The sequence below is a fragment of the Hibiscus syriacus genome, unplaced genomic scaffold (genome assembly GCF_006381635.1).
Source record: "Hibiscus syriacus cultivar Baekdansim isolate YM2019G1 unplaced genomic scaffold, ASM638163v2 tig00110865_pilon, whole genome shotgun sequence".
NCBI classification, from domain to species: Eukaryota; Viridiplantae; Streptophyta; class Magnoliopsida; order Malvales; family Malvaceae; genus Hibiscus; species Hibiscus syriacus.
Genome location: NW_024062894.1, coordinates 1,621,882 through 1,693,970, shown reverse-complemented (window position 1 = coordinate 1,693,970; position 72,089 = coordinate 1,621,882). Strand labels below are relative to the sequence as shown.

Genomic DNA, 72,089 nt, shown 5'->3' with positions numbered 1-72,089 from the left:
GAGTTGAATGTCCAATTGCAAGAATTATTCGATCGAGGATTTATTCGGCATAATACTTCACCATGGGGAGCTCCAATTATGTTCGTGAAAAAGAAGGATGGGTCGCTAAGATTATGTATTGACTATAGGAAGTTGAATCAGATGACGGTCAAGAATAAATATCCACTACCCAGAATTGATGACTTATTTGATCAGTTATGAGGAGCTACTGTATTCTCTAAGATTGATCTTCGTTCGGGTTATTATCAATTGAAAGTTAAAGGATCTGATGTTGCCAAGACGGCCATTCGCACTAGATATGGTCATTATGAATTCTTAGTGATGCCTTTTGGTTTGATGAATGCTCCTGCAGCTTTCATGGATTTGATGAATCGGGTGTTCCGACCATATTTGGATCAATTTGTGGTGGTCTTTATTGATGATATTCTGATCTATTTTCATACTGAGGCAGAGCATGACGAGCATTTGAAAATCGTTCTGCGGACTTTGAGAGAGCATCGTCTATATGCCAAACTAAGCAAGTGTGAATTTTGGCTTCAAGAAGTATCGTTTCTGGGGCATATTATTTCTGCGCGAGGTATTCAGGTCGATCCAAGCAAGATCGAGGGGATTGTGAATTGGAAACGACCCAAGAATATCTCTGAAATCCGCAGTTTCTTAGGCTTGGCTGGTTATTATCGACGTTTTGTTGAGGGCTTCTCGATCATTGCTTCTCCTTTGACAAAGTTGTTAAGGAAGAATGTGTCATTTGACTGGGGTGAGGCACAACAGGAGAGCTTTGATAAATTAAAGGCAGTATTGACTCAAGCACCAGTGTTGATGCAACCAGAGTCCGAGAAGGATTTTACAGTGTATAGTGATGCGTCACACTCAGGACTCGGTTGTGTTCTAATGCAGGAAGGTAAGGTAGTGGCTTATGCATCCCGTCAGCTGCGACCGCATGAGTGTAATTATCCTACTCATGATTTGGAGTTAGCAGCAGTGATTTTTTCCTTGAAGATTTGGAGACACTATCTTTATGGAGAGAAGTGTTACATTTTCACGGATCATAAGAGTTTAAAGTATCTTCTGACCCAGAAGGAGCTTAATTTGAGACAGCGACGCTGGCTAGAGCTTCTAAAGGATTATGATTGCGTGATTGATTATCACCCTGGTAAAGCTAATATTGTAGCGGATGCTTTGAGTCGAAAGACGGTAACAGAGTTGAGATCTTTAATGGCCAGGATGAATTTATATGACGATGGCACTCTGTTAGCAGAATTACAAGTTAAGCCGACCTTGGTTGATGAGATCAAAGCTAAACAGCCCCTTGATAGCTCTTTACTTTCCATCTTTGAGCAAGTAGAGCAAGGGACAAGCTCAGATTACGCCCTTGATCAGGATGAAGTTTTGTGCTTCAAAGGTCGGTATTGTGTGCCGGATGATGCTGAGTTGAGGCAGACTATCCTCACGAAGGCTCATAGTAGTCCATATGCTATACACCCCGGTAGAGATAAGATGTATCGGAATTTGAGAGAGAGGTATCATTGGGTCAGCATGAAGAAGGACATCTCGAATTTTGTGGCGAGGTGTTTGACTTGTCAGCAAGTTAAGGTGGAACATCAACATCCATCAGGTTTGTTACAACCTATCAAGATTCCTGAATGGAAATGGGAGCGTATTACTATGGATTTTGTTACTAGTTTACCTATGACTCCTTCGAAAAAAGGACTCAATTTGGGTGATTGTTGACAGACTTACAAAGTCAGCTCACTTCATTCCTATATGGGTAAATTATACGTTGGACAAGTTGGCGAGGTTGTATATTTCAGAGATTGTTAGATTGCATGGTGTTCCATTATCTATCATTTTAGATCGAGATCCGAGATTTACTTCGAGATTTTGGAAGGCGCTACATACGGCTTTGGGTACGAGATTGGATTATAGTACCTCCTTCCACCCACAAATTGATGGTCAATCTGAGAGAGTAATTTAGATTCTGGAGGATATGTTATGGGGTTGTGTAATTGATTTTCATGGTAGCTGGGAGAACTTTTTTCCTCCTTTGGCTGAATTCGCTTATAATAACAGTTACCAGACCAGCATTCGTATGGCACCCTATGAAGCACTCTATGGGCGTAGGTGTCGCACCCCGATTTGTTGGACTGAGTTGCGTGATAGGAAGACTTTGGGACCTGAGTTAGTGCGGGAGACAGAGGACACAGTCAGATTGATCCGTGACCGTCTGAAAGAGGCATTTGATAGGCAGAAATCTTATGCAGATCAAAGGAGGAAGGATATACAGTTTGACGTTCAAGATCAGGTTTTTCTCAAGGTATCTCCATGGAAGAAAGTATTGAGATTTGGACGTAAGGGTAAACTGAGTCCGGGATTTATTGGGCCGTATCATATTCTGAAGAAAGTTGGACCTGTTGCTTATCAGCTTGAGTTGCCTTCCCATCTTAGTCGTATTCATGATGTTTTTCATGTGCCTATGTTAACGCGATACCGTCCAGATCCAGATCACATCATTCAAGTTGATGAGGTAGAGCTGAGACCTGATTTGTCATATGAGGAGGAGCTCATCCAGATCTTAGAAAGAGATGAGCGAGTTCTTCGGAATAGGCGTATTCCAATGGTCAAAGTTCAATGGAGTAACCGAGGCCTCTCAGAAGCTACTTGGGAGACATTGGAGTCAATGGAGGCTCAGTTTCCTCAACTGTTTTCATAAGGTAAATTTCGAGGACGAAATTTCTTGTAGAGGGGGAGAATTGTAACAACCCAAATATTTACAAAATAATATTTAAATGAAATTGGAGGTTAATTGTGAAAATTGGTAAATTATTGGTGACTAAATCAAAATTTATGAGAGTTTATAGGCCATTTTAGAAGTAAAGGAAATCCAGGGACCAAGCCTTGAATTTACCCTAAAACTATCGGCAGCTTTGGGTGATTATATACGTGAATTTGGTTCTGATTTTCAGAACCAAAATGCTCTCAATTTTCCTTTCCCATACGCCGTTTCCAACTCCTATTCCGACGCCGTCCAAATTCCGATCGTCGTTTTAAAACCACCGTTGTGTTCATCATCGAGCGTGGAACAAATCCTTCAATTTAATTGAAGCGAAACGCTGCCAAACGTCGGGAATTTACAGTCAAAGTCTCGACGTTTTTGTTAGCTCTATCGCCGGGAAAATCTTAAATTCACCACCGATCGTTGCTCCGTTTATGACACCTCCTGCACCATCGTGTTCCTTGTGTCGTTTTGAGTCCGCCGGTGTCAACCTTGTTCACCGTCGACGGCGGCGCGTGAGGAGGTGGAGCAGTCAAAGATTCGACCGAGTTAAAATTGAGCTCTACGCCGTTCAAAAATTTGAACCGATCTTTGTAAGTATCTCGAAATCGCTTAAAATAATTTTTAGAAATTTTTTCGGAATTTTTAGACCCCCGGAGGAGGCTTCACGTGCCGCGCGCCGCCGCAGGGAGAGTGGAGGGCTGGAAACCGATTTGATCGGTTTCGACCTGTTTGACCGGTCTGAACCGGTTTGATCGGTCTGACCCGACCCGACCCGACTGACCCGACCCGACCCGACCGTTGACTGTTGACTTCCTTTGACCAAAACTTAAAATGGCTTTGACCGACCCTTAAATGACCGTAAATCTTTTCCGTATATACCTATTCTGATAGTTTTCGACGTCCTAAATCTGTTTCCGAAGTCTGTTTCGTCAAATTCGAACCCGAAGGCCTCCAAATTGATGGTAAAAGTGGTTGACTTTGACTTTGACCAAGAATATGAATTTTTGAAAATTCATACTTTATGTTTTTCGACGTCCTGATTCCGATTCCGCAATCCGTTTGGCCAAATTCAGACTCAAAATACCCCAAAATGATAGTCAAACCCGAAAAATGCTTATATACTTCAGAATTTTAGCTTTGAACAATTAAGTAAGATTTGGGGTTGATTAATTATTATTGTTTGAAGGTGCAAGAGACTCTCCGGATCGTTTGACAGCTTGACCCAGCTCTTCTAGATCAGTTAAACCACATATATAAGTATTCACCCGTTCGAAAACTGTAACAGAGCGTGGTGAAACCAGCAATCAGTAGATCTACTATCTGAACCCATTATCGAAGTGTGTTCTTGTTTACTACATAATGGTTTTATATGTTTTGAAATATGGTACATTGAAATCTATGGATTATTATTGTTGGTACACCGATTTATTGTTGATGATTTATGGACTTTGATGACTGGTATATGGATATTGATTTTGGGATAGATTGAACTACAATTGTATAGCTCTGATCAAGCTAATAAACGGGTCTAATGTGACTCTTGAGGGCCCCAAGATGTTTCATTAGGTCGGCTTTCCTTTGCTGTGTGTTTAGGGTAAGCTATATGGACTTATTGACTTGGGCTTAAGGATACAAGCTTCATAGCCTATCCTTAAGTCGACTTTCTTTTTGCTATGTGCATAAAGTAAGCTATATGGAAAATAATTTTGGGAACTACTGATGGTGTACCAGAAAAGGGTTTAAACTATGATTTTCAAAAGTTAAACTCTTTTACGAATTTGTGAGATTTACTGGACTATAATATGTTTAATGTACCTATTGTGATTTTATAGTAATGTTGGGACACACTGAGCCTAGCTCACCTTTCGAAAATGTTTTTCCCCTTTTAGATACTGTTAGTTAGATACCTCGGTTCGAGCACTTGGAGGATCAACATATCTATTGAAGTATATCTGATTGTAATATTTTAAACTTGCAAGTTGACTTTATTCTGGTGACATGGACTTATTTTAAAGTATTGGATTTTATAATGATGATACTTTTGCTATTACTATTCAATTTATCGCGGTTTTGATTTTTAAAATATGTTTTAAATTAATTTATTACTGATTGGTTTTATATTTAAGAGTTGAGTTTTAAATAGTATAATTTATTATAATTTCATGTCATGAATAATGTGGTTTTACATTGATTGGATAACGGTTTTGAAAAATGTTTTTGTGATCCACTAGACTTAGTCAAACGCATAGGCCGGATCTAGGGGTTACATTTATAATATAAACAGTTAAAGGCTTATAACTTAATCGGTTAAAAAAAAATCAAGGCGCAACCCATGACGTTACCATCACAATTGAATTTCTTATAGGTTATTATAAATATAAACTGTTAAAGCCTTATAATTTAACAGGTTCGGACAAAAAATCAATGCAGAACATGTTATGTTACCATCACAACTGAATTTATTATATAGTATTATAATACAAATGGTTAAAACTTTATAACTTAAATATGTTATTATAATATAAACGTTTAAAACCTTATAATTTTATCGGTTCACAAAACAACAAGGCACAACCTATTATGTTACCATTGCAACTATATTTTTAATAGGTTTTAATAATGTAAATAGTTATGTCCATAAGTATGGATATTTTTTAATAAGTATCGATACATACCAATCATATAAGTTTACTGATTACGCCATTTTAAAATAATTTAAAATATATGCAGACTAATATATTACATGTGAGTCGACATTTTCAGTTGCGCTAAATCGATTTTGTTAAGGTTCTTTTCAAATTTTCGGTTTCATCATTTTTTACCTTTATATTACTTTGTTTTTCCTTAGAGACTCTCACATCGTTTCATTATCTAAATTAGGGTCTATTTGTTTCACAAAAAAACTGATTTCGAAAAATGATTTCTATCAAATGAATTACATTTTTAGGAAAATAAATTCTGAAAATCATTTTACGATGTTTAGATAATGTTATGTAAATTATTTTTCATTGATTGATAAATTTTTTAAAAATTATTTATTATAAATATGAATACAATAAATAATATTATTAATTATAAAATAATTAATATTATTATTTTTAAATAAAAAAATAATTGATTTAATATTATTTGTCAATATTATTATTAAAATTTTATTTTTATAATTTTATAAAATAAAAATATTATTATAATATTAAAATTATAATAGTAAATTATATTTTAAAAATTATTAATAAATATATTTAAAATATTTAATATTTTAATAATATAATTTTATAAAATTAATAAATAAAATTAATTTTACTAATAATTCAGTATATATTATTAAAATAAAAATTTAATATAAAATATTATTATAACATTAAAATATATTATATTATATTATTAAAATCATTAATAAATATATTTTAATAATTAATATTTTTATTAAAATATACTAAAATAATATATTATATTAAATACATAAAATAATATTATTTTAATTATTTTTATTTTAAAGTAAAAAGTTAGAAAAATCGCTAACACAAAATCAAACCGTAATTTATTTTCTAAAAATATAAACGAAATTTTATTGATCAGAAAAATAAATTATATTGATTATTTCCCACTAACCAAATACTAAAAAATGAGAAAAATATTTTCTGAAAGATCAATTACAGTGAAATAAATATACCCTTAGTAACTTTTGGTGTTGTCTCTGTACAAGGTTACGTGCTAGTTTCCGGTTAATCGGTGGATATCAAGTTACTTGCGGTATGAAGCTACCGTAAAATGTATTTTCTTATAGCGTAAAATTTTGCGTACAAATGTCAATGATATTTATATAATATATATATATATTTTTAAATATATTATAAAGATTTTATTTACTTAAGGTTAAAGTTTGAGTATAAAATTTAATTAATCTCAAATTCAAAATTTAATCGAGTTAAATTTAAAAAAAAATTAAAATTCAAGTTTTTCAAATTCAAGTCAAACTCTAATTTATGATTATGAGTTCAATTTAAATTTAAAAAATTTAAACTTTTTATATTAAGTAAAACTCAACAGTATACTTAAATTTAACGCGCTACATTAGATTAACTCTTGCCTTTTTTTTTTCCCACAAAATTTATGATGCGCCGACCACTTTACTTTATAAAAACTATGCAAAAAGAATCACTACTTTCATATCATATATTCTCACTTTAATGAATATCATTGTTCTTTGGAGAAAAGGGTTACGATTTTTCTACATCAAATATTCATGCTTATCCTATGCTTTTGTTGTCCATTAAATATATTTTCATTGTTTTATCCTATAAATGGATTCTAATTCAATTGGAAAAAGATTTTCTTTTATATATTAAGTAAAAAATATTATTTAAATTAACAATATATATTCTCTTTCACTTACTAGTAATTATCTGTTGAGCACGATGTGGATATGGAAAAACTCAGGGACCAATTTAGAAAATACTATCAACTTCAGTGACTAAAAGGTTAAAGTTTTTAACTCAAACTTAAATTCTTCACTTCCGAAGCATAAATTGATGTAAAAAAAAATGGATATCCCTTGTTCCCATATGTAATGGGCCCTCAACACTAGATTGATAAAAATTCAAGAGCTCTTTTCATTTTCTTCGTATTTATATACTTTTTTTAAATTCGTTTGCATGTACTTGTATTGTTATACGGTTTGCTGGTATTCGATCTAACCTAGCTTTCAACTGCTGGATTAATAGCTCTAGTGTATTGATTTTTATTTTGTTCCTTCTTTTCGCTTAAATTTTCAGATGCTAAAAAGAGGGAAATACAGACATTTTTATTTTAAAATTTAAATTTTTCTACTTTTAGACTTAAAATCACTCTACAATTTCATGGATGAATTGTTTGATTCGAAGCTGTCTGTGTATTTCAATTCGCTTGCATGTGATGTACTTATGCGTGTTTTCATACCTTTTCTGTAGCGTATCGGTTTTGATTTTGTTGCCTTTTTTTTAATTTTCGTTTTAGATGTTAAACAGAGAAAATAGATAATTTTTTACTTTGAAATCCAATGTTTTCTCTTAGGTTTTAGTTTTTAATAAACTTAGAAACGATTCCGTATTTAGTGTATGAATTGTTAGATTCCAATTTTTTTGTATATTTAAATACTTTTGTTTATTTTAATCAGGTCAGCTGACAATTTGTAGTTTGAGTCAAATTCAGAGACCAAAAAAAGTTCTTTGTTCTTTTCTTCTGAGGTTTCATAACTTCTGTCATCAATCTCACTTATTTTGTGCTTTGTTCAAATGTTTTAATGGTTTCAGGTGCTGGTACCTCTGCTCGTCCCCGTACTTTTAAGAAGGTAAGATTTTTATTCACATGTCATTATAATATTTGAAGAATGATATGTATGGTGAAATTAGTTTTTGATTGTTAATAGTTTACTTCTTCTTATGGAAATTTGTTTGTTGTTATCATGTATTATCGCTGTATATTGTCCAAAAAGAGTGATTTTTTTGAAGAGGAAAATACTAGTTTGACAAACCAAAAATGATACTTTGATTGAACTTTGGCAAGATATGTTTGATCTCTTTTCCTGTAGGGTGGATGACAGGTTGAATGTTGTAATTTTCTTAGATTTTGGTTGTTTGGGTAATTTTTCATCTTTATTATAGTTTATTTTCAAGGGAATGCTAGTTTAGGTTGGACTCTATATGTTTGAAGTTTTATCTTTTCTTTGTCACATTTAGATGTTTTTAATGGCCACGAAATTTGAATTTGGCTTGTATATATTTTATAAATGGATAGGTATTCATTAATATTGACAATGAATTTGATGATGGTTGATCTCTTTTCCTTTTCCTTTACATGCTTCATAATTATTTGCATCAAGTGTTTACTGTTTAATCAGAAAACTCAAGTTTTTTTCTTGAATATTATTGTTAGCAACTTAGCATTGTTCTTATGCTTCTCCTTCTTCACTTTATGGATGTGTATGTGTTTATTTTCCATACTTCATTTCACTTGGTAGATGAGATGATATTTTAACTGTCATTCTAGGAAGAAGCTGAAGTGAAGGAAGAAGAAGAAGAGTCTGAAGAAGATGTGGAAGAAGAGCCTGAGGTCATTACATTTTGCCCTTCTTTGGTCTAATGCAAATGACATTTGTTCCATTTGCAATAAGTGCTTTATGTCCTATTTATTTACCTTTTATATTTCCTGTTGATTTTGTTGCTAATATGGCAGAAACGAAAAGGTACCCAAGGGCTTATTGAGATTGAGAATCCAAATTTGGCCAAACAAAAGAATGTTAAAGCTAAAGATGTTGATGTAAGTTTGACAATTGCTCCTCTGCTGCACAAATTCTGCACTTAATCATATATATATATATATATATGAATTTATAACTGCATTGAGAAATTGAAATTTATGTTCTAGATGGGGAGAACAACTGAACTATCAAGGCGTGAAAGGTTTGTAATTCTATTTCTTCATGAAACGGCTGATCACTGCATTATCATGTGCATCTGGAACAAATTTTTGTTTGCTTAAGTACTTCCTCTGGGACTGAATAGTTTATTGATTTTTATCCTAGTTGGAAAAGGAGTAGGATATGACTAAAAATATTTTTCCTTGTCATTTCAGCAAGTAATGTGTGGAACATTTTAATCTCTCATTGAAACTGATTTAGATTTATTTGCTTCGAAATATGCTGCTCTTGCTTGCAAATTTTCATCTTTTGAAGCTATATATATATCTTATGTATTATGAATTTTTTGCTGCAATGGTTGATGGTGTATCAATTAGTTTTTACTTTGAGACTGACTTGGATTATGCTCATGCTTTACATTTTATGACTGCAGAGAGGAAATAGAAAAGCAAAAAAAGCAAGGAACAAGGGAACAAGGGAAAACTGAAAAAGCAAGAAAAGATTTAGGTAACTAGTGGATAATATATTATTCATTAATTATTCTCTTTTCTCTTTTACTCTCCTTAATTGAGTATTTATTAAATTGCCAAGGACTTCTAATACCCCTAGCATTTTTTTGATTAATATGGGGTAAGTACAGGCAGTATATGCTCAAAGATAACTTTCAATTATTTGACATTAAACGCTCATACCCTAATATTCTTGGTGCTCCAACTCTGGACCTCAAGGAATAATAACAATTAGTTTACCACTGAGGTCACTCGATTCGTGCCCCCTAACAAATATTATTATACTAAAACATGGCTTTTTATCTCCCCCCCCCCCCTTCAGTGGAACTTTGCTTCTTTGTGGTTAACTGAATTTGAACATGTATAGCTGAGGTTGAAATTATGTTCATTAGGTGCTGAGGAAGGGAGATGAAAATAATGATAGTAATAACTCATCTCCCTTTTGTGCATAAACCATCCTTGATGCAAGTGTGACACATGATTAAATGTTTTTATCTAAGCATTGATAGAAGATCATTGTCCAAACTCCAAATTACAAATATGATTAAATGTTTTATCTAAGCATCGGTAGAAGATGATTGTCCAAACTCCAAATTACAAATATTATATGGGAGTATCGAGGTACTTGATTGCCGAGGAGAGTACGGATATGTAACATGATTTCTATAGCTGTCTTAACTCTTATACATGTGTGGTTTTAAAATATGACTGGAATCTATAGGACAAGTTTGTGAAAAGTCCTATAAGAAGTTTTCCTAGGAATTTTTTAACTGGTTTCTTCCCGTAAAAAGTGCTATTCTCTCGGGTAAATTGTGTATAACTACATTATATTTTTGTTGACATTGGTGGGAAGTTGAACTAAACAAAAACCACAGATGGATACGTTAGGTGTCAAAACTGCTTCTGTTTTCTTTACTACATAACAATCTAGATCAGTCTTTCATGGAGGTGTTGATAAGTTATCGGCTTGACATCAACTCTCCTTTATTTACATTTCTCGTCTCTTGCGTATTTTTCAACTGCAGAGCGCTTAGCCTTGATACAACAACAAAGGGCAGAGGCTGCTAAGAAGAGAGAGGAAGAGAAGGCCGGTATGGTTCCCGTCACCAATTATCTCTCCCTTATAATATTTCAATGAACGCATTTAATTGCCCCAAATTTTGTGATATTAGAATTGGCATCAGATTCATGTTTCAGACACGAGTATACTTAATTTTTTCAGCACTTTTAATACATGTAGAGGGTTCTTGGAAAACATTTATTGGATCCATGGTTGAATATCTATCAAAACATGGATGTAGATCAGATAGGCACATTAGCAATTTCATTTGAAAGCTGATGTTATTTCTATCTGTTTTGTTACAGCGAGAGAACAGAAGAAAACTGAAGCACGCAAATAATGGTTAATAAGTTGATCTAAATCTTCTATATTTCGAGTTTTACATTTGTATACTTAAGCTCTTACCCCATAAGAAAAGTTGATAAAATACCATTCATCTTCTACAGCTTGAATTGTAGTTTATATCTATTTTTGGATCATCTCAAGTTTTACATGCTTCTTTTCTGTTGTATTATCACTGAAACGCAGTAACTATGAGTATAGATTTGGGATGTGGGGGTAGGGATATCTTAGTCTTGGAATTTGAATTTCACAAGGAAAAAAAAGGAATTATGTTTAGACTTAAATTAAACAACACCGTTTAGGGACTGAATTGAACAAAATTTAATTTAAGAATATCTTAATATAATTTAAATTGATTTAAGAATATATTAGTATTAACTAATTTCAATCATAGTTTAATTAAGCGTAAAATACATAAATGACCCCTTGAAAATAGGACCTTGCTTTATTGAGTCTATTGATTATTAAAGGTTATAAAATGGTCTGTTGATTATAGGATATTGTTTTATTAAGTTCTTTGACTATTAAAAGTTATAAAATAGTTATTCGATTATTCATTGTGTTTCAAATTCGTCACTTTTTGTTAAAAAATGATGATAGATCGAGTTAGCCACTAACTTACTAACTGATATATGATAGTTATTTAAAATTCTGGGATCATATTATATTTATATCTCATTTAACATGTTAATGTTCAGTTTAAATTGGTCATAAATATTTTAACGAAAAACGATGAGTTTGGAACAAAATGAATAGTTAAGTGATTATTTTATAATTTTACTAGTTAGTGGACTTAACAAAACAATGCCCTATAATTGAGGATTATTTTTTAACTTTCAATACTTGAGAGACTTGATAAAACATCTTATATTACTGTAGACATTTATTTTCCTCCGGAGTTTTTTTGAATATATATATAATAATATAGTATAGTTTTTGAAAGAATTTTTTTTGAAACATGTAGTTTTTTTTTTAAAAATCAGTTTTTTGAAAATATATATATAGTATAAAGTTTTGAAATATTTTTAAAAATATATATAATATATAGTTTTGAAAAATATTTTTGAAAATATATATCATATATAGTTTTGAAAGCATTTTCGAAAATATATAATATATAGTTTTGAAAATATTTTTGAATATATATATAATATATAGTTTTGAAAATATTTTTAAAAATATATATAATATATAGTTTTGAAAATATATATAATATTTTGAAAACATTCTTTAAAATATATATATAGTTTTAAAACGTTTTTAATATATATATATAATATAATTTGAAAAAAAGTTTTCGAAAATGTGTATATAGGTTTTTAAGTAAATTTTTACTATATGGTTTTTATTTACGTTATATTTATTTTGGTCCAGGTCCAAGTCCAAGTCCAAGGGTCCAGAACAACAATAACCGAAACGGGCCTGATCCAGCCCAATAACCTAAGTCTATATGCCTGACCCAACAGTGGGTTAGGGTTTCATGAACCGTAATATGATATAGGCATCGCACGAAGGAGACCAAGCGGCTGGCGGTGGCGAGTGTGAAGGCCACACGCCAGCAAGGTTACCCAAACCAAAAATCAGGGAGCAAATCAGAGGGAAATATTTCCCTCGATTTTTTTGGCAACATGGTGAAACAGAGATACAAACGTGCAAGGTAACAATCCTATAATCCCAAAAAAATTGGGACTGGTTCCATCACCGATTTAAGAGGGAAACATCATCGTTATAGCCAAAAATAGCCCCGTCAAGGAACTATATATACCTACACAGCCGAGAAGAAGAGCATCAAAGAATGTACGGAGAAAATAGCAACCATAACACAAACAAGCCAAGCCAAACAACAACGTTCAAAGGAGAAGAAAAAAAACTTGAGGTTATCATCGGAGTACATTAAGGAAGAGGAAGGGCCCTCAAGAAAAACGAAAAACCATCGAAAAAGGTAAAACCTGAATCTTTCGAGTTAGATCTATGCCAGGGAGAACAGTTTGAGTTAGATCTACGCCAGGGAGAATAGTTTTAGAGGATTTGGGTTTAGGGTGTTGAGGTAAACATTGTGATGAAGTTCAGATTTTTTCGGCCACCAGAGGCGGTGGCCAGAGCGGTTATTGCCTTGGCGGGGCGTCGTCAGAGAGTGGTCGACTGTTAGCCGGTTGGAATTTCGAGGGAGAGGGTTGAGAGCTTTTTATTTTGGGGAGAATTTTTTTTGTGTGAATGAGGATAAATGATTTTTTAGAGTTTTGGGCTATTTATAGGGAGGGCCACATTGTAGTTATGAAATAGTTTAATTATTTCTGCAATCCCTCAAACTTTGATGTATAATTCATTTTGATCACCTATTATAAATTGGCCATTTGACTTTTGAATTATTTCAATTTAATCCTTGATTATACTTGTATTTTGCAATTCAGTCTCCTAACCTTATTTTTTTCTCTTGCAACTCATTCTTAAAATTAATTTGATCCATGAATTTTAATTCATTTCAATTTGATCTTTTTTTCTTGTATTTTCTTTAAAATTTAACATTTCTTTTTTAATTTATTTTTTTCTCTTTTAACATTTTTTTTATTTTTCTAGAATTTAATATTTTCTTCATTTCATTTAATTTTTTCTTTTAACATTTTTTCCATAACATTTTTTTAAGTTTTAATATTTATTTCTTTGATTTATTTTTTCTAAAATTTAATTTTTTTTATAAAATTTACTTAATTTTTTTTATAATCTAACATTTTTAACTTTTTAGGGGAAATTTTTAGCGACCGGATGTAAGCAATTCGAATCGAATTTATAAATTTTAATTTTAAATTTTGCAATTAAGACAACTGATAAATAAAAATGATATCGAAAGAGCAGTTCAAGGGTGTTAATCCTTCCTTAGCTGTAACCGACTCCCGAATCTGACATATTTCTGGTAAAACGTAGATCAGGTAAGATGGTGTCCGATCAACCTAAATATTTTTGAAATTATCGGTGGCGGCTCTAACGTGTTTTATTTAAGTTGAAGCCCAATTCCGGACCCACTCAAAGGGCGGTTGTGACAGCTTCACGATTCCGCTGGGGACAAAGTAAGTGAGTCGGGCCAAAATTAATTTACAGTTGTCTTTTTAAGCGAAAATTGTAAGTTTAAATTTTATTTATTCGATCCTTATTACTTATCTTTGATTTTTTTTCCAAATAAATAGTTGTACTGACGTTTTTTTAATGATTTCAGATTTTTAAAATTTTGATCTCAAGCTCTATACTCGAGCTCCAAACCCTTTTAAGTGGAGGTGAAAGCGATGCCTTCGTGGGAATATATTCTCCGTATAGGCCTAGCAAATAACCTTCGGGATTCATATACCATATGTCTTCATGTGAATTTATTCTCCGTATAGACATAAGGGAATGTGTCCTATCGAGTTTAACTTGATCCACATAAGCTTATAATGGGGTTAGGACTGAGGGTCTGACAAGCCTAAGGGGGTACCAGCAAGGATAACTCGGGTACCTTCTTTAGAACCTAAATCGGGAGACCACAGGGAATTAGAGACCACCCCAAAACTTCATTTCAAAACCTAGGTTGTTTTTGAGATTATTTCCTACTTTATTTTTGTTCAGAGCATGTGAACTAGAGGTTTATATGGATTGACTTAGTTTCATAGCAAATGAGTCATCTGCAATAATAGTGGGTTATCTCCCAGCCTATTAAAGGATAGCTCAAGGCGAGAAAGACTATCTGTCAACAAAAAACTTTCGAGTTCGATTCCATTCAGCTCGATGACATATCAACCTCATGGTAGCAACGAGTAACTACTTTCCAGTTGAAGCTTAAATTGAGGTCTTTAAGTCAAGAAGAAGACCTGGGTTGGCTGCGATTTAGCAACAAGGAACTATATCCCAGTCAAATTTATAGCATAACTCAAGGCGAGAAGGGCTATCTATCAACAAAAACCTTCGAGTTCGATTCCATTCAGCTCGAGGGCATATTAATCACATGGTAGCATCGAGGAACTACTTTTCAGTTGAATTTTCAAACCGAGGTCTTTAAACCGAGAAGAAGACCAAGGTTGACTACGATTTGGCAACAAGAAGCCACCTTTCGATTTAAATTCCGAACTACGATTTCAATTTCATGAAGAATGATATAATTTCAAGACCGACTCAACTTCGTGATAGAGGAGTCATTCGCAACTCAATTTAATAGGGAGTTATTCCTAATTGCAATATCAGAGTCAATTTTTAACTCCATAATAGAGGATATTAGACTCAAGAACCTCTTCATACCAAACGAAAATTTGTGTCCTTTTATCTTTGTCCTAATTTTTCGTTACACAAAAAAGGACAAAGAGGGGAAACTGTAGACATTCACTTTCTTCCGGAGTTTTTTTAATATATATAATAATATAGTATAGTTTTTGAAATAATATTTTTTGAAACATATAGTTTTTTTTTAAAAAAAATTAGTTTTTGAAAATATATATAATATATAGTTTTGAAAACATATATAATATATAATTTTGAAAACATCTTTTGAATATATAAATATATAATATATAGTTTTGAAAACATTTTCAAAAATATAATATATAATTTTGAAAACATTTTTGAAAATATATATAATATATAGTTTTGAAAACAATTTTGAAAATATATATCATATATAGTTTTGAAAGCATTTTCGAAAATATATAATATATAGTTTTGAAAATATTTTTGAAAATATATATAATATATAGTCTTGAAAACATTTTTGAAAATATATATAATATATAGTTTTGAAAACATTTTGGAAAATATATATAATATATTGAAAACATTCTTTAAACTATATATATAGTTTTAAAACGTTTTTAAAAAATATATATAATATATAATTTGAAAAAATGTTTTCGAAAATGTGTATATAGGTTTTTAAGTAAATTTTTACTATATGATTTTATTTATATATTTTTATTTTATTTTTTATCCAGGTCCAAGTCTAAGGGTCCAGAACAACAACAAATGAAACGGGCTTGATCCAACCTAATAACCTAAGCCCATCTGCCTTACCCAGCAGTGGATTAGGGTTTTATAAACCTTAAAACAATGTAGACGTCGTACGAGGGAGACCAAGCGCGGTGGCGTGCGTGAAGGCCACGTACCAGCAAGGTTACCCAAACCAAAATCCCAATCCCACAATCCCAATTTTTTCGGCAACATGATGAAACGAAGATACAAACATGCAAGGTAACAAACCCACAATCCCAACTAAATTGGGACTGGTTCCATCACCGATTTAAGAGGGAAACAATAACGTTATAGCCTAAAATAGCCCCGTCAAGGATATATATATTCCTGCACAACCGAGACGAGGAGCATCGAAGAATATACAGAGAAAATAACAACCATAACACAAACAAGCTAAGCCAAAAAACAACGTTCGAAGGAGAAAAAAAGCTTGAGGTTATCATCGAAGTGCATCAAGGAAGAGGAAAGGTAGTCAGAAAAAAGAAAAGAAAAGCCATCGGAAAAGGTAAAACCTGAATCTTTCGAGTTAGATCTACGCTAGGGAGAACAGTTTTAGAGGATTTGGGTTTAGGGTGTTGAGGTGAACATTGTGCTGAAGTTCGGATTTTTCTGGCCACCGGAGGCGGTGGTTGGCGTGGCAGGGCATCGCCGGAGAGTGGTTAGCCCTTGGCCGATTGAAATTTTAGGGAGAGGATTGAGAGCTTTATATTTTGGGGAGAAAAGTTTTTTTTTTTGTGAATGAGGATAAATGATTTTTTTAAAGTTTTGGGCTGTTTATAGGGAGGGCCACATTGTAATTATGAAATAGTTTAATTTTTTTCGCAGTCCCTTTAACTTTGATGTGTAATTCATTTTGGTCACCTATTATAAATTGGCCCATGACTTGAATTATTTCGATTTAATCCTCAATTATACTTCTTGTATTTTGCAATTCAGTCCCCTAACTTCCTGTTTTTCTCTTGCAGCTCATTCATAGAATTAATTTGATCCATGAATTTTAATTCATTTCAATTTGATAATTTTTTCTTGTATTTTCTTTAAAATTTAACACTTATTTTTTTTCTCTTTTATTATTTTTTTTCTAGAATTTAATATTTTCTTCATTTTATTTTATTTTATTTTTCTTTTAACATTTTTTACATAACATTTTTTAAAAGTTTTAATATTTCTTTCTTTGAATTATTTTTTCTAAAATTTAATATTTTCTTCTAAAATTTACTTAATATTTTTTTTATAATCTAACGTTTTCAACTTTTTAGGGGTAAATTTTACCGACCGGAGGTAAGTAATTCAAATCAAATTTATAAATTTTAATTTTCGCAATTAAGACAACCGATAAATTAAAATGGTATTGAAAGGGCAATTCAAGGGTACTAATCATTCCTTGGCTGTAACCGACTCCCGAATTTGACATATTTCTGGTAAAACGCAAATTAGGTAAGATGGTGTCCGATCAACCTAAATATTTTTAAAATGATCGATGGCGGCTCTAACTTGTTTTATTTAAGTCGAAGCCCAATTTCGGGCCCACCCGAAGGACGGTTGTGACAATTACAATTTGTGTACTTTATCCTTTAATTAAAATATTAATTTTGTTTATAATATAACAAGTTTAAATAGTGGTTGAGTGTTGGTTTGATATGTCAATATTATTGTTAAAATTTTAATGGTGAGGTATCAAAATGAAAAATAAACTAAACGTTAGGTATCGTTTTAAAAATAAAAATAAATTTTGGATATTAAAACAAAATAAAAATAATAGTTTAGGTATCATACGTGGAGTTTATCCTATTATCAATTATTTTAGAAAATATTTTCATTATTAACTTTATTTTAATAAAGACTTCCAAAAATAATATGTTGACTTAATTAGTAAGAGTGAGTATTCAATCGAGTGGAGGAAAAATGATTTAACTGAGTTTATGAGTATGATTTATCATTCCACTTTTATTTAAAAACATTTAGTCGAATTAATGAAATTAGAGTGGAGTCAAATTGAATACAAGTGTTTAAAATTTTATTTAATTTTTTAATGTAATTATTTATAATGCTATGATAATAATTGATTTTAATTTGAATGGATCTCTCTAGTCATATATGATATACATATATATTTCTTCATATTTTTTATATGTATAAGTACAATTTACAATGTTATTTAGAATGAAAATAATATAAAATTATATAACATATTTATACCGTTATTTAATGAAGAAATGATTTTTGAGAAAAAAATAATTGATGAGAGTATAAAAGAATTAATTAATTGATGAGAAGAATAAAATTGTGAAGAATTATAGTTGTAAGACCAAATAAATATAATATAAAATTGAGAGATTAAATTGAAAATTAAAGATTTATTGTCAAAAAGAATAATTGAAGTTATATATGTATTTTAAAATGGTTGAAAAATATGTGGTTTAAATTTGATCAGATATGAATATTTTTTAATTAATCTGAGGCAAAAACAAGACAATATATGTTAAAAAATTAGATATGAACTTAAATTAAGAACAATTTGAAAAAATATATAATTTACCAAAAAATTTAAATTATTTAACTAAATATGAAAAATATCATTTTAATTTTTTTGGCTATACTAACTTTACAAATTCAAACTCAACTCAAATTTAATATTTGAGTCAAAATCTTATGTTGACTCAAATAATCTAAAACTAAAAAAATATTTTTTGAATTAATTTTTGGTTTTGCTTAACCTATTAATTTTAATACCATAAAATTTAATAAAGAGAAAATAACTCCAGTGACCGAAAATGACTTATAATATACGATTTTAATTAACTTTTTTTGGATTTGCAAAAATAACCAACAAATTCGCAATGCGAACTCTTATTTCGCAACACAGTTTCCAAATTCGCAACTCGAACATAAAAATTTTCGCAACGCGAATTTATGATATAGGTAAACACAAAAAAACGGTAGAAAAATTCCAGTAAAAAATCTGAATTCGACAATTTGAAAACTGAGTTGCGAATATGACAAATTCGTGTTGCGAAATGTAAAATCTCGCTTATTAAAGAAAAAATTAAATGACATAAAATGCACTGGAGTGGTTTTCAACCTGGGACATCCCAATTGCTAAGTCTACGTATGAATCACTCAGCTAAACCTATGCATGTAAATGAATTGAACAAACATGAATGAGGGTATACTCATGTTCGTTCGTTCGTTTAACTTTAACCAAACAAACGAACTGTCGAAATGATTTTTTCTTTAAGAGGCGAGATTTTACATTTCGCAACACGAATTTGCTAAATTCGCAACACAGTTTTTAAATTGGCGAATTCGGATTTTTGACTGGATTTTTTCTACCGTGTTTACCTATATCGGTAATTGAGTTGCGAAATTGGCGAATTCGATTTGCGAAATTCGCGATGCGAAAACAAAATTCATGTTGCGAAAATTTCCATGTTCGAGTTACGAATTTCAAATTCGCAGTTGCGAATTTGAAAACTTTGTTGCGAAATTGGAGTTCACATTGCGAATTTGTTAGTTATTGTTGCAAATCCAAAAAAAATTGATTAAAATCGTATATTATAAGATATTTCAAAATAAGTTATTTTCTCTTATTAATATTTAAACAATTAAGAAACATGAAAGATAAAAGAGAATTTTAGTTAATTTTAAATTTGAATATTCATAAAACAATATATATAAATTAATCTAAGCGTAGTTTATTCATATAAACTTTATTGTTATTTTTTTCCTAATTTATTTTTTTTATTAATTATTCCTTTATTAATTATTATTTTAATTTTAAATATAATAATATTACATATTTATATAGAATAAATTTGTCAACTTTAAAAATATAAAAGGTATTTAATCAAAATAAATATAAAAGGTATTATCATAATTCACATTTAAGAGTTAATTTAAAGTTCAAACTTATAGATAGATATCGAGAATGTAATCTAAGACACATTTTCTACTTGATACATTTTAATTTATTTTTTTTGAAAAATTATTTATGTAAAATAAATTTGATCTACATAAAATGAATTACATTTTTTAAAAATCAGCTTTCGAAAAATCATTTAAGATATTTGAATAATATTGTGTAACATATTTTTCATTGGTTGATAAGTTTTAATAAAATTATTTATTATAATGTCAACACACATTTTTCGTCCTACTAGGATTCAAACTCCTAAAAATAGGATATAATTTTAGGATTCAAACTCCTAAAGATATGATAGAATTTTGCTAGGATTCAAAAAATAGGATATAATTTTATGATTTAAACTCCTAAAGATAGGATCCACAAGCACTATAAATAGCCATTGTAACTCACCATTTGAAGACACGATTTATACACAAAACATAGAGGAAAGCACGGGAAGATACAAAGACAAAGCTATTGTAAAGGATTCGAAAATGAAATAAAAGGTAGCATTTTCTTTTTTCTTTCTTTTGCATGTGCACGTTATTTTTTTGAGATTTGATTCGAATAACCCAAAACGTGGGTTGCGCCGATAACCAAAATGGGTGGGGTTTCGAAGTTTCGAACCTAGATCTACCCCGAGGCTTATTTTTAAAAACCGGTTTGATTTTCGGTTAAAGGAGGGAAAGAGCTTTTTAAAAATCTATATTAGTCCCTTTATTTATTATATGGATATTTTATTCATTTATTTTTATTATTCATGTTATTATTATTATATGTATATATATATATATTAAATTATTTTTATTTGATTTTTTACTATATTTTATTATTATTATATATATTTCTTTATATTTTACTTATAAGTCTAATATTACTATATATTAAATTATCTTTATCTAGTCGTATATATTTTTTATACTTTTAATAGTTTATTATATACATATTATTAAATATATATATTCTTAATTATTTTTATTTGATTATTTCTTTATTTATGTAATATATCTTATAACTTTATATATTTATATTATTTTTTATTATTTTCGTTTTTTTATTCATTATTATTATATTATTTTTAAAAAAAAAACCTTGTGTCTTTATCATTATCATTATTAAACATTATATTATATACTACTAACCTAGAGGGCCCATTTTTTTGTCTTATTTCTTACTAGAGCCCCCCATTTTCGGTGAATTGGGAGGGTAGCTTTTCTATTTTTAAGTATTTGGTGTACATATATAGCTTATTTATTTTATTAATACTTTGATATATATATATATTTATTTTTTTTCCTTTTTTCAAATATTACTATATATAATTATTACTTTACTATTTTTTCTTATCTTACTTACTTATTTTATTTATTTTATTTTTCCCTTGTATCTTATTTGTTTTCTTTACCTTGTTTATCTAACACATTTCTCGATTTTTTTTCAAATCAATCAAGGGTAAGTAATTAGGATCGAAACTTTACCTTTTAATTTAACTTGTTATTTTTCTTAATTAAGACAACTGGAAATTACGTAGTACCGAAAGGGCGGTTTAAGGGTGCTAATCCTTCCTTGACCGTAACCGACTCCCGAACCCGACATATTTCTGGTAAGACGCAGATCAGGTAAGAAATAGGGTATCCGATCAACCCATTTATTTTTAAATAAATGATCGGTGGCGACTCCAATCCACATTTTTCAAGTCGAAGCCCAATTTCGGGGCCCAACCGAAAGACGGTTACGACAGCTTGGCGACTCCGCTGGGGACACAGGTAAGTGAGTCAGGCTAAGGTAATTTCCAGTTGTCTTTTTAACGAAAAGGGTAAGTTTAAATTTTAAGGTAACCTTTCGATCCTTATTGCTTACTTTTGATTATATTTTTTCGAGTAAATAGTTGTACTAATCGTTTTCTCAATGATTTCAGCCCTTAAAGTCTTTTTTCATCTAAGGCTCTATACCCGAGCTCCGAACCCTATTTAAGTGGGGGTGAAAGCGACGCCTTCGTGTGAATTTATTCACCGTATGGGCCTAGCAAGTAACCTTCGGGATTCATATACCTTATGCCTTCGTGTGAATTTATTCTCCGTATGGGCATAAGGGAATGTTTCCTCTCGAGTTTAACTTAGTCCACACAAGCCTGTGATGGGTTTAGGACTAAGGGTCTGGCAAGCCCAAGGGGGCACCAGCAAGGAGAACTCGGGTACCATTTTTTTAGCACTTAAACCGGGAGACCATGGAGAATTAGAGCCCACTCCAAAATCTCATTCCAAACCCTAGGCTGCTTTGTTTCCTGCTTTAGTTTCTGTTCAAAGCATGCGAACTAGACAAATATGCGGTTAGGATTTGTTTGAAAGTAGCATGCGGGATAGAGATCATGTCCGGGTAGGAATAATAAGCATGTGGGGTAGATATCATGTGGGGTAGGACTTTCATTTTTATGATCGTTTTTTTTTCACCTCACTAACTCTTTTCATCTTTATTTTATTTTATTTTCATCACTTGCATCATAAAAGAGGTCATTGATCCACTAAAACGTGTTTGTTAAAACTCGAATAATCTGAATCCATGGACAAAGGTGTTGTAATACAAGAGATTAAAAACCCCGAGGTACGACTATGGTCCGAGAAGACTCAGAAGGAAAAGGGAGACAGTCTTCAAGGAAGCTATGTGTCAGTGCTGGTTAGCTACGCCTCTATCAACCTAAAACAGAATAATGTGCAAGAACTTCGAGACATCTGAGATAGTTGGAAGAATGATCGGAAATAGAAGTTCAGTCAGCGGTATGGTGACATTGCATTTTTGCTTCATGTTAAGACCGATGAGCCCTTAATCAGAGTCTTGGTTCAATTTTTGAACCTGGGATACAGTTGCTTCACTTTTAACTAGGAGGACATGGTACCTACCATCGAAGAGTATACTACACTATTGCACTGTGAAAGCATTAAACTGGAGCGAGCCTACATCAAACACATCAAGAGTCAGCCTTTCAAGAACGGACTGGCTAAGATTGCAGGAGTTGATGAAAAATGGGTGACTGACCGACTCCGAAACAAAGGTAACGGGCAAGGAATTGAGTGGATCCACATAAGGGAACTAATGAAGGACCACCGTGATGAATGGAAGACTATAGACCTTTTTGCACTAGGTATGGATGGCTTGATCATCTTTCCAAAGGTTTTGGGATGCATTGACGCAGCCGTGGTGGAACTGTTTGAGCAACTTCCGAAACGAGTCAACCCAGCACCGACCATCTCAGCCGAGACCTTTTGGTCTCTCAACCATTACCGAAGAGCTGGTGGAGGTAGATTCATTGGATGTGTTCAGTTCCTTCAAGTCTGGATTCACATCCACTTCTGGATTCACATCCACTTCTAAAAGACTAATGGGGTTGCCTACTATAGATTTATCACTACGTATTCACCTTTGAGAGAGTTCATCACCATGACATGACATGAAGGCGCTTCAAAAGAGAAATGGATGAAAGTCTTCACTCATCTTCAGGACCGGGATATTACCTGGAGAGCCCCCTGGTTGTTCCTCAGTGATGTTCTTTTCAAGTGTGGGAATTCTGACACTATGACCCTATTTGGACTTTGAGGTGCAGTTGGGTATGCTCTGTTGTTGGCACTTAGACAGTATGGGGCACATCAGTTTGTCCCAACAACATATGGATTATCTATATCAGAGTTTATGTATCACGGTGACAGTTATAAGAAGATGATCAAAGAAGCAGTCGAGTCATGGAAGAAAGTATCTCGTATGGATGTCTAGAAGATTTAGTCCGAACATACCTTTTATTGTTTTTATATCTCTTACAAGATAAAACATTTTTGTCTGAATAAGGATTATTTATAATAATGGACACTTTTCTGGATCAATGCCTCGAACATTTCGTGCATTCTTGCATTTTGCATTTTTGCCTTTTTGCATTTTCATCTATATTTTAAGCATTTTCACAAACATGAAATTAAGTCGTGAAGGACTCGATGAAGCGAATTTAACCACATGGAAGCAAGATTGTAACATTAAAGAGCCTAATCAGCTGATGATAGGACAAAGCCGGCTAGGATGATCTAAGAAAAGAATCCTCATATCCTAAGGACTACAATGTTGAAGCTGTTAACTGTTACCACATAAGAAGCTCCAAACATTCCTCTAAGAACTATAAGGCGCTGAAGCGCAAGATCCAAAACCTGATGGATTCAGGGGCATTGACAGCCGAAGAAGGGGCATGGCATATACCATTTGCACTTAGAGGATTGTTTTGTTTGAACACGTCACTGATATTTCATGTTTGCTTAATCTTTTAAACAATTGAATTTATGCTACTTTCTAAGGTGGAGCAATTGAACAAATTTTAATCTTTAGTTCTTCGAATATTAAATGAATTAAGGATTCTTTTAACTCTTCAAGAATTATAGATTTTTGACATATGACAAGATTAGACCTTTCTTATCATGTCTCAAACCCCAAAATGAAATACCTTGATCATTACCAAAAAGACCAAATTTTGACATAACTTCCCTTTGAAATTCTTGAACATTGTCTTTATCTTTTTGATACACCCATACCTTTCTTTTAGTCAAATAAAGTCACACCATTGTCTTTTTAGACTCAAAATTGACATTTTAATACCCAAGGCATTGAGTTGTTCATTTGAACATGAGCATTCTTCTAAGACACAATTTGGGGCATCACGCCGGGAGCCTGAACATTGAGATATGTTGGGAGCAAGGAGCAAAAAAATAATCCATTCGAAATAATTCTATCACGCATTAACTACACTGTTTTCATGTGAAGAAAATTAATCCTGAAAATCTATCCCCCTTGGGATACCTCTTCTGTGAGGACTTCCATGTATGAAATGATGAACGGCTTTCTTTCTTTATCCCTTTACAACAGGAGAAAATATATATCCCTTGTGTCCCCTTTTGAGCCTGTAGTATTTTTCTTCTGATTCAACCCTAACCAAGGATCACCCTCCACATTGGGGGGCAAGGTAGAAGAAATTTGCTCACATGAGTGAAGACATCAATCAAAAGGAGACACCAAAAGGTAGACCAAATGGCAAGTGCGAAGATCCAATCAAGAACAAAAAAGAAAAGAAGCAAAAAAGCAAAAAAAAAAAACAAAGAAAAAGAGAAACAAGAACAAAAGGAAAAAAAACAAAAATCAAAAAGAAAAAGGGACAAAAAGCACATGCAAAGATTCCCTAAAGACAAATGGCACATCAAGCTTCAAACTATGAGATTGATCAAGCACAATCATTCCCGAATCTCTGAATCACTTCACTCGAAGATCATGGAACATCCAGAGAAAATCCAGAGAAACACATATGAGCAGATCCAAATTGAACAAGACAGAATTGAAGGCATCAGAATGAATTGATCCTTGGTTCAACACCCTGAAACACTTGTTTGGGCATATTTATCCTTTTCTTTCATAACCATGAGCCTTGGCCTACATTACGTGCCTTAAAAGTCCCTTCTAATCATACATGGATTTCTAAACATAAGAGACTATCTTCAGATTTCATCCCGCCCATCAGGATTAATCCTTGTTTGCAAAAAAAAACAATGTAATTAATGTATGGTAGAGAAAAATAACAAAGGGGGGTTCAAGACGTAAATCCTGAATAACTTCTTGAAACCAAAGGAGGATTCGAGTTGAAAACCTGAAAAAGCGGCTCGAATATAAAAATTGTGCAACTGAGGCGATCACACAAATTACTTGATAAGGCATCGCACAATCCGAGTGTGACAACGAAGGTTGGGAGTCAGAGAACACTTCCAGTAGAGAAGTATGCAAGCTACCCCATCAATCCTTTGAGCATCAAATACCAAACCTTTGAGCATCAAATGCCAAACCTTTGACCAAACACAATGACCTAAAACTTTTTATCCTTTCTTTACTTGACCATCTCTCAAAAATAGCTTTGATCTTGACACTTGTCAAATAGCTATAATTTATTGAAGGATTAACATTGTAATTAATTCTTTGATATCCAATGAACTCTAGTTTTATGATTCGTCTCAATTGTAAAACCGTGAAAGGGGCAATATTTTTAAAACTTGGGATTAAACATTTTTTGAAACTCTTTTAATTGATATTAAAAGAGAAAGAAAACATTTTTTTTAAACAAGACAGTCTCCCTAGAGTGGATCTTGGTAAATGACATGTGACTCTCAAACACAAAGCTCATGCTTAGAATCAATGATGAAGCAAGAAATGAGGAACATTTGGGGCATCTTTGAAGATTCAACATGAAATATTGGGGCATTTTTTTGGGCATCTTTGGGGATTCAACATCCTAATGCGAATTATCAGGCCTTTTTCAAGAGATAAAATATAACCAATTCATGTTATATGCATCTTATGCATACATTTTAGAGCATCATTTTTTCCCCACATACATAATTTTTGCAGCTTTTAGAGTCAAGTTTCGACTTCAAGATGAAGGATACTCGATTCAAAAGCACCTTTAAAGATTGATGTTGGTTGCTTAACTCAGCAGCAAGAAGCTACACTTCAACCAATTTGACATATTGAAAGATCGACAGATCTTAGAATCAACTTCAGACGAGTTCGAGAGATAATTCAGAACCGATCCAGTTCGCATTTTCAAGTTGGATTTCAACTTCACGACGAAGGATATCCAATTCCTGGCTCAACTTCACGACGAAGGGGCCACCCACGATTTCAACTTCACGACGAAGGGAATCGTGCTCACCATTGTCTCTCTTGAGACAGTTTCCCTTGAAACAAACTTTGTCTCTGTTGAGACAGTTTCCCTTGAAACAAAATTTTTTCTCCCTTGAGACAGTTTCTCTTGAAACATAAACATTGAAAACATTTCCCTTGAAATGAGTTTTGTCTCTCTTGAGATAGTTTCCCTTGAAACAAATTCCGTCTCCATTGAGACAGTTTCTCTTGAAACATAAACATTGAAAACATTTCCCTTGAAATGAATTTTGTCTCTCTTGAGATAGTTTCCCTTGAAACAAAATTTTGTCTCCCTTGAGACAGTTTCTCTTGAAACATAAACATTGAAAACATTTCCCTTGAAATGAATTCCGTCTCTCTTGAGATAGTTTCTCTTGAAACATAAACATTGAAAACATTTCCCTTGAAATGAATTTCGTCTCTCTTGAGACAGTTTCTCTTGAAACAAAATTTTGTCTCCCTTGAGACAGTTTTCTCTTGAAGCATCATCTTTGAATATGTTTTCCTTGGAACTAATTTCATCTCCCCGTGAGACAATTTCTTTTGGAACTAAGTTTTGTCTCTCTTGAGACAGTTTTTCTTAAAACAAAATTTGGTCTCCCTTAAGGCCGTTTCCCTTGAAACAACAAATATCTTTGAGATCGTTTCCCTTGAAACAAGTTCTGTCTCTTTTGAGACAATTTCTCTTGAAGCATCATCTGAACCGTTACACTCAGCTCAGGCACATACTTGAGATGGTCGAGAAGCATTTCTCAAATCAAAAATAGAATGTGCACATCAAATTTGAACATTTGAAGAATTCAAGATCAGGGATCAAAATTTGAAGATTCAAGAATCAAGATTCCAGACAGGCAACTAGAGATCGAGATTTCTCTCCAGAGCCCCAAGATAACATATGTTGCATATGCATTTTAGGCACACCTAAGAGCATTGCATCCATAGCATCACATATATGCATAACTTTTTCAGGTTTTAGCTAGAGTCAATTTCAACTTCGCGGCGAATGATATTGAACTCAAAGCGACACAATTTGCTCGAGAGTGGATTTCAACTTCACGACGAAGAATATCTAGCTCGAAGCCAAACTTCACAATAAAGGGGTCTCCACGGTTTCAACTTCACGGCGAAGGGAATTGTGTCCACCCGCAACATACAATATTTGGATTTTAACTTCACGACGAAGGATATTCAAGTCAAGGCTCAACTTCACAACGAAGGGGCCATCTGCGATTTCAACTCCACGACGGAGGATATCGTGGCACTCGAGACAACACAAGTTCAACTTCACAACGAAGGGACGACTGGTTGTCAACAAACAACTTCTCAATTTCAGAGCCAATTTCAACTTCACAACGAAGAATATTGGACTCCAGACAACGCAAGTTCAACTTCACGGCGAAGGGACCGCTGCCTGTCAACAACAACTTCTCAATTTCAGAGCCAATTTCAACTTCACAACGAAGGATATTGGACTCCAGACAACGCAAGTTCAACTTCACGACGAAGGGACCGCTGCTTGTCAACAACAACTTCTTAATTTCAGAGCCAATTTCAACTTCACAACAAAGGATATTGGACTTCAGACAACGCAAGTTCAACTTCACGACGAAGGGACCGCTGCTTGTCAACAACAATTTCCCAATCTCAGAGTCAATTTCAACTTCACAACGAAGGATATTGGACTCCATACAATGCAAGTTCAACTTCACGACGAAGGGACCGCTGCTTGTCAACAACAACTTCCCAATCTCAGAGCCAATTTCAATTTCACAACGAAGGATATTGGATTTCAGACAACGCAAGTTCAACTTCACGACGAAGGGACCGCTGCTTGTCAACAAAATTTCATTCAGATTCAATTTCAACTTCACAACGAAGGATATTGGACTCGAGACAACACAAGTTCAACTTCACAACGAAGGGACGACTGGTTGTCAACAAACAATTTCCCGGTTCCAGAGCCAATTTCAACTTCACGACGGAGGATATTAGACTTGGAACAATGCTACTTACTTGGATTTCAACTTCACGACGAAGGATATCCAACTCAAAGAAGGATTATTTGCCATCAAAATTGTCGAGTTCGACTCCATTCAGCTCGATGACACATCAATCGCACTACTTTCCGGTTGCAGTCGAGGTTTTCAAGTCGAGGAGAGGACCTGGGTTAGCCGTGCCTTAGTGACAAGCAAACATTTTCAAACAGCATAGCTTAAGTCAAGAAAAAGCTATCTGTCAATGAAGATTTCTCAGTTCTATTCCGATCCAAGGTCTTTAAACCGAGAAGAAGACCGAAGGGTAACGGGAAGCCACGTGCTGATTCAAATTCCGAACTACGGCTTTAATTTCATATCATTTCAAGATGAACTCGACTTCACGATGGAGGAGTCATCCGTAACTCAATTCGACAGGGAGTTATTAAAACATCAGAGTTAATTTTCAACTCCACTGAACGAAAAGTGTGTCTTTTAATCTTTGCCCTATCCCCGTTACACGACTATGGGCAAAGAGGGGCAGCTGTCAACACACATTTTTCGTCCTACTAGGATTCAAACTCCTAAAAATAGGATATAATTTTAGGATTCAAACTCCTAAAGATATGATAGAATTTTGCTAGGATTCAAAAAATAGGATATAATTTTATGATTTAAACTCCTAAAGATAGGATCCACAAGCATTATAAATAGCCATTGTAACTCACCATTTGAAGACACGATTTATACACAAAACATAGAGGAAAGCACGGGAAGATACAAAGACAAAGCTATTGTAAAGGATTCGAAAAGGAAATAAAAGGTAGCATTTTCTTTTTTCTTTCTTTTGCATGTGCACGTTATTTTTTTGAGATTTGGTTCGAATAACCCAAAACGTGGGTTGCGCCGATGACCAAAATGGGTGGGGTTTCGAAGTTTCGAACCTAGATCTACCCCGAGGCTTATTTTTAAAAACCGGTTTGATTTTCGGTTAAAGGAGGGAAAGAGCTTTTTAAAAATCTATATTAGTCCCTTTATTTATTATATGGATATTTTATTCATTTATTTTTATTATTCATGTTATTATTATTATATGTATATATATATATATATTAAATTATTTTTATTTGATTTTTTACTATATTTTATTATTATTATATATATTTCTTTAATATTTTACTTATAAGTCTAATATTACTATATATATTAAATTATCTTTATCTAGTCGTATATATTTTTTATACTTTTAATAGTTTATTTATATACATATTATTAAATATATATATTCTTAATTATTTTTATTTGATTATTTCTTTATTTATGTAATATATCTTATAACTTTATATATTTATATTATTTTTTATTATTTTCGTTTTTTTTATTCATTATTATATTATTTTTTTTAAAAAAACCTTGTGTCTTTATCATTATCATTATTAAACATTATTATATACTACTAACCTAGAGGGCCCATTTTTTTGTCTTATTTCTTACTAGAGCCCCCCATTTTCGGTGAATTGGGAGGGTAGCTTTTCTATTTTTAAGTATTTGGTGTACATATATAGCTTATTTATTTTATTAATACTTTGATATATATATATATTTATTATTTTTTTTTCCTTTTTTCAAATATTACTATATATAATTATTACTTTACTATTTTTTCTTATCTTACTTACTTATTTTATTTATTTTATTTTTCCCTTGTATCTTATTTGTTTTCTTTACCTTGTTTATCTAACACATTTCTCGATTTTTTTTCAAATCAATCAAGGGTAAGTAATTAGGATCGAAACTTTACCTTTTAATTTAACTTGTTATTTTTCTTAATTAAGACAACTGGAAATTACGTAGTACCGAAAGGGCGGTTTAAGGGTGCTAATCCTTCCTTGACCGTAACCGACTCCCGAACCCGACATATTTCTGGTAAGACGCAGACCAGGTAAGAAATAGAGTATCCGATCAACCCATTTATTTTTAAATAAATGATCGGTGGCGACTCCAATCCACATTTTTCAAGTCGAAGCCCAATTCCGGGGCCCAACCGAAAGACGGTTACGACATATAAATATTAAATATAATAAAAAATATTATTTATTATAAAAATATGAAAGAATTCGAGAAACAAATCATTTCAATATGTGTACTAATTACACATGCGTTCCAGATGAATTTCAAAGGAACATGTTAACTATTGATAAATATGCATGAGTATGTTATTATTATAGATATTCCAAAAAAGGGTAAACTACAAGTTTAGTAACTTAACTATAACTTTTGTTTCATTTTGGTCATCGAATTATTTTTCTCCTAAAAATTTAAAGTTTAATTTTGATTTCATTTTGATCACCCATTGTTAAGAAAATTAGAGATGATACTGACATCGTAACATAATGTCAGTGTGATTTAAAAAATATAGTTGATTGATCAAAATGGAACAAAAGTTATAGTTGGGTTGTAGTTTACCCAAAAAAAATATCCACAATTAATAAAAACCAATTAAAATTACTGAAACTATACCTGTCTGAACAAACTATGTATTGTAAAGCAATCAAGTACAACAAAAACTATCAAAACTGTGAAATTGAACATTACAAAAGGATGATGAAACACCCAAAAGAATCATGAAAAACGACCAGAGATCAATCGAACGAAGGATATCCGGGGAGACAGCATTTTCTTCAACTTGTCGATTCTCGAGGAAGGTCAAGGATCATAAGATAGTGAGGAAAGTCTTGTACCTAATGAGATGACAGATCAAGTACAGCAGCCGTCTTTCTTGACGGCTGAAACGTCATCCCTCAATCCGCCAACATTGATGGTTTGTCCCTTCTGCAATACTCTACGATCATCCCCTCCTTGGAGTGCTTTTCGACTGACCACACAATATATTTGAGTTAGAACTTCAGTGAATGCATCCTCAACGTTCGTAGATTCAAGGGCAGATGTCTCCATAAAGAAGGTGTGTTCTCTCTCGGCAAAGTCCTTAGCATCATCAGTGGAAACAGCAAACAAGTGTCGCAGGTCCGCCTTGTTACCAACGAGCATAATCACGATACTAGAATCTGTGTGATCTCGTAGTTCCTTCAGCCATCTTTGGACATTCTCAAACGTGACACGTCGAGTAACATCATAGACGAGCAATGCACCAACAGCTCCTCGGTAATATGCACTTGTAATCGCCCGATACCTAGAAAAGAATACAGAAACAAATCAAATCATGACAAACACATCCATTTCACGCTCTACATGTCCTCAACACAGATATCCTTTTACCCACAGAAACATCATGTATATATGCATAGATGGCTCGATTTCAAAGTATCCGATTATACGACACCAGCCTTCTTCAAGCCTCATGCATGATAGACATGTCATACAAGTCCAGGCATTTAAGGTTACGTACATCTAAAAACGTCTGAAATTTCCGAATAACATAAAGAACTTTAAAATTAGAAAGAAACGAAAAATACAAAGATCCATTTTTGTAAAAAGAAAACTATGATTCAAGTATGACTTTTAAGAAAAGTAAGGTTATTCCACCTTTTCACTAATGGATCAAAGCTGCAGCATTTATATGATGTTCTTTGTACTCCATCCGTTAGTAAAAATCAAGTTTGCATTAGCCAACCAAGAAAAATTTCTTTCAAATATACTTTAAACCTTCAATCAATACACCAATAGAAGAAAAACCGCATGTTTTTCACCAAAAATCGAAGTCCAATCGGCATGCATTATAATTAAAGAGAGAGAAAAAAAGAAAATTCTGATTGCAACTTATTCCCACATTTTCTTAGCTACCAAACAACCCAACAAAGAAAAAAATCGCATGTACCCTTTCATCAAACCGATACACTAAGCTAGAACCGCCAACTTTCCTCCCATACATCAAATTTTCAATTAAAAAAAAACCTTATAAGTATAATTCTCCCACATTTTACTCAGCAATAGCCTAAAAAAATAAAAAAAAATCCAAGCATTATAGCAATTCAATGCAGTTGTATCAACAAAGAAAACTCCTCATTTTCCTCAAATCTCTCAAATTTGTAACCAAAACAAAGCAAATGAGAAATAGGAGTAATGATAAAAAAGAGTTTAAAAAACGTACCTTTCTTGTCCAGCGGTGTCCCAAATCTGGGCCTTAACGATTTTATCTTCGAACCGAATACTTCGGGTGGCAAATTCGACTCCGATTGTGGATTTTGATTCAAGGCTAAATTCGTTTCTAGTGAACCTCGACAACAAATTCGATTTCCCGACACCCGAATCTCCGATCAACACCACCTTAAACAAATAATCGTAGTCGTCATCCGCTCTATACGCTGCCATTTCGGTTTACCGGGTCGGATTTTTACTTAAAAAAAAAATTATGAATGAGGAAAATTTTATCAAATGGATGATATTAGTAGCATTAGAGACAAATTTTTATTTTACCTTTTAAATGGTGTTTAGATAAAATGAAGCTGTAAACGATGTAGTTTGGGAAAAAAAACTACAATTATTTTAATTTTTAAAAAATTCAATCCAAACCTAAATAGAATAGTAAAGTAATTAAACCAAATTCAATTCTAATTATTTAAATCAAAAGTAAACTATACATGTATTATTTTGTTGAATACTTCGACTATTAAAAATTATAAAATAATCTTTAATTATAGCATGGTATTTTGTTAAGTATCCCAATTATAAAATAATCTTTAATTAACAAATTAATGTATGTCTAAGCTAGAAATTAATATGCTAATTAGGATCATATTTTAATGATGTCTATTATCATCGTCCTTGCTTTTAAACAACAGTTTGACGACATAATGTTTCAAGCACGGGCTTGACGACATAATGTTTCAAGCACGGGCTTGACGACATAATGTTTCAAGCACGGGCTTAACGACATAATGTTTCAAGCACGAGCTTGATGACATAATATAAACTAAGAATTAATCCACAAAATACAATTATGATATCATATTTTATTATATATCAATCAACATATTTACGTATAACTCAGAAAACCATCAAATTTTTAATGAAAAAAGACATGTTTAGACCATATGAATAGTCGGGCGATTATTTTGTAACTTTAAGTAGTCGGGGGACTCAACAAAACAACACTTAAAAGACCATTTTGTAACTTTTAATAGTGGACAGACTCAATAAAATAATATACTATAATCGATGGATCATTTATGTACTTTACCGTTAAATCAATTCCGTTCATAAGTTTTAAATTTTTATATTAATTTTAAAAAATATTAAACTCGATTGGAAAAAACACAATTTAAATTGATTCGAATAATAATTTTATAAATTCGAGTTGATTTTTTTAATTTAAGATTAATAAATTAATGTATCAATCTAAGATTAATCTGTGTTTTAGCTTTAAGCAATCTCAGAACCGAAACCACGGACAAAAATAGGTTAAATCTACGTTTTAGCTCTAGGGAGTCTCAGTCCAAATTGATAGATTTTATTAACAAAAAGTATTTAATTTCTTAAATTATTTAAAATTAGAACCAAATTGAATAAATATTAAGTACTAAAATTGTCTACTTCAATTTTTTTTTTAATTTCTGCTCAGGTAATCTAAACTTGTACTATATGAATTTCACTTCAATTTTTTTTAAATGTACAATTATTCGAACCTTCATTTTTCTTGCAATTTCAGATTTAGTACGATGAAATCTCCACATGTAATTTTAAGAATTCGAAAAGATCCCTCTCATGGTGGTGTTGTACATGAGTGTAAACCTGTACAACATAATGGCATTCTTCACCATACAAATGGGCTGCACAAGCTGCTTCGTAAGTTGAAAGCTCCAACAACCCTGTTCCAGAACAACACAAACATCGAATTTATCAATCTCAGTAATGCGTAATGTCAAGCAGATGGAATGCGCGACAAAACAATAATGTCAAGCAGTTATCTCAATCACATGGGATTGGAATTCGTATGTGATCTCAGGTAAATAGTAAAGCATTATGGTATGGTATGGTATGGCTCAACATTGTTCCATGATGGCAAATAGGTTGTACCTGACGTGATTTCGGATGCGAGTATCTGCTTGCCAAAGTGATGTTTTAACCACCACCTGGAGCGTAATCTCCAAGCTTTTCTCGCGTTTACCTCTGTAAATATTTTTGGCATCCTTTTGTAATAAATAGAGTGATTTGCATGGTTTTCAAAACCGGATCGGTTAGCGAACCGGTCATGTTATCGGTTCACTGATTCAACCGGTCGAACTGGTTCGACCGGTCGGAAGAACCGGACGATGTCATAATTATTTAAAAAATTAAATAAAAATACTAAAAATATTTAATAAAAAATAATTTTTTATATCACAAGTTATATTCAAAGCAAGTCATAACATATATAAATTAAAAACCATAAAATCAAGTGAAACAAAATGATTCAAATTAACTACAACATAATATTCAAGGTAAAACATATTAAATAATAAATATAATTATATAACTATAATTAAAAAATAAATTTGGGGCTAAAAAAATCATAACAAAATGATATTGTTTGGTTTAATTTTTTTTAAAAATAATCTCACATGGCTAAGAAACATAGAAGAGCATGACAAAAGTCTAAAGAATAAAAATATGAGAACAAAACAATCCCACATTGCTAAGAAATATATAAGAGCATCACACTTAACTTCTATAAATAATAGAGGTAATTTGGCATTCAAAATCATGGAGCATTTTGGTGAACATTGAGTGAACTATTCTTTCACTTCAATCAAGCTCGAATTTTAGGCTTCAATTGAGCTTCTAAATTTTTTTTATTTCAAGCATTTTTGAGTTCAAGTTTCAATATTATATTTCGAGTTCGAGTTGAACTTGATAATTTTTAACTTGTGAGTTTGAGTGGAGTTGAGCTTACTTTTAAAGTTTTCAAGTTCGAGTCGAGCTCAGCAATACTTGAGTTCGACTTGGCTCGTTTAACAAACGATGTTTGGTTTAATTTTTTTTTTTAAAAAACAAAATTTCCGGTTTTTCCGGTTTTCAGCCGGTTCGGTTCGAACGGTTCAGCGGTTCTGGCTGGTTCACTAATAGCGGTTCAACCGGTTTAGATTAAACTGGACTAGGCAACGGTTTCCGGTTGAACCGGCCGGTCCGGTTTTCAAAACAGAGGTGATTTGCTTTTCGTTTACCTTCGTCTCTATCGAGACATATGGACAGTCGATCCTCTTCGTATTGATATAGTTTGAGGAATCATGAAGCAAACTCCCTCCATGTATCGGACTCATGAAATGTATCTTCCACATGCAAAGCTATCATCTCCACTAGGGAATCCAGACTATAATCACCTGAAAAGATCATTGAAATCAAACTTATATATGCATGAACATCTACGATCAAGCAATAAGGCAGTGGAAGCGGAACAAAAGATGGCGATGAGAAAATTGATAGGGCATGGATGGTAACCATGCGTCATGATAAGAATGGTCACATAGAAACAACTGCTAAATGAAGTGAACACCGGTCTATCTATGCAAGATAATCGATAATATACCCTTTTGATGCATGCTGACAAGCCTTCCCAATGTGTGGCAGCATGCCGGATCCTTCTTCAAAATCTCCTCGAAACAAGTAGAGAGCATGACAGAGTCATTAGAATAGTAGTATTCTAAAAGACTAGCCCTCAATCTGCAGAAAATCAACACATCAGTGTTATGAAAAGCCAGCAAGAGAATCAAAGGAAATATTATCAGGCATCGTGCATGCTAAATTAAATCTTCACCATGAAATTTAGAAAGTATTCCAAAAATTAAAGATTCCTGGTAGAGCAAATGGAACGAACACATTCAGATATGATACAATCTCTAAACAATCGTCATCAGCAGAATTAACGGTCACAACAAATACCTGAATCATAATCATTAGGTAAGTCCTCAAGCCACTACTTGTTCATATTTTACTTTTTCTGTTTTTCTCAAGTTAACTGAATTAAGCCAAAATCAAATATGGTATCTTCGGAATTATATTTTCCATTTTAATTCTCTTCTCAGCAGACGGGAAGATGGGAAAAAACAGGAAATGGGATTTATTTGGGAGATTAGTACCTAAACGGAAAAACTGTGTTCGAAATGTTACAGAACTTTTTTACTTCACTTAGAGCCTCATTTACTTGACCTCCAATCAACAATAACTGTAAAAAAAAAAAAAGACAAAAAAGAAAAAAGAAACAGAAAAGTTTGAATATATAATGAATAACTTTGCATAAAGGTAATATGATTCTCTAATACACATATGGTTCCTGTTTATTTTTTTAATTGATTACATATGATCTTTATAAGAATAGTAGATGGCCCAGCTTATGTTGAAGATGTTCGGAATAAATCAACAAGAAAAAAAATGCAAGACAAAATTTACCTGTACCAAAGGAAGTAAGGTAGCTGACAAAGGGGGTTCACAATTCAGAGCAAGCCGAAGATACTTCACAGCATCATTATAATGATTATTAAGTATTTGCCTGTGCAAATAAACAAAGTTCTCACTAGAATACGGCAACTTTGAGGGCATCAACCATGACTCTAGACCCTCTGAAACAAGAAATATGATACACTTCAGTATGATGTTGGTGTTAGATAGAACAATGAAACAAAATCAATAATCAAAGCCAAAAGATTTGTGATGGATAATTTGCAAGAAGATCACAAAATGCATCGTAAACAAACTTCATAACTGCAAAGATGTTATTTGGCCCGTCAAATAATTAAGTCATCTGGCATTTGTCGCATGTACAATTAAATTGGAGTGCTCTATTAGAGTATACCAGGAAAATGTTAGACAAAATGGTTAATCCGAGATAATAATAATAATAATAAACATTATCATTATATAATCAAACGAAACAAAATAATTATAAAGAATTAAAATAGAAGAATGAAACTTGTTACCAATGCTTTTAAAACCGGACTGGACATTGAACTGGTGAAGGTACTAGTTCACTGGTTCATTGGTTCAACCGGGTTCAACCGGATTTTATATAAAATAATATTTTTTTTAATTTTACATAATATTCAAAGCAATATTAATATATATGTAACACTTTTTTTAAGTTTACAATATTAAAAGGTATAAAAATATCACAAGTCATAACATATATAAATTAAAAACCATAAAATCAAGTGAAACAAAATGATTCAAATCAACTACAAAATAATATTTAAGGTAAAACATTTTAAATAATAAATATAATTATATAAATATAATAAAAAAAATAAAATTGGGGCTTAAAAAAATCATAACAAATGATGTCATTTGGTTTAATTTTTTTTTAAAAAAATCCCACATGGCTAAGAAACATAGAAGAGCATCCCAAAAGTTTAAAGAGTAAAAATATGAGAACAAAATAATCCCACATGGCTAAGAAACATAGAAGAGCATCCCAACTTACTTCTATAAATAATAGAGGTAATTTGACATTCAAAATAATGGAGTCTTTTGGTGAGCACATAGCGAACTATTCTTTTGCTTCAATTGAGCTCAAATTTTAGGCTTCAATCAAACTTCTAAATTTTTTTTTGAGTTCGAGCCTTTTCGAGTTCAAGTTTTAATATTATATTTCGAGTTCGAGTTGAACTTGATAATTTTTAGCTCGTGAGTTTTTGAGTCAAGTTGAGCTTACTTTTAAAGTTTTCGAGTTCGAGTTGAGCTCAGCAATACTCGAATTTGACTTGGCTCGTTGAAAAAACGACGTCGTTTGGTTTATTTTTTTTAAAGAAAAAAAGTGAATCGACGGTTCAAACAGGTTTTGCCGATTTTCAGTCGGTTCACCCCGGTTTTACCGGTTTTCAGCCGGTTCATTGCTAGACCGATTTTGTGAAGTAACCGGACCGGACAGACCACCGGTTCACAGTTCAACCGGTTGAATCGGTCGGTCCAGTTTTGATAACCATGCTTGTTACACATGTGTAGACACATAATCAGATGAGCAGAGTAAGATAAACCGAAGAATGATTTTTGTTGAGGCCTGTATGAACATTTTCCTTAAGACAGATTCGTCGTCTCCTAGGTGCTTTGAGTAACGTTGGACATCGGTCTCCCAGGATACAACAACAAACAATCACAACAGTAAGCATAACCGTAGTGATCAGTCAAACACAATCTTGTCTTTCTCTATCATCGGAAAGAACAATTTGAAAGGAATTTCTAAGAGTTTTCCTATTCCAATGTTTGGGAATTGTTTCTAAGATTGAGCCTTAACTAACATATTTATAGAGGAGAGGAAATTAATCATAAGGTTATGACCTTTTGATGAAGAGATTTGTTGAAAAGCTAATAGGTATAATTGAATGGATGCAACTTTATACCAAATAATAAGTCTGTTAAATAATAAGTCTGTTCACCAAGTGACATAACTTATTATTGAAAGACATCAATTTTATTCAATTATTTATTAATTTTTCGAACAATCCCTCATGAATGAAATTGATGATTTCAAACACTTATTCGATATGGTGATATATTCTACGTTCGATATTTGCATAGGATAGGTACACATCCCCCTTTGAACCTTCCCTTGTGAAAATATGTTTACCTTACTGGCTGTCCAGTAGACGTGATGTCCTTGAACTGTCCTGCCGTTGGTGTAAGCGATGACATACCTCACACAAATATCTCACTGACAAGAATTTGGTTCTCATGGTTATGTCCATATAGCCACGGACATCTCATGGTTCTGCAAGAGCTTAGAGAACTTTTCCCAAAATTCTCTTTGAAGCGGCTCCACTTCACTCTCACATAGGTGGCTTATGTTGTTCGGCTCACCAAAACACATAGTAGTCATTAAAAGCATTGCTTAACCTTTTCCACATTTTAGTCAATGTTTTCATCATATGAATGAACTTGGGGATAAGAACCCCCACAGTGACCTCACGAGGTCTATGTAAGTAGGTTGTCCCATTGAACTTAGATCTTGGGGATCTCCAGTCAACTAAGTTGGGTTTTCCTTCACATAACGCCTTAAATATTGATGGGCTTTAGTCATATTCCTTTCGATGTTTATCAACTTGATCTCGATTCAACTCATTGTTTAGTGGATCCACAATGTTGTCTTTTGATCTTACAAAATCAATATAAATAACTCTAGTTGAGATCAATTGTTTAATGATATTATGTCGACGACGTATGTGTCTCGACTTACCATTATATTTATACAAGGCACCCCCACACTTTGATGTAGTTGTAGGAACGTTTTCTACATTTCCATAACTCATATGATGCCTCACCTATTTTCTTGTAAGTTACCTTATTTGCTAATAAAATAGCTTCCTGCACATGTTCTGTGACAACTCAGAACATGGTCAAATGTCATTCATAATTCTTTAGCAATCTTATGGATACTATACACTTCATATGGTGTATCTGACAATTCATTCATGATGTAATTCCGATATAGAAACTTAGAATGCTTTCAAACTTTAATGACAATAATGTCTATCTCATCCTCTCTATGAATAGGAGGATCATCCTATATTTGACAATATTCAACATGATTAAATATAACATCTTCTGTCGATATGTCTTGAAATTCTATCCATGAATTTCACATGCTTCTCGTTGTGGCTCACAACCACTGACATCGTTGAATTTTATTCAAGGTCTGAATATGAATCAATATTTCAAATCACGAGTTAGGTGAATCATTAGGGTTACCATTGTTTTGTTTAAAACACATAACCAGAATTTGTAAATATTCCAACAATAAATTGAAAGTTAATTCAATATATTTTACCATTTGTTTATGTTAAACAACAAAATATAATTAGAAATTAAATTTCTAAAACAAAATTTGTAACAATGTTGTTACCTCCAAACGATTTCTGTTATCAACAGTAAATCAAATAAATTTTGTTGAACAACATGATTAAAATCCTGAAACAGAATTATAGGCCCTATTTTTGTTCACAAACATATCATAATTTCGTTCGGTACCTTATTTATCGCAACTAAATTTAGTCAAAACTAAAATCCAACAACTGAGTAATTTCTGTTAAACAACGGGAATTTAGTAAAACTAAAACCCGAAACAGAAATGTACAATCAATATTATTTTGTTGAATTCGTTAAATGTCAGGATTTAAAACTAAAATATGAAACAAAACCAACTTCTGTTGGATAACGAGATTAAAACCCAAAACAGAACCAATTTCTGTTAAACGACGAGAACTTAATAAATTAATTCTGGAAACATAACTAACTTATGTTGAGCTGTGGGAATTTAATAAAACCCGAATTAGTAGTATAATCTCAATGTATAAATACACATACCTTTTCGATTTCTTAATCGAAATTCACCATTGGTAAAAAAAAATTTACGAGCCTTATCACATTATAATCAAACTGTGTCCAACATGCCTTAAGCTTGCTTGAAACATGAGGTTTTGAATTCAACATGCCTTGAATTCTTGACCAAAGGTTGCACTTGCACCGAAGATTTATAAAAAACCAACATCAATAAAAGTTGGTGGACCTCAAACCTTCTAATCATCGTTGACAATCAAACTTGAACCAATAATTTGTGGGTTAAGGTGCAGTGTGTGCATGCCAAACATAGAAGGCTAGCACTTACACTAAACATTAGAAATGTTTCATAATTATAATTACGCCTCTTTCGTTATTCTTCACTCAATTTGGCAATTTCCAATGACATGTTGATAATCAAATTGCCACAACCAAATCACGTTTTTTAAGGTCCAAGCAAAAAACAAGACGTCCTGCATATTATTATACTACACAGACTAAACATTTCCGAAGAAAATATAATATTCTACGTACCTTGATGCTTGTTCCAGTGATTTGGCTTGTAGACTAAAGAAAACAATTCGAATGAATTAAGTCTTTAACCAATTTGGAATGAATTGCCAATACTCAAAATTCCAAAGCAACAAACAATTTGGAACGACATTCTTGTCTTAGACACCAAGTTTATCATTTCATGGTAAGCATCACGTGAATGTTTGTAAATAGGACTAAATCACATAGAAGTATCCTCTACTGAAATTGTGTTTCCAAACAAATTCAGATGAATTGTAAATTTCCTTTGTTTTTAAAAAGACTCATAATGCTCCAAAAGGTACAACCATCATTAGCAATGTTAAAGCATGGTGAATACAAATTTCCACGATCGACATATCCAATCATCAAAAGTAGGGAAAATTAAAAAACAATCACATCACCAAGAGCAAAGAAACAAACAACACATTAGTTTTGCAAAGAAGGCCTCGCTGTTTGCATTCAAACCTGTAAATAGCCACCAATACTAGTTTTGTGCCTGTTTGATACTTCGTTCAAAGAATCTCATTTCGGATAAAAAAATAAAAGGAATCTGTCTTAAGATTGTTAGACAAAATTGTTAATCCGAGATAATAATATTAATAATAATAATAATAATAATAATAATTATAATAATAATAATTATTATTATTATATAATCAAACGAAACAAAATAATTATAAAGAATTAAAATAGAAGAATGAAACTTGTTACTCATGTGTAGACACAGAATCAGATGAGTAGAGTAAGATAAACCGAATAATGTTTTTTGTTGAGGCCTGTATGAATAGTTTCCTTAAGACAAATTCGTCCTCTCCTAGGTGCTTTGAGTAACGTTGGACGTCGGTCTCCCGGGATACAACAACAAATGATCACAACAGTAAGTATAACCGTAGTGATCAGTCAAACACAATCTTACATTTCTCTATCACCTGAAAGAACGAATTTGAAAGGAATTTCTAAGATTTTTCCTATTCCAATGTTTGAGAATTGTTTCTAAGATTGAGCCTTAACTAACCTATTTATAGAGGAGAGCAAATTAATCAAAAGGTTATAACCTTTTGATAAAGAGATTTATTGAAAAACTAATAGGTATAATTGAATGAATGCAATTTTATACCAAATAATAAGTCTGTTCACCAAGTAACATAACTTATTATTGAAACACATCAATTTTATTCAATTATTTATTAATTTTTCCAACAGAAAAAAGAGAGGATGAATGTGCAAAATAGTAACAAATAACTTAAAGACAAAATGAACATTTTACTATAATAGATGCGTATCAATGTTTCTAAGATGATATGTTGCAGCATCTTCATTGTCCGACTCATACTCTATGTTTTCCCTTTGATTCCTAGTATCCAGTCTTTATGTCCAACTCCACCCCCTTTTTTCTCAATCTTTAGCATGTTTCCCATTTAGTTCACTTGAATGAATTATGACCAACCACACAATTCGGGGATAAAAGGAAGAACCATCCACTCTTAAGTACTAAAGACTTTTAGTTGATTCAAAATGTGCAAAAGATGTCCAAACATAGGCAACACAATGCTTAATATCTCACTACAAAATCCAAATAAGAATATCAAAAATAAAGAATCACATTATCATGACAACTAAAAGAAACATCTAAGGCATTCAGAGCTTACCTAAGGCAGAGAAGACTGAAGGATCACATGTATAGCCACTATCATTATAAAAACCAGCTTGATTTTCAGCAGAGTTTTGGTAGGAGCCTAGCGGCTCAACCTCTTGTAAGGGATGTGCAACACTCTGAACGTTATCTTTCGGCACAGGAACATCTCTGTGTAGGTTGCTATTAGTCACCAGTGTGTTTCTTTTATCATTCATGACAGATGTCTCTGAATCATATCGAGAAGTAACAGCGTCATGAGTATAAGATGCATAATTCCCTACCGAGTTAACAACTTCATTGCTTAACTTTGATCCTGCAGTGCCTGATGGCTGAGGGGAATAATCCTGGTCTGAGCCTCTCAACTTAACCTCTTCAGTGAGATTAGAATACCAAAGCTGACAGAATGTCAAGCCCATAACCAAATATGACATTGGATGGCCACTAGAGTAACGTTCTTTCATTAAGCTGAGGAAGGAAATTTAATGAAAGTCACACAAACATTGAATTTAGTCATGTATTAAATTCCAAAGACAATACACCTTGATCTTCATATAACTATTATTACAAAACTTGAACACAAATATATCAACAAAGCCGACATGGAAAACTAGGAGATAATTCTTTTGCAATAGCCATTCATTATTATGTTTAAACGGATGCATAAGGCCATGTATCAGAGACGAAAATACTATCATATTATCATGGAATCAGTTCTCTAAACTAAATCTAATATATCACAGATACCGCCATGCTAGTTAAGAAAAAAAATCACTTTGCTGCTAGATCTATCTGATTGTGCAAAATTATTCTTCCTTGCAGTGTTCTTGTTATACGTGAGGCGAGAAAGGCATTAACTCCATTTGACAAGTCAAACTCTTGCAGGATAGGTCATGCAAGAAACATGTGTAAGGGAGATGGCCTCCTATTTCAGTGTGAATCAGTTGTGAATCGCCCAGTGGTGTAATCAGTAACCAAGGACCATAACACTTCTATAAGCTAGCCAAACAAACCTTATTTTTTCTTGCCTAAAACAAATACTTAATATACGAAAACCCTAATAACCCCTACAATTGCATGTGTGGTAAAAAAACCATCCTACCCCATGCAAAGAAATTGAACCTTATTGGCTAGCAAACTCCCCTCAACTACAAAAAATGATTTGTTTAATGGCAATCTTACAACACTGCAAGCCAACTCTTTCTTGATAGAATGCAGGAGGGAGTTCATTTGGAAACAAAGTAGTTACTGGATTCCTATTCTCGCTTGATTTGTAACAATACAAGTGGTGTGTAATGATTGACATTTGACAAGTAAATAATAATAAGCAAAGAAATATATTGCTTCTACATGCATCAACCCTAGATCACCATGGTATACAAAAATACCTTAAAGCGGTTTGATGAGCCCAATCAAGATTCCCATGTAGAAGGCAGAAAAAAATGAACTTCAAATGAAGTGCGATTTACTCCTGTTCACCAGAAAATAACTATGTTAATAGACAGATAGCATTCGAACTAACTATATGTGAATATGCTGAACTATACCTCTACTTTGACACTCTTCGTCCTAATCCTGCTCATCCAAATCTCATAGATGTCCCTGATCCTTCTTAGATCAACATGATCCCCATCTATGTGCTTAAGAAGCCGAATTGAAACCTAAAAATATTCATTACACACATCAACAATTTTTATATTCCACTAGATATCCAAAAAGCGAATTGTACAAACAATGTACAAATAACATTCTATATGTAAATTGGAATAAGTTGTATTGGTAGCACTTTTTTAGTATTTTCTAATAAAAATGGCAATGACAACGATAAGATAATAATAATAATAATAATAATAATATAAATGCATCTACATTCTGTAGCTATTAACTGAAGTTAAAGATCCTTCCTGAACCATATATTCTCTCATTATGTAGTGCTTCAGGTTCTCTTGTAAGTACATATTGTTAACATAAGAAGCCATTAATAAATATTAAGATTTAAGAGCAAGTATCAAACACTAAGACATTGAAACTTCTACTGAAACTAGGGGCATATGCAAATACTTGAGCTACAAAACATCTCTAACACATTATCATGCAATTTTTTTCATTAAAAAAATATTAACATTAAAACTCTTATATTACCTGCTTATTCAATTTCAATGCATTTTAGCTATAATTCTACAAAGAGAATGCAGTAAAAGAAGTAATCAAACAAAAAATATAAAAAAATTCTTTAAAAAAAACCAAGATCAAACTTTAACATAACAACAACTAAATATACACATTGAAAACTCCGATTAGGCAAAGTAGAAGTCAGCCATACCGACTTCCGAGTACTTGAGGCGATTCAAATTAGCAGAACAATCATTGGAAGTACCCTTAAGCAACAAGCTTAATACTCCACTTGCCTCAGCCCAATTATGTTTCTTTACAAGTTTTTCCAAGAGGTAGCACATCTTTTTCCGATTTTCCCATCGAATGTGGACTCTTCCCAGTGTTAAAAGAAAAGAAGACTTTACTAATGATAACTTTAACCTTTGCGTTGCTTTATTCTAACAATGGTTAAAAGAAGCAACCCAAAGATTTGTAAAGCTAATCAATACATATTTAAACATAAATATGCGGAATGATCCTCCAAACATAAAAATAAATTAAAAGGATAAATATAACTGTAACACTAGAAAATATAATGGATTTTGGTTATTGATTATTTCCTTAGTTGCGAGTTTCAATGGGCTGGATCAAACACTTGCATGAATTCTTTAGTGGCACTCATTAGACTCGGAAAGATCATCAAAAGGTTCCTCAACAATCATGGCGAAGAGAAACCTATCAGCAGTGGAATGGCGCGATCGAGTCTTGAAGTGGCAGACTGTGTTTGACAATAATGTGAGTAAAAGGATTCATCCTGAAACCCTCAAGGATTGTTTTCAGGCCTATGGAGTGGTGACTGATGTTTTCATCGCTTATAGAAGTGTAAGTAGACAATCAGTTGGTTCTACCTTTTCTTTTGTTAGATTCAGAAGCAAATCCGAGGCAAACTATGCGGTCAGAAGGGCAGATGGCAGGATCATGGATGGGTTTAAGATCAGAGTTTTTCATGATAACAAGGGAGCAGTTAAGCTTAAGAAGGTTGCAGAAGGTAGAGCAGTAAAAAAAGTGTGGAATCCATTGTTAAGGGACTCCAGGTCGTTTAAGGACGTTCTTGAAGGTAGGGGAGTTGATAACGATGTTAATATCCAATAATATGCGTCACATAGAATGGATAATGTGATTCATGTTAGATCGGTCTCGGAAAGAATTGGAACCCATGATCAGTTTGTTGCGAGTAGTTTATTTGAAGATTTTATTTCAAGATGGGAGCTTGTTGAAGTTCCAATTTCAGGGAGCACTTTCACTTGGTTTCGGAGCCGACCGAACGTGGCTGCAAGCAGACTAGATAGGATTCTAATTTCATCAGAGATAGACTGTTATTTTCCGGGTCTGATGCAGTTCACTCTTCCAAGAAGCTTATCGGATCATAACCCGGTTTTGCTAAAAGAAAGGAAGACAAGTAATTTTTAGGCCTTTCAAATGGTTTAATCACTGGGCTGATGATCCAATTTTGTATGAGAGTATCAAGGGCGTGTGGGAGTCAAACAGAGGGAAAAGCTTTTTTCAGTTGTTGTCGTTAACCAAGGTTGTGACGAAAGAAAGGGAAAGAAAAATTCGAGAAAGTAATACATATTCTATGGAAAAAATTGGAAAATTAATTGAGGTATTAGAAAAAACGTGTATTTCGTCGCCCAGGTCCATCTCTGCTCTGTCCGATCTTGTGGCAATGAAGACTTGTTTGTGGGCAATTTTGAGAAAGGAAGAACGTGAGTGGCTTAAAAATATAGACTCAAGTGGTTTAAAGAAGGAGACAGAAACACTAAGTTATTCTATTTATCGGCTTCGGCCAGAGCAAAAGTTAACCAGATTTCGAAGTTGAAGGTCAATAATCAGATGATTAGACAGCAAGCAAGGATTCAACAAGCCTTTGTCAACCACTTTCGAGATAGCTTCAATGACGTGCAGAAAATTCCAGTTAAGCATTTGGATCTTCCGTTCAAGAGATTATGTGCTTTATCTAGAAGGGTCATTGAGCATCCATTTTCCGAAAAAGAGGTATGGTTTGTAATTAATTCCTCCGATGGCTCTAGAGCACCGGGTCCGGACGGTTTTAGTATGGAATTTTTCAAAACATTTTGGGAAGTTATCAAGGCTAATGTTATGCAGTTCATGGCTGATTTTTATTGGGGCAGAGTCTTGGACACTTCTTTCAATAAATCTTTTATCGCTCTTATTCCGAAGAAAAGTGAGGCGGTTGGCACGGATGATTTCAGACCGATTTCTTTGGTGGGGAGTTTGTATAAAATAGTGTCTCGAGTTTTGGCTAAGAGAATGGCTAGTTGCATCAAAGAAGTGGTGGGGGAGAATCAGTTTGCTTTTATCTCAAGTAAGCAAATTGCGGACTGCATATTGATTGCTAATGAAGTTATTAGTGATCTTTCCAAAGGCAAGAAAGAAGCTGTGTTATTTAAGGTTGATTTCTGTAAAGCATATGACACAGTTGATTGATAATTTCTGAATCTAATTCTAAAGAAAATGGGATTTGGGAAAAGATATAGAAATGGGTCCATTTTTGCATCTCGACTCCGTCCATTGTTGTCTTAGTAAATGGATGTCCCTCCAACAGTTTTTCTATTAAGAGGGGCCTTAGGCAGGGCTGCCCTTTATCGCCGATGCTTTTTAACGTTGTTGGGGAGGCTCTTAGTAGTTTGTTGAAGAACGCGAGTATCACTGGTATGTGTGGTGGTGTTGGAGTTGGGTCTAGAAGTGTAGAATTATCTCATATTCAATTTGCAGATGACCTCATGCTATTTTCAGTAGCAGAGGAAAGGAGCTTAAAAAATTTCAATCGTGTTTTTAAAATTTTTGAATTGGTGGCGGGTCTGAAATTGAATATTAAGAAGTCCAAGATGTTTGGTATAAATGTTGATGACGCCAGAATTAAATGTTGGGCAGACGCAATTCATTGTAGTTGGGATATTCTTTCTACGACTTATTTGGGGCTTCCTTTAGGTCATAAAATTAATTCTAAGGTTATCTGGCATCCAGTGATGGATAAAATTAAGGCTCGTTTACAGAGCTGGAAAGGTAAATTTTTATCATTTGCGGGCAGAATTACGCTTATCCGATCTGTGCTATCTAATTTACCTGTTTATTTCATGTCACGGTTTCCTATTCCCAAGTCTGTAGCAGAATTTATAAATAAATGCTTAGCTTCTTTTGTTTGGAAGGGTTATTCAGAAAGGGAATCCATTGGATTAAGTGGGATAATGTTTGTGGGCCTAAATCGCATGAGGGTTTGGGTATTTACGATATCAAAACTAGAAATTGTTCTCTGCTTAATAAATGGATTTGGAGATTTGGCGAGGAGGATGATAGTCTTTGGAAAATAATTATTTGTGCTAAGTATAAATACCCTTAGGAATCTATTATCCCTAAAGTGGTTCATAAGCGTAGTTCATCTTGCTTATGGCGTAATATAGTTAATTCAGCCATTCCTGTTGAGGGAGATTTGTATGCTGATCTGATTTGCACTATGAGTGATGAGGCTAAAATTGATTTTTGGAATGAGCATTGGTCTGAAGTGAATTCTCTTAAAGATTCTTTCCCTAGAATTTTTGGTTTGGCTATAAAAAAATTAGGGAAGATTCAGGAGTTTGGGTGTTGGGAAAATGGTGTTTGGGAATGGAAGATTGAGTTGCGAAGAAATCTGTTAGAATGGGAAAAAGACCTTTGGGCGGATTTTTTGCTGGTTTTGAACAGAGCTGTAAGTTTAGCTCCGACTTTTGACAGGTTGAAATGGGTAGGATCTGCTGATGGTAGGTTTTATCCTAAAACTTTCTGTTCTAAAGTGGCTTCTGTAGGTAAATCGGAAGATCCGATTTGGAGAACGGTTTGGTGTAAAGTCGTTCCTCCAAAAGTCTTTGGTTTTGTGTGGAAAGTTTTGCATCAGAGGCTGCCGATTATTACAGAGTTGGAAAAACGAGGTGTTTCCTGTGCTACTAATCCTCTTTGTGCTTTCTGCAATCGATCTCCAGAATCTATTAATCATGTTCTCTGTCATTGTGAGTATGTATGGCAGGTTTGGCAACGATGGTGTTCTGTTTGGCATGTTAATATTGTTTTCCCATTGTGTGTGAAAGATTTGCTGCAGGTTTGGGTTTCCCAGAGTATTAAAAAGAAATTTCGTTCTTTATGGATACTTGGTTTTTTTAGTTTAATCTGGAAAATTTGGTTGTGTCGAAACGAAATCAAGTTTAAGGGGTATTCATACTCGGTTGATCAAATATTTTTCTTATCCATGGTTCAAATTGGTATGTGGGCTAATGCGCTCTGGCCGTCGTTGATTCCGATTGTTCAAGGCTTTGTCCATTGTCCCGAATCTCTTGTGATTAGATTATGCTGATATGCTTCCTATTTTTCTGCTATTATTATATCGGGTTGACCATGTGTTATTGTTCTCTCTAGTTCTCTGTGAACTGCGGACGCTCGTTTAGCAGACATGTTTCTGCCACTACTCATTTATTTATTGAATCTGGTTTCCAGCAGTCTTGGATGGTGGTCTTGAAGCTGTTGAGTATTTTTGTCGCTCGTGGTTTTCTTTTTCAGTAGTCCTGGCTGTTCCTTAATTGCTCGGGATCCTTGTTGTGCAACTATGGTTTTGTGACGGTGATCTTTGCATTTCCTCAGTAAGGCTTGTGTTTTTATGGGTTTTAGTCCTGAGGCTTTTGCTTGTTTTGGCTCTGTTTGAATGTGGGTTAGCTTATTTGTATTTCATTCATGGCGTAGGCTGTATCTTGTATAGCCTGTTATGGGCTGTTCTAATGGTCTGTTTTGGTCTCTCGTTGTGTTGTAACAGAGATTATGGCTGTTTTTTTCCACTCCAAGGTTAACTATTTTTCCTCCACATAGATTTAGGGAGGTTTTTTAATGAGGTCATTGGGTGTTGTACTTTTGTGTTATTCTCTAATACAAAATACCCCTTTTTCAAAAAAAAAAAAAAAAAACTGTAACACTATGCTTGGATCAATATTAACGTCGAAGAATACAAATCACACAGAAGAAGAGGAGCTGGCGGTGGATTTGGAGGTTGAAACGGTGGATACAACTGCGGCGGTGGAGGCGATGGTTATGGAAACTGTGGAGGATATAGGTGCGGTGGATACGGAGGCGCACGCTATGAAAGAGGGTATGGGGACGGTGGCTCTCGTTACTCAAGGGGCAACGGTGCTTCTAATGGCAATAGGAGGAGACCTTAAGTTTCAAGGTTTTAAATGAGCTTGGGCCTAATAGTATTTTGCACAAACTTTAAGGTTATCCAAATAAATATTTTGAAAGATACTCTTATGGGTTGAAAGTTCCATTTAAAAGATCTTAAATTATGTTTTGATCCTTCTATAAATTAATTAATATACAATTTAAAATGAGTAAAATTTTCATCAATTTTTGTTAAGTATTAATTTGAAATAAAATATATAAAATTACAAAGAATCATAAATAACTAAAAGATAAACTACGCATTTAGTTATTAAATTATATAAAAAAATAAATTACTTTTAAAAGAGATCACAATGATGATCGAAGTGGTCTTAAAATAAAAAAATTCTAATAAATAAATCATTTTTAAATTTTTATCGAGCAATTAAAAAAAGCATCGTATAATATAAAATCGAGATACAACTTATGACTGACAAATCGATACTTTATCTTAGATAATATGAAAAAAAATAGAAAATAAAAGAGCAAAAAGATCAGTACAGTGTGATGAATACAAGCATGTGAAATTAACAAAAACATAAATAGAATATATAGTAAATTACAAAAATCATATACAACACAAAGCACATCAACATGCAGAAATCAGAAATAGATGTCAACAGAAATCAGTACAGTGTGATGAATATATTGTATGCATTAAATGCTAAAAATCTATGCTATGTCAACACGACAAATGAATGATAGTTCTTCAGAACCCATATACACTAATGAATGACGAAGCAATGCTCTGGTAATAAGAGTGTGTTTGACCGACGGTGGTTAAATAGAATTTAAATCTGGTTTACCTAATGCCGTAAATGAAAGTTTTAGGCTCTAGGAGCCATTTGATATTCGATTAAGGATTAAAGAACAACAGAGAAGTTCTTACCTGTAAAAAACAAAGGCACACCAAAAGAAGCCGCGAAGCGGCTTCGCGGCTAAGAAGAGCTAAAGAGTCAGGCAGAGGCGGCACTAGGGGTTTTACGCCCTCCCCAGTCCCCACGCTACGATGAAGAAAGCCTCTTCTTTTTTTTAATTTGTTTTCCCCATGTGCTGTTTTTTCACCCATAATAATATGGGTAAACTATACCAGTGACTAATTAATTATAGTAGTTTTTATTTTGATCACTATTTTTGAAATTTTGTGAAATACAGCTATCGGATAGAGCAAAATCGAAACTGATAATTTGAGAAAATAAAAATGAAGATAAAGAAGACACAAATTTTATGTTGAAAAGGTAAAAACCACGGGAAAAGATAGAAGAATTTCACTATGAGAAAATAAGAATTACAAATTCTATCGATATAACAAGGAGAAAACAATAACAATTCTCTCTTGATAAAAAGAAGAAAACAACTCTAAAGAAAACTCTCTAAATTCTCTAGTATTGAGAGGAAGCTATAATGATTTAGGATGATTTTGAAGCTAAATGGGTTAGAGTATTTATAGTTGAAGCTTAAGGACTAATCTTGTAAATACTCTAAAGTACAAAGACTAAATTTTGTAATTTCCCCTTACCAAATTTTCAACAAAATCATGTTGTGAATATTGAATTTGACCATGCACCATTCGGTGCATTAATGCATCGAAAATCTAACTTTTAACAATCTCTCACTTGAAGATTTGATTGGAACAATCATATCTTCACACCATTCTTTCTACTTTGTACCACCATTTTGCTTATGTTTCTGACAGGCCACAAGAGGATCGACACCAAGTAAATTTATCAGCATTGATTGCCTTCGCCATGAAATCTGCTATGTTGTCTTTGGTAAGGATTTTCTGCATATCTACCGTCCATTCTTCCACATTTTCACGAATAAAATGGTACTGAACTCGTATGTGTTTTGTCCTTGAATGAAATACTGGATTCCTTGCTAGATGCAAGGCACTTTGACTATCACAAAATAGAGAGACATACTCTTGATTGTGCCCAAGCTCCTCCAATAGCATCTTCAACAAAATTGCTTCTTTACTGGCTTGTGTAGTTGCTACATATTCTGCCTCTGTTGTGGATGTAGCCACAACTGACTGCAATTTTGAAACCCATCTTATAGCTCTACCAGCAACTTTGAACACATATCCTGTAGTAGATTTGTTTTATCCAAATCCCCTGCATAGTTAGAATCGACATACCCATTGATAAGTAAGTTTGATACTCCGTAACATAATATAACATTTGAGGTCTATTTGATGTATCTCAAAATCCTCTTTACTGTATTCCAATGCTCTTTGCCTTGATTCACCATGTACCGATTAACCACTCTCACTGCTTGTGCAATGTCTGGTCTTGTGCATATCATAGAGAACATTAAACTTCCCAATGCTGATGTATACGGTACTCGAGACATCTCCATCCTCTCTTCTTCACTGCTAGGACTTATAGTGGAGGATAATTTGAAGTTAATAGGAAGAGGGGTAGAAATTGACTTACAATCTTGCATGTTGAATCGTGACAAGATCTTCTTCAAGTAATTCTTTTGTGAAAGTCAAATCTTCCTATTACTTCTGTCTCGGTGAATTTGCATCCCTAGAATATTTATTTGCTGATCCCAAGTCCTTTATTTCAAATTCCCTAGCTAGTTGTGCCTTCAATTATTCAATATAATTTTTTGGGTCCTGCAACCAACATGTCATCCACATACAACAACAATATAACAAAATCGTTATCACCAAGCCTCTTGAAATAAGAACAAGGGTCTTCTTTATGTTTGTTGTATCCAAGACATATAATGAAGGAATCAAATCTCTTATACCAACATCTTGGAACCTTCTTTAGACCGTACAGAGATTTGTTCAACCTGCAAACCAAGTTCTTCTTTTCTTTTTCTTCAAAACCTTCAGGCTGGAGCATGTAAATTTCTTCTTCAAGATTTCCATGCAGAAAAGCTATTTTAACATCTAGTTGCTCTACATGTAAGTTCAATGTAGCACACATTTCCAAGACTACTCGAATTGTTGTTAGTCAAACCATAAAAGAAAAGATTTCATTGAAATCAATACATTCTTTTTGAGTCCGTTGACCACCAGTCTTGCACGATACCTCTCAACTTGATCGTTACCATTTTGCTTGATTTTGAAGACCCATTTTTTACCAATTAGCTTCCTTCCTTGTGGTAGTGACACAAGGTCACATGTATTATTTTTATGAAGGGCTTCAATTTCTTCTTGCATCGTCATCATCCATAGTGAAGCATCTGAGCTGTTTATTACCTCCTGGTATGTTGATGGCTCATCTTCCTCTGTTAAAAGACAATATACAATATTTCCTTCTATAGCATAATCTGATTTCCAATTGAGATGTCTTCTCACACGATCTGATTGACTAGTTGTTTCAGCTTCAGAACTCTCTGGTTATTGTTCATCATGTGCTGGTTCTACTTCAGAAGAATCTCCTTGTTCAAACTCATTTTCCACATGTATCTGTGTAGTCTCTGACTTTTCAGTGATACTATCTTCTTCTTTTCTTTGTAGTTTATCTTCTACAAAGATAACATCCCTATTGATGATCACTTTATGTGCAGTGGGATCCCACAAGCGATACCCCTTTACACCATCAGCATACCCCAAGAATTTGCATTTCCTGGATTTTGGATCCAACTTTGAAATTTCTTGGGAGTTGTACATCACATACAAAATACTTCCAAATACATGGAGTTTGAATAATTATTTGGTTTACCAGTCCACATCTTCATTGGTGTCTTCAACTCTATTGCAATTTATGGAGCTCGATTTACCAAATAATAGGCAGTATTGACAGCTTCTGCCCAAAATGATTTTTCTAGGCCTGCAGCCCTCAACATTGCTCTTGTTCTTTTTAACAAGGTTCTGTTCATCTGCTCTGCCTCTCCATTTTGTTGAGGAGTGTTCGCCATTGTGAACTGTCTTTTGATGCCTTTTTTCCTGCAAAAGTCATCAAATTCTTCACTTGTGTATTCTCCTCCATTATATGTTCTGAAACACTTGATCTTATTTCCAGAATCAAGTTCCACCCGCGATTTGAAGTTTTTGAAAGTTGAAAACACATCTGACTTTTCTTAATAGGGTACACCCAATATCTCCTGGAGTAGTAATCAATAAATGAGACAAAGTATTTTGCTCCACCTAGGGATGTAACTGGTGCTTGCCATACATCAGAATGAACCAATTCTAGAACATTTTTGCCTCTAGAATTTGACGTGTTGAATTTCAACCGGTGCTTCTTACTTGTTATGCAATGCTCACACAAAGTAAGTGATACATTTGTTAAGCTTGGAAGTATCTTTTGCTCTACAAGGACTTTCATTCCTTGTTCTGACATGTGTCCAAGTTTTTGATGCCATAGCATTGCAGAATCTGAACTACATGAGGCACAGAGGCTTCTGCTTCTAGCAAAGTCTTTCCCTTCAGCATGTACAAGTTTGCTGTTATCTTTTCACCTTTCATCACCACAAGCGCTCCACAGAACACCTTAATAATTTCTTTCCGTGTTTCAATCTTGCTTGCATTATTATCCAACAACCTGTAGAATAATAAATTTTTCTTCAGGCCTTTCACGTGCCACACATCTCGAACAAATTTAATTGTTTCATCATACATCTTCAATTTGATGGTTCCCACGCCAACGATCTCTAAGGCATGATCATTGCAACTATACATAGATCCTCCTGAGACAGGTTCATAATGATGAAACCATTGTCTTCTTGAGGTCAGGTGATATGTTGCTCCTGAATCAATAAGCCATATATCTGCAAATCCCTATCTACATTCCACAGTGGTTGACGATTCACAACATAGAGCATCTCCATCATCTGAAGTGTTTGCGGTATTGCCTTGTGGATTGGAGTTTTTACCTAAACTCCAACAATCCTTCTTCAAGTGACCATTCTTTCTATAGTTATAGCACTTTAAATTCTTTTTTCTTCTCGACTTTATCTATCATGTTTGTGACTGCTGCTTTAGCCACGTTCTATTGATCTCCCTCTAATCATTGTCAACGCTTCTACTTGTTACAGATTTACTTGTCTGTGTTCCTTGTTCTTGTGCCGGTTTTCTTCTTGTAGAACAACATCTGCAACGTCATCGAAGACTAGACTGTGACATTACTGTTTGTCAAGTTGATGAAGAGTTGTTCATACGAATCAGGTAGACTTTGAAGTAGAAGTTCAACACGTTTTGGTTCTCCTATTTTACATCTTAAGGATGTAAGCTGAGAAAATAAAGTGTTCAGTGTGTTTAAATGCTCCGTCACTGAAGTAGATTTTGGAATCCGGAGAGTATACAATTTCCTCTTAAGGAAAATTTTATTGTGCAACGATGTGGCCTCGTACAGTTTGGTGAGATGATCCCATATCTCCTTAGTTGTCTTCTTCTCCTTGATGCTTTACAATACTTCATCTGCTAATGCTAGGTGGAAGTTTTCCATAGCATTCCTGTCCATTTTGATCTATTTGTTGTCATATGTGAAATCTACCGGCCTTTCACTGATAGCTGCTAGACAACTGTCTTTCCTCATGATGGTCTTCATCTTCAATTTCCACAATGAGAAATTTCTCCCATTGAACTTTTCAATATCAAATTTCGTTGCCATAGCTTTTATTGTGGATAGCTCTCACTATTTCACTATCGTGAATAGTTCTCTAGAACCTTCAAAGAATGAGTAATAACTTCTTACTTTCTTATGTTGGAGGATCCACATTTTGGTGGCAACCACAAAGATAATAAGTAGATATTACACACTCTAATCTGACTCTGATGCCAATTGTTGCGGAATACGACTATCAGATAGAGCAAAATCACAACTGATAATTTGATAAAATAAAATTGAAGATAAAGAAGACACAAATTTTACGTTGAAAATCCCTAAATAATATAGGGTAAAAACCACGGGCAAAGATAGAAGAATTTCACTATGAGAAAATAGGAATTACAACTTCTCTCGATCTAACAAGGAGAAAACAATAACGATTCTCTCTTGATAAAAATGAGAAAACAACTCTCAAGAAAACTCTCTAAATTCTCTAGTATTAGGAGAAAGCTAGAATGATTTGGGATGATTTTGAAGCTAAATGGGTTAGGGTATTTATAGTTGAAGCTTAAGGACTAATCTTGTAAATATCCTAAAGTACAGAGACTAAATTTAGTAATTTTCCGAAATTTTCAACAAAATTAATGTTGTGAATCTTGAATTTGACCATTCACCATTCAATGCATTAATGCATCGAAAATTTGACTTTTAACATGTTTGACTCACGGTGGTTAAATAGAATTTAAATCTGGTTTACCTAATGGCGTCAATGAAAGTTTTAGGCTCTAAGAGCCATTTGATATTCGATTAAGGATTAAAGAACAACAGAGAAGTCCTTACCTGTAAAAGACAAAGGCACACCAAAGGAATCCGCGAAGCGGCTAAGAAGAGCTAAAGAGTCAGGTAGAGGCGCGTTAGGGTTTTTACGTCCTCCCCAGTCCCCACGCCACAATGAAGAAAGCCTCCTTTTTTTTAATTTATTTTCCTCATTTGTTGTTTTTTTATCCATAATAATATGGGTAAACTATATCAGTGACCAACTAATTATAGTAGTTTTTTTTTATTTTGATCACTATTTTTGAAATTTTATTATTTAGATCACTCAACTATTTAAATGCATTTAATCAAACCAGTTGTGTTAACATTTAACGGAAGTGTTATTGTGACAATTAATAAAATTAATATAATTATATATTTAATCTTTATTACTTACATATTTTATCAAATTAATCATAATTTTATATTAATTTAATATATTTAATCTTTTAATTATATGATGATACGTGTGATAACATTATTGAATGATTTTTTTCTTAAATTGACAGGGTGAAAATGAAATGTTCGACATTAGTGGAAAGTGCGGCAGTGTATCGGACTTTGACTGGCTGCAATCAGATGGCATAGAACACATGGAAAATAATTTTCCTACTGCTCAACCAAGTTTTTCTTTAGGAAATTCCAAGGTATCATTATTTAATTAAGAGGCAATGCTGAAAGTAAATAAACGCATAAAATGAATTCATATTTTTATATTAAATTTAATATTTTTATTTAAAATAAGATTTAAAATAAAAATAAAAATATAATTGTTTTACTCAATCAAACATAAAAGTAATATGGTAAATTATGTGAATAGTCTCTTTTATTTTTGGTCTGATCTATTTTGATCACTAGTTTAAAAGTTAAGCGCATTTGGACCCTTATATTATTGATTCGTCCGGTTTAAGTCCCTCAACCTTTCATGTCTATTAACCCATTATTAGAAGTATTACGTGGCACTTAAAAGTTAATAAAAAACCCATATCTTCTTCTTCTTCTTATTCCACTCTTTCCAATTACTATCTGCACATAGAACAAGTTTGCTCCTAAATCCATTGAACAATGCATCCACGAAAAATAGGTATATAGCGGCGTTTTCTTTGAAAACATCACTAAATTTATGCATATCGCAGTGTTTATATCCAAAACGCCATAAAATGATAACATTAACGGCGTTTTTCCATAAACCCCGCTAAAACTCATAATTTAGCGGCGTTTATTTCACTAACGTCGATACATATAAGTACTTTAGTGGCGTTTTTAAACAAACGCCGCCAAAGAATCTACTTTAGTGGTGTTTTTAAACAAACGCCACAAAAGAATAGTTCTTTAATGGCATTTTTAAACAAACGCCGCAATAGGATACATATATTGTGGCGTTTTTAGACAAACGCCGCTACAACATAGTACTATAATGGCGTTTCTAAACAAACGCCGCAAGAGAAAGTTCTTTAGTGGTGTTTTTAAAACAAACTTCGCAATTGTTCAGAACGTTTGTGGCATTTAAAAAAATTGCATCAATATAATTAACCTTTAGTGGCGTTTTGTTTGAAAACACTGCGTTAGTATATTCTATAGCAGTGTTTGGTTTAAAAAACGTCGCAAAGTTTTATAAATACCCAAATCTTGATCATTCAACTCTCTTTTTGTTTCAAACAGATTTCGAATCCCTAACCCAGCACAACCACCAGAAGAAGCTAGCATTGTCGTAGTCGCATTCTTCCGCCCAAGCACATTTATGTCTTTTATCTCCGATAACCCAAAGGGTAACCTTTTCCATCGCTTTTTCTTTACTTGGTTTCTGTGTTTACTACCCACGAAGTTACTGCAGACCACCGTTCAATGCCCTCGAGGTCTTCAATGTCGTCGAGCGGAACTAGCCACCATTCTCCCATATAAAGGCAGTGTCGGCCGTCGGTGCAGCAGTTTAAAAAGATCTTCAGAAAAAAATACCCCCGGACAATTGATCAACCCAAGGATCTACTCTACCTTTTTCGGGACGACGAAGGTTAGAACCTGCATTTGCTTCACATATTTATAATTTTTATAATTTGCAAGTAAAATTTTCTTAGACAACAACCGTCGGAAGCAAGATTTATGTGATTATGACTAATTAATTGATCACTTAAAATTGTGATACAAGTAATATTCTTACCCTTAATCTTGGTTTCTTTTTTTTCCCTCTTTAAATAAGCTCTAGATTCTGAAAATATGCTTTTGGATATTATTCACTGGTTGAGTTCCGTGTTTATCTAGTGCTTTTATTTCCTCATTACATTCTCATGTGTGTGCAAAATTTCTATTTCAAGTCAAGTTCACAATGGAAGGTTCAAGGGATAAGGAACTTTTTCCCCATTGTACTTGAGTTGTGACTATATATACATCTTTTAACTTTCTCTCTTGTAAAATCATTAACTTTGTCAATTCTAATATTTCCCAGTATGCACATCATAATCAATACATAAAATTTCCTTTTCGTACACAAATTGATAATCTGTGATGATATTAATCTGGTTTGTGTGCAGTTATTTGATTCTGGATAGATTTTTATCTTTCTCTTGGAGGGAAAGTAAGAATGCAACTTGATTTATCTAGGTCATTTAGTATTCTGTGGTTAAAATTTTCACATATACATCAAGGAGTTTTAAATTAGTTCAATTAACAAGATGTTGAGGTGAATTAGTGAAAAGGGTACATCTAAAATTTCGAGGATAACATTTGGTTATGCTATTATTATTGTTATAGCTATCATTGTTACAATTGTTGGCTGCCTGATCTTGAAAATTTTTCTCCTATCAGACTCGCCAGTTTTACAACTTAGTTGGGGGAGGAAAAAACCACTAGATTGAAGTCTCAAAATTATATTTTTTCCCCAAAGTTGCTATTATTTAATGGGATTATTGATTTGATTGGTTCTGGGCAATTATAAAGGGTTGTGGCATGTTCTTGGTACTTGTTACTCAATGATTTAATGATACATAAGATTGCTATTTTTTTCTATTCCTGAATGCTAAAAGCAGCAACACGTTATAAATTAGAACTATTTCTTAGTATTGTATGAGTTTACAAATGCTTGAAGAGCCTTGATCAATTCATAATTTTATGAAATTTCACTGTGTTTATACATAAGATTGTCTGAAAATTTCTTTAAAAACTGTATTTTTGTTACCTTTTTCATTCGAACACCCTTCAAATGATTCTACAGATTTTGTAGCTCTTTAACTCTTAAATCATAAAACTGTTCACCCATGAATTACGTAGTTTGTATCAGATTTTAAGCATGGGTTAATTACCCATGCTTGTGCATATGATATTGTTTAAACAATCCCCCGAAGTAATATTATGAAATTTTAAGCTATGAGAGAACTGCCATATATATGTTTTCTTGCAAATTCTTCACTTATTGTCTCATGATTGCAGCCTCGTTTCCGAATAATAAACAACAAATCTTAATCTTTTTTAGAACATAAAAACAAATCATAATCCTCTTATTAAACTTTTACCTTGAGTTGTCTTTTGAGAATTCATCTAACTACTCACAGTTTTTAAAGAAATTTTCAGACAAAATCTTTGGGCAGTAATAAATTTGACATATGCTTCATTTAGAATTTTTTTTTGCAAGAACAGATCTTAATTGATGAAATACAATAACTAAGCTTATGTAATTAAATGTAATGCTTATGTTTAGTTGCTTATGTAATTAATAAAATAAACCTTGAATTTGTTTGTATTATAATTTATAATTTAAATTCTGAAATTAAATGTAATGATTATGTTTAGTTTCTTACTTTCTCTATGATATTAGCAATTAACATTAGACATTGATATTCCAAAAATACGAAATGGATAAGAGTTGGATGGATTTGTGAAGGGTAAGCGACGAATATCGAAATGGAGTCGAAGCTTTTCTAAATTTAGCTTTTGTGGATGCAAGCCAAGAGAATATGATTCTTTTTCCCTTGTAAGAAGTGTGTTAACATTAATTGACACATTAATTTTTGTTTGTTTATTGCATATATTATGCCCATGAGAAAATTAAGTGATTTACGGATTGTTCGAGCTTCTCAAGAGGAGGAAGAAACAAATAATGAGGAATCGAGTGGTGTTGGAGCTTCCCAATCATAAGTTAGTCGTTTAAAACAACATTTGACTCAAATGGATGCAAAATTTGCTCAAAATGAAAGCCGAAACTGAAGCAAGGGAACCAGAGACAGAAGCATTATATTAGAAAAAATTATGAAGATTTCAAAATCAACTTCAAGCTATGATGCAGATGATACGACAAAATCAATCCCAGAGTGACGCCAGACAGAATAGTGATTATCCTGCAAGCGCTCCAACAGATGATTCACAAGAGAAAATTCGCCCAAAAAAAAAATCCAGAGAAAAAAAGTCTCTAGGGTTTAATAAAATATTATCAAATCAAACAATGCCAAAATCAGTCCACAAGCCGGACTGTTATAGCCAAAAATTGTCTTTATTCGATTTTTGCCAAAAATAGAAAAATCCCGAAAATCACTCTAAATTGAAATTCGAAATAAAATAAGCAATCTCCAAAAAATCCGGCCTAAATCGGATTTAAATTGACTTCCTAATTGACAATCGAAATATTACCATAAATAGTAAAACATATCTAATTCTAGTGATTCGGAGGGGAAAACGGCAGAATTTGAGGTTGAAAAAAAGGTCACATGGAGCATAGCTCGATGTGGAGAGCGAGCGCGTCAAAAAGAGCTTTCCGGATTGGGGTCTTATGCGCGATTCTGACACCTGTAGCCAAAGTTATGGCCAAAAGACTGAAACATACTCAAAACGACCCCAATGAGGAACATGTCACAATCAATTCCCGCCTTTACGCTGATATGCCAATTCATGGTATCTCAGCGCCATCAAGGTGCAATCTGACAGCTCAGCATCATCTGTCTCGGATCCCCCTGCATCACAGAGTCCACCATCTTAGGTGTTATTTTAGATATATGATTTGTTTATTCTAGTTAACAATGTTGAACTACATTATATTTCACTTTAATGTAAACTTTGATATATTATTATGGATTTCAAGTTTATTGTTATGGATTTCAAGTTTATTGGAAAATGCTACACGTTAAAATTTTAAATTTGGGTAATAAAACAAAACACCACTAAAGTCAATACCGGCATTTGCAAAACAAAACACCACTAAAGTTCAAGATCTTTTGTGGTGCTTATATAGAAACGCCACTATATACATAGTCAATAGCGTCATTTTACGTTCACAAACACCACTATGTCATAATTTTTAGCGGCATTTTTTGAAACAAATGCCACTAAAGAAAAGATAAACAACAGTGTTTACTAAAAGTCACTAAAGATCATGACCTTTAGCGGTGTTTGTAAAAAAAAACGCCGCTAAAAATCATAGCCTTTAGCTGCGTTTGTTTTAGCGTCACCTTTTTGAGGCTTTGTTTTTGCGCCAAAAGTGTGGCGCTTAAAAACGCCGTTATATGACTAAAAAAGCGCCGCTAAAAACCTATTGATCCTTTGTGAAAAACATATGAGCAAGACAGCTTCATGCAGGCACCACCGGAGAGATCTTTAGAAATTGGAAGTACTACTCTACAAATGGTCTGATAGATTTCACTTTAAAAACTGAAAACTGAAAATTACATAAACTATCACTTCCCTTAAATAATCTTAAATGTCTACCACATATAGCAAATAACAATTACAAGAACTAAAGTTAACTACAGTAGTAGTATATATCACATATATATTTGTATAAGGGTTCAATAGGTATCACCTTTATCACCACGATATATTGCTTTTTTTTGAAGTCGTTCTTCCATTCGTGTGAAGGAATGACAGTAGTAGTCATGCAAGGCCTGCAACTCAAGCACTTGTTCACACAATCAGGGCTCGGGTGGCTTTGACCCTAACACCATTTTACTTATTGCAACCCAATTCAGTTTACTGCCCTGTCGAAACGGTTTTTTTCCGGATGAAATTTTAAAAACCGCACCAATTTTTAATTATTCTCTTTATGGTTGATTTGTAATTAAAAGCAATGCGATTTAAAAAAACCTCTCATTCCGAAAATTTGGAAATTCCTTCACTATAAAACAAAAAACATACAGTTTGAAGAGTCGCCACCAATATTTAATTAGGGTGTGATTGGACACCCAAAAACATTGTCATTTTAAATAAAAATTAATTTTAATTAAAACAACAAATTGAAGTCTGCGTTATTAGAAAATGGGTTCGGGAGTCGATTACGCGTGAGGAATAATTAGCACCCCCACAGTGCCCTAAATCGGCACCTAGTCGATTAATTAATGTATTTGCAATGAAATTTACAAATTCGATTTTAATTTGATTTATGATCCCAACAAAACAACAATATGTCAATTTTACGGTATTCAAAAGCACCAAAATAGATTAAATTAAAATTACTATGCCTTTAGAAAGATAAAGAATATTCGATTATTTAAAAATATCGAGACCAGATCTTAGATGAGGCATAACAATCTTTTATCAACAAATTTAAGTAGCTAAACATTTATTTTTCTTCCATTCCCAAATTTTAAAATGATGAATTAATTTTAGGCGTCACTAATGGGATACACTTTTAATTTAGAATCGTTAAAAGTGAACCTCTAATGAGATAAAACAACCCACTTAAAATAATTTTAAATTAAAAGAGTATTACCCTTGATCCAATTATGTCATTTGGTCAAGTCATGCACATGAGGCTATCATACATTTCATTTAAAAATGATCACATGCAAAAATTAATTAAGCAAACATTATGATTAAAAATATCATGCAATGTGACACTTTAAAATAATTACATCTCTATAAATTATAAACTATATATATTAATATGTAATGTAGAAATGTGACTTAAACATACCAAATAAAAACATAACATCTCAAATTACAAATTTTAGAAAATAATTGTACTTATTAAAATAAGGACTAAATTATATTAAACCAAACTTTACTATTTTAAATACAAACAAAATAATAATTGAAATGGACATGAATATTACACCATAATAAACAATGAAACCGAAATAAAACAAATCACCATCCTAAAGGACTAAAATTAAATGCGTAAGCATGCAAAGACCAAATTGAGAACATATAAACTTTATTTGATGACTAAAAAGTAACATGCAGAAAATTAGAGATCTAGTGTCTAAATAACAGAAAATAAATAAATCAACTTTTCAAATTAAAATTAAAAGTGTATAAAATTAAAATACTAAATTAAAAGCATAAAAAACTCGAATTGAGGACTAAACTGAATTATGCAATTAAATCAAAGGAGTACGAGAGAAAATTACCTTAAAATCTTAGTGGCTAAAAATTAATTAACCCAAACTATTTAATATAAAAGCTACACTAAACCTAAACCTAATTAAATCACGCAAAACCTAGCCTCACGCTTCACTCTTCTTCTCCAAACCTCCCCCTTTCATTCTCACGCACACACACGGCGCCACTCTCAACACCGGATGGGATTCAACACCACAGGTAACTTCGTTTTCTCTCCCTTGCTTTCTATTTTGATTTTTATAGTTTAGTTCCCTGGTTTTTCGATTGGGAAATTAGAATAATAAGAAAACTCTTGCTTCCTCTATGCTAACGGTTCCCCTACAACTTCTCTTTATTGTGTTTTTTTGTTGTTCGTTGATTAATTTCAGACTTATTTGATTTACTAATATTAACCTCGGTTCTTCAACTCCAACGATTGAACTCCGAAAAACTATAAGACAGAGCTGCCGAGATTCTACCAACGTTCGCACAACTCAGGTTATTATCTAATCCATATATATTTTCTATCTATTTTTTTCATGGATTTCGAAATAATACAAGCACAAATAAATATAAAAGAAATGAAAGCAGAAATTTGAAGTAAACCTTCATTGTATTACTTCTTTCGAAATGGATAGGGAAGGCTGTTACAACGTATTTTTTAAAAGGGGAAATGGATTATATTTGCCTTTTTTTTATCCAAAACCCCCTCCTTTTGTTACTCTGGTGAATTACTGATCTTCGAATGACCCCCTTATTGCATTTGTGATATTTTCTGGTAATCTCCCCTATTCGAATGGCATTCCTCCTCTTTTTTCTAATCAAGAGCCCCCTTTGTATGCCTTCTTCTTTGTTGTTGAATGATCTGGCATCGAGTATGTGGGATTTGTATTTTAATGGATTTAATGGATTTTCGGTGGAGTAAGTTTGATTTGGTTTAGTGGATTTGTAGTGGATGGCTAATTTAGGTGCTATTTGGTATTATTTGCAGATGAGTGGAGGTGGCAGCAGCACATGGGAGCTAGTGGAGGATGGTGTGGGGTATGAGATTAATTGTTTAAAAGAAGTGGTGCTTGGGTTGTTACTGGTGTCCTACACATGGGAAAGCAATGGGAAAAAAATGGGGCATTTATTTAAAGAAATGGTGCAAGTAGTGGTGCAGGGTAAGGCCCCCATTTTATTAATTTATGTGATAACACATTTTTGTGAATAAAATATTGGTGCTTACAGCTGTCCCTCTTTGCTCATTACTGTGAAACAATAATAGAGCAAAGATATAAAACACCAATTTTATCCTGGTATCTTCTTGTGATGATGTGAACTCTTTACTAGGAATATCAATTCTTCTATTCCTACGAAATTTGTTGGGTCCTTGCCGTAAATAATATCGTCATTTGCTTCATTCTCTTGGCCGAGTCTTCATCTTCAGTTCCTCAGGTTATAGGTTCTTCTTATTATGATCTTTCTACTGGAAATGTTGATCCGTCGAGTGATATGTTGCTGATTCAAAATACCGTGAATCGAGCAATAGGTCAAACAAGCTCTTCTCATTATGAACTTCTTCTCCCTCTGTTGGATGAGTTCTTCTCATTATGAACTCTCCATTGGAAATGTTGATCGTTTTATCTTTTCTTTGAAGATTTTCAAACCTCTGCTAACTTTGGAATTCCTGTCAAACATTCAACATCTGGATGAAAATGAATAAGAAATTTGTTTAAGAGAAGCTCTCTCGAGTGAGATAAAATTTCTTGTTTCAAGGGAAAATTGTCTCAAGCGAGACGAAATTGGTTTTAAGAAAAACCATCTCAAGTGAGATACATTTCTTGTTTCAAGGGAAACTGTTTCAAGAGAGTCGGTCTCAAGAGACAAAACTTGTTTCAAGAGAAACTATCTCAAGTGAGACAAAATCTTCTGTTTCGAGAGAAACTATCTCAAGCGAGACAAAATCTTCTGTTTCGAGGGAAACTATCTCAAGCGAGATAAAATCTTCTGTTTCGAGAGAAACTATCTCAAGCGAGATAAAATCTTTTGTTTCGAGGGAAACTATCTCAAGCGAGATTAAAATCTTTTGTTTTGAGGGAAACTATCTCAAGCGAGATAAAATCTTATGTTTCGAGGGAAACTATCTCAAGCGAGATAAAATCTTTTGTTTCGAGGGAAACTATCTCAAGCGAGATAAACTCTTCTTTAAAAACAATCTTGAGTGAAATGAAATGTCTTCTTTCGAGTAAAAATCGTCTTAAGCGAGACAAATCTTGTTTTAAGAAAAATAATATTGAATGAAATAAATCTTCTTGTTTCGAGTAAAAAACTGTCTCAAGTGAGACAAATTATGTTTTAAGAAAAACAATCTCAAGTGAGATAAACCCTCTGTATTAAATGAGGATGTTTCAAGAGAGACAAAATTTCTTTTGGAAATGTTGAATCTTAAGATGATCGTTCCCTCTTGTTGAGGACGTCTTGTTGTCTTTTAATCTTATATTCTCCTGAAAGATCTGTAAAATGTACCTGGATGTAACTGTCCTGATGATGGATTTTTGATGCAAAGATACAAATTTATGTATGTATAATGCATGGTCTTCTTGATTAATAGCAGTGAAAATGTGCTCAAGCAATCTTGGTTTTCTTCTTGATTAGTTCGTCTTCATTTTTCTCTCACACCAGGGTGTACCATCGTATTTCTTTGCAAACATCTACTTTCTTGGTTCCCTAACATTCAAATTCTTTGCCCTAATTTTTGATTCTGAGCTTCTAGGTTTGAGGGATCTCTATCAATTTCCAGGCTAAACTCTCCAGAGAGATTGTCCTATTTGAAAATGTTTTCTTTCTTTTTATTTTAAAAATATGAAAAGTTCGTTTAAGAAAAACATCATTCTTTTAGGCTCACAATTGAAGCAAATCACAGAACATGTGTTCAGTAAATATCAAGAGAATAAACATCTATTTTAATCTAAAGTTATACCTCTTTGACAAGTGTCAAAATTGATGGGTTGGTTTCAAGTTAGCTCCCTTAAGTTTTTAAGGTTTCAGTCATCGAAATGTCATCACTTCTTCGGTCTTTGTGAAATTTATGACATGCCCCTCTTCTTTGGCTTGGTATTTTAATTAGATGCAGACAAAATGACGCAACCATCATAATCAATCACTAGACTTTCTAGAACACTTCTGTTTCGGTTCTCTGAAATCTTTCATTTGTTCAAGCTTCATAGACTTCCTTTAACAAAGGTAGTGAAGGGACATCAGTCTAAACATAAAATTCCTACGTGCTTGTGTGAGGTTGACTATAACAAATGTTCCTCAATTCTCTTAGTCCATTTTCATCGAAACTCATTATTAGATCAATTTGATTTAATTTGTCATTGTCTGCTAGCTGAATTCAGCTTTATTGTATATACCTTATAATCGTCCTCATTGGGCTAGCTGAAGGGTTCATCTCATCACATGATCTTTTACTTGACAATTACAGTGGAGCAAACACCGAACTGCCGAGTATCCGAATAATGTCATGGTTTGAATGCAATCTATTCATAAAGCCAGAGCTTTTGAGTTGCCTCTATAACCAATTGCTTTAGTGGAATAGCTCAGCTTTATTGTATAATCTATAATAATAATTTATTAGCCTTTTGAGCATTCAGATTTAGAATTTCTTAAGCTCATCGAGAAGAACCTGTTATAGTCTAGGTGTCCTTGATTCTCAGGAAATCTTATATTTATAGTTTAGTTCCCAAACAACTGACCTAAACTAAATTCATCTATTCTACCATTCCATTTGCGAAGACTAGTATCATCACTAAACGTCTTAAATAGAAGTGTAGTCTATGTATTTTTGCAATGTCATACACAAGAGATGTCTCGTGTTGTCCGCTCCTATTCATACCTGAATATCAAGCCTTTTGATCATTTCCTCACGAGAGGAGAAGGCTATAGTGGTCCCTGTAAGAGAAGGGTATGGGGTTCGAGTGTATCATCTGTGGTAAGGTCAAGGGTCTTTGTTTTATCAGTTTTCAATCTTGTTAATTTGACAAAGATCTATAACTCCGATTCTTAAAAGAGCTTTTAATCCAGTATATATTTAAAGAATTTCGAGTTTGAAAATTATTCTTTGATCATAACCTTAGAAGGTAGCATTTTACTTAAAATGTTCGATTGTCAAGTGACTTACAAACTTTTTAACGAAAAGAGAAAGAAAAGAAATTCAAACAAGACAATATGCGAGTGCATCAAAAGTTCGTGGTGGCTGCAATGATTTTTTCTCAGTTTGTATCAGAATGCCCTATCATCATTCGAACGTCCATGCCCCTAAATCGATTAAGTGTTGAACCTTGCACTTCAATGCCCCATAATTCTCAGTAGTATGCCCGAGCTTCCCATGTGGTAGCTACATATTGCATTAGCATCATGCCCCTCGGGAAATGAAGGTTCTTTCGGTTTAGACTTAACTGGAGTCACGAGATTCTTCTCAACTAGTACTGGGAACAACTCTTTATATGTCATCGGAATTTTACCAATAGGGGTATTCTCTCGGGTTATTTTATAAGGTTTGGCCCCACGATTAGTTGAATAAGAACTCACTTCATTGACATCGATTCCTTTCTTAACATCGGTACTGTCAGAGCCTCATATCTTGCCATTCCTAATGGCGTTCTCGATTAATTCCCCAGAAATGACCAGGTCGGCAAAGTTCTTGGTAGCATTTCCTACCAGATACCCCAGATATGGAGCCTTCAAAGTATTCACAATGATAATTGTAGCCTCCTTCTCCAACAATGGGGGTTGTACTTGTGATGCCACATCGCGCCATCTTTGGGCGTACTGACTGAAGGTTTCGCTGTGTCGCTTTTCTTTGTTTTGGAACGTCCACTTGTTAGGAACCATATCTGTAACATGGCGATACTGTTCTAGGAATGCTTTTGCCAAGTCCTTCTATGATTTGATGTGAGCCCTAGTTAATTGGTTATACCACTTGGTGGCATAACCTGTTAGACTGTCTTGAAAATAATGACTCAGCAGCTTTTCATCATTCACATGGCCAACCATCCTCCGGCAAAACATGGTAATATGAAATCAAGGGCAAGTGGTTCCATTGTATTTTTCAAATTCAGGAACCTTGAATTTCATAGGGATGACCAAATCTAGGACTAAACTCAGCTCTCTGGTGTCAGATCCATAGAATGGGTCAATCACTTCTACCGATTTTACCCTTTCTTCCAATTTCTTCAACTGTTGAGTTATTTGTTCATTGGCATTTTCATTTTCGACTAACTCATTCAGATCCGGGGTTAAGTGCTCGATATTAAATTCCTCTAGCCTTACACCTGAAACATGCTGATAAATGTTTGGGAATGCGGATCCCATGTGGTACTGCTGATTCTTATTGCTGACATATGTATGAGGTCAGGCTTCTTGAGGTACCGAAGGGTGAGCAGAGATGTGTATAGGTGTGAAACCAGGATGAAGGGTGGATTCTAGTGTAAACCCTAGTGGGTGTTGAGGGTCAGATGTAAATCCAGCAGGATGCGATGCTCCTAATCCAAACCCTGGACGATAAAGTGGTTCCTCAGTTCTTGGAACAGGGCCCTTTCCATATTCTGGATTTTTCCCTTCCAACATACTTGCCAACTTAGAAAGCATATCCTTTTGAACGTTGATCATGTCTTCTTGCATTTTTTTTATACTCTCTTGCAAATCCAACTGAATTTTTTCAATTTGAATAATCTTATCATCCTTGGCTTTCTTCCTCGTGTTGTATGGATGTTTGGAAGGTCCCAGTATTTATCTGTCACACATTTCTTTTATTAATGTTTATATTTTATTAATGAATTGAAATATATGATTATGAATAAATAAAGTGCGATGTAAAAATAAATAAATAAAAATGCATTGCAAAAAATAATAAAATGATGCATATGCAAAATGCAGAGTGTTGATCCTAGAGCGATTCCTTAGAACATCTCTTTATATTAGAAACGATGTTCAATTCCAAAGTTGAAACATATCACAGATAAATCTGCACTGTCTCACTTATTTGTTGTACATGTGCTAGCAATTCCACAATCTTCTAGTTTTCTTCATCCTCGGGATCTAGTTCTTCACTTATAGCAGCAGCTTCCAGAGATATGTTGACCAAATATTGTACGATTCCCCGAGCATGTCCTAAGTAACAAGCAATAAGGTCCTCTCTTCACTTAACTCTCGCCTGAGCTTGCTCCCATCTTCCCTATATATCTTTTAGCTTATTTAAATCATTCTGACGTACATTGGTGTGAGTGTAGCCAAACATCTCCGACATGTACTCAGGCATCAAACTGTCTCCGTTGGTCAACTGGGATTGTTTCGACCACCTCAAAAACATCTGTATTATCTTCAACCTCTTTTTGAACCTTTCATTCCATATTACTAGCCTTCTATATGGACATCGATCCCAAATCAACACCATGAAATGGATAGTGCAATGCAAAAGAAAAAAAAGCAAAGATAGAAGAAAACCAGTTAGTAAACATTAGTCAATTAATTAGGGATAATAATTTGTTAAAGAATCATACCCTCACATGTTGGCTACCCAATCATGCTTTATCATATCCTACCCGAACATGATAACTACCCCCATTCTTTACTTGAACATAAAAACCTTAACCTCATGATATCTAATTCTTATACTTGTTTGAAAAAATAAACCTAACCACACGATCTCTAGTTCACATGAATTAAAAAGAAACGAAAATAAATGACTCAAAAAAAACTTTTCCTTGTGTACCATCCTCACGGGATTCCTAAGGTTCGAGTTAAGATTAATCTAAGTTCCGTCTCTATGTTCACTATATGCTGGGTTCGGTTCTAAAGTAATAGGTTCTCGAATTGTCCTTGTCGGTTCCCCCTTGGGCTGTCAAACCCTCAATCCTGGCCCATCATAGGCTTTTGGGATCGAGTTCAATTTCGAGGGAACACACCTTATGTCCATGCGGAGGTGAAAACCTCACGAGGATCATAAGGCGTGAGCTCCAGGAGTGATCCACTATCCCATGCGGAAGTGAAAACCTCACGAGGATCATAAGGCGTGAGCTCTAGGTGTGATCCACTATCCCATGCGGAGGTGAAAACCTCACGAGAGAGTAGTCTCTCACTCCTATTTAAATAGGATGGAGCGGGGTTTTAGCTCATGTTATGCAAATGCGACTGTGCAATGTGTGAGGACAAGCAAAAATAAAACAACACATAATCATCAATTCACACAATTAATCTGAATCCATTAGCAAACAGATCAATACAACAATTTATTGGTTAATCAGATTATAAACAAAAATTTTAAACAAGGGATCAAAAACCAAATTAGAACAAATTTATAACTTCCATTTGCAAAGACAATTAATTAATTGACTATCGGCCTAACTCTCTAAAAAAATGTCCCCAGCGGAGTCGCCAAGCTGTTGAAACAGTTTTTTTCCGGATTAAATTTTAAAAAACTGCACCAATATTTAATTATTCTCTTTATGGTTGATTTTTAATTGAAAACAATGCATTTAAAAAACCTTTCATTTCGAAAATTTGGAAATTCCTTCACGTTAAAACAAAAAGCATACAGTTTGAAGAGACGCCACCAATCTTTAATTAGGGTGTGATTGGACACCCAAAAATATTGTCATTTTAAATAAAAATTAATTTTAATTAAAACAACAAATTGAGGTATGCGTTATCAGAAAATGAGTTTGGGAGTCGATTACACGTAAGGAAGGATTATCACCCACACAGCGCCCTAAATCGGCACCTAGTCGATTAATTAATGTCTTTGCAATGAAATTTACAAATTCGATTTTAATTTGATTTATGATTCCAATAAAACAACAATATGTGAATTTTACGGTATTCAAAAGCACCAAAATAGATTAAATTAAAATTACCCTGCCTTTAGAAAGATAAAGAATATTCAATTATTTAAAAATATCGAGACCAGATCTTAGATGAAACATAACAATCTTTTCTCGACAAATTTAAATAGCCTAACATTTCTTTTTCTTCCATTCCCAATTTTTA

General features: G+C 33.4%; 4 protein-coding genes across 4 annotated transcripts; 2 read left to right on the top strand and 2 right to left on the bottom strand.

Moving 5' to 3' along the window:
* The first annotated feature begins 7,958 nt into the window (after positions 1-7,958).
* Positions 7,959-11,172, top strand: LOC120143966 (28 kDa heat- and acid-stable phosphoprotein-like). Its single transcript, XM_039158152.1, has 7 exons — positions 7,959-8,105; positions 8,804-8,866; positions 8,990-9,073; positions 9,182-9,216; positions 9,607-9,680; positions 10,708-10,773; positions 11,048-11,172. Exons 1-7 carry the CDS (start codon positions 8,058-8,060, stop codon positions 11,080-11,082), a joined length of 405 nt encoding a protein of 134 aa, XP_039014083.1. The 5' UTR covers positions 7,959-8,057; the 3' UTR covers positions 11,083-11,172.
* A 19,998-nt stretch (positions 11,173-31,170) lies between these two features.
* LOC120143959 (ras-related protein RABA1f-like) lies at positions 31,171-50,895 on the bottom strand. The gene is made up of 4 exons (XM_039158144.1): positions 50,885-50,895; positions 44,339-44,345; positions 32,773-33,018; positions 31,171-31,854 (listed from the first exon to the last, which is right to left on the bottom strand). The coding sequence occupies exons 3-4, from the start codon at positions 32,991-32,993 to the stop codon at positions 31,422-31,424; spliced, it is 654 nt and encodes a 217-aa protein (XP_039014075.1). The 5' UTR covers positions 32,994-33,018; positions 44,339-44,345; positions 50,885-50,895; the 3' UTR covers positions 31,171-31,421.
* On the bottom strand, positions 35,832-43,589 carry LOC120143958. Its single transcript, XM_039158143.1, has 5 exons — positions 43,106-43,589; positions 37,047-37,216; positions 36,737-36,822; positions 36,187-36,320; positions 35,832-35,980 (listed from the first exon to the last, which is right to left on the bottom strand). The coding sequence occupies exons 1-5, from the start codon at positions 43,551-43,553 to the stop codon at positions 35,886-35,888; spliced, it is 933 nt and encodes a 310-aa protein (XP_039014074.1). The 5' UTR covers positions 43,554-43,589; the 3' UTR covers positions 35,832-35,885.
* Positions 47,856-50,460, top strand: LOC120143935. Its single transcript, XM_039158127.1, has 5 exons — positions 47,856-48,270; positions 48,666-49,001; positions 49,047-49,264; positions 49,651-49,759; positions 50,243-50,460. Exons 1-5 carry the CDS (start codon positions 47,856-47,858, stop codon positions 50,458-50,460), a joined length of 1,296 nt encoding a protein of 431 aa, XP_039014058.1.
* Positions 50,896-72,089: the final 21,194 nt, after the last annotated feature.

What these genes read in the sequence shown, in the direction of transcription:
- LOC120143966 (XM_039158152.1), top strand. Translation starts at nt 8,058, where the DNA reads ATGGTTTCAGGTGCTGGTACCTCTGCTCGTCCCCGTACTTTTAAGAAG. An exon ending in GTCCCCGTACTTTTAAGAAG is followed by an intron (nt 8,106 to 8,803) that starts GTAAGATTTTTA and finishes CTGTCATTCTAG; the next exon opens with GAAGAAGCTGAAGTGAAGGA. An exon ending in ATGTGGAAGAAGAGCCTGAG is followed by an intron (nt 8,867 to 8,989) that starts GTCATTACATTT and finishes CTAATATGGCAG; the next exon opens with AAACGAAAAGGTACCCAAGG.
- LOC120143959 (XM_039158144.1), bottom strand. Translation starts at nt 32,993, where the DNA reads ATGGCAGCGTATAGAGCGGATGACGACTACGATTATTTGTTTAAGGTG. An exon ending in GACACCGCTGGACAAGAAAG is followed by an intron (nt 31,855 to 32,772) that starts GTACGTTTTTTA and finishes ATTCTTTTCTAG; the next exon opens with GTATCGGGCGATTACAAGTG.
- LOC120143958 (XM_039158143.1), bottom strand. Translation starts at nt 43,553, where the DNA reads ATGAAAGAACGTTACTCTAGTGGCCATCCAATGTCATATTTGGTTATG. An exon ending in TTCAGTCTTCTCTGCCTTAG is followed by an intron (nt 37,217 to 43,105) that starts GTAAGCTCTGAA and finishes TTCTTGTTTCAG; the next exon opens with AGGGTCTAGAGTCATGGTTG. An exon ending in CCTTACTTCCTTTGGTACAG is followed by an intron (nt 36,823 to 37,046) that starts GTAAATTTTGTC and finishes TTTTTTTTACAG; the next exon opens with TTATTGTTGATTGGAGGTCA.
- LOC120143935 (XM_039158127.1), top strand. Translation starts at nt 47,856, where the DNA reads ATGCTTTTTAACGTTGTTGGGGAGGCTCTTAGTAGTTTGTTGAAGAAC. An exon ending in TCGTTTACAGAGCTGGAAAG is followed by an intron (nt 48,271 to 48,665) that starts GTAAATTTTTAT and finishes GGCGTAATATAG; the next exon opens with TTAATTCAGCCATTCCTGTT. An exon ending in ATGGGTAGGATCTGCTGATG is followed by an intron (nt 49,002 to 49,046) that starts GTAGGTTTTATC and finishes TGGCTTCTGTAG; the next exon opens with GTAAATCGGAAGATCCGATT.